At 41.3% G+C, this 71443-nt stretch overlaps 2 protein-coding genes and 2 long non-coding RNA genes across 9 annotated transcripts in view; 1 reads left to right on the forward strand and 3 right to left on the reverse strand.

Annotated features, from left to right (window-relative positions):
* Positions 1 to 3546: 3546 nt before the first annotated feature.
* On the reverse strand, positions 3547 to 12264 carry LOC144293707 (uncharacterized). 3 transcript variants are annotated; one of them, XR_013360944.1, is made up of 3 exons: positions 12121 to 12264; positions 4326 to 4426; positions 3547 to 3760 (listed from the first exon to the last, which is right to left on the reverse strand). It is a non-coding gene; the product is annotated as an uncharacterized LOC144293707 (long non-coding RNA). The 3 variants fall into 3 exon arrangements; XR_013360945.1 differs by lacking the exon at positions 12121 to 12264 and adding an exon at positions 9020 to 9625; XR_013360943.1 differs by lacking the exon at positions 12121 to 12264 and adding an exon at positions 5958 to 6249.
* Positions 11619 to 43705, forward strand: ERICH6 (glutamate rich 6). Of its 3 annotated transcripts, XM_077864707.1 has the most exons (16): positions 11619 to 11832; positions 11917 to 11949; positions 12082 to 12301; positions 12700 to 12757; positions 17841 to 17932; positions 20885 to 20947; positions 21243 to 21298; positions 21388 to 21504; positions 24125 to 24235; positions 24874 to 25031; positions 25380 to 25450; positions 26647 to 26792; positions 33373 to 33458; positions 36258 to 36413; positions 39310 to 39538; positions 43435 to 43705. In XM_077864707.1, exons 1-16 carry the CDS (start codon positions 11680 to 11682, stop codon positions 43696 to 43698), a joined length of 2013 nt encoding a protein of 670 aa, XP_077720833.1. In that variant the 5' UTR covers positions 11619 to 11679; the 3' UTR covers positions 43699 to 43705. The 3 variants fall into 3 exon arrangements, with proteins under 3 accessions (XP_077720833.1, XP_077720831.1, XP_077720830.1); XM_077864705.1 differs by lacking the exons at positions 11619 to 11832; positions 11917 to 11949 and having other exon boundaries at positions 12204 to 12301; positions 12720 to 12757; XM_077864704.1 differs by lacking the exons at positions 11619 to 11832; positions 11917 to 11949; positions 12082 to 12301; positions 12700 to 12757 and adding an exon at positions 14756 to 14916.
* On the reverse strand, positions 13913 to 47444 carry LOC144293706 (uncharacterized). Of its 2 annotated transcripts, none has more exons than XR_013360941.1 (6): positions 42815 to 47444; positions 21642 to 25246; positions 21355 to 21459; positions 16426 to 16567; positions 16025 to 16145; positions 13913 to 15720 (listed from the first exon to the last, which is right to left on the reverse strand). It is a non-coding gene; the product is annotated as an uncharacterized LOC144293706 (long non-coding RNA). The 2 variants fall into 2 exon arrangements; XR_013360942.1 differs by lacking the exon at positions 42815 to 47444 and adding an exon at positions 26283 to 26462 and having other exon boundaries at positions 21642 to 25250.
* A 16369-nt stretch (positions 47445 to 63813) lies between these two features.
* The window catches only part of SELENOT (selenoprotein T), a 23221-nt gene continuing 15591 nt past the window's right edge, over positions 63814 to 71443 (reverse strand). Inside the window, exons 2-6 of the mRNA XM_077864708.1 lie at positions 71153 to 71263; positions 70521 to 70647; positions 68440 to 68527; positions 66678 to 66831; positions 63814 to 66500 (exon numbers count right to left, since the gene is read on the reverse strand). Of these exons, the coding sequence (XP_077720834.1) occupies positions 66707 to 66831; positions 68440 to 68527; positions 70521 to 70647; positions 71153 to 71263 (451 nt within the window). The 3' untranslated portion in view covers positions 63814 to 66500; positions 66678 to 66706. The remainder of the gene's footprint in view (positions 66501 to 66677; positions 66832 to 68439; positions 68528 to 70520; positions 70648 to 71152; positions 71264 to 71443) is intronic.

Below are 71443 nucleotides of genomic sequence, written 5' to 3' on the forward strand. Positions count from 1 at the left end.
AGGCAATTTAAATAGCTAAGCTAAGCTAATGGACAAGAGGGAAATCCAAAGTGGTACATGTGGGCTTGCTTTCTCCCCGGGCATTTGCCAGTTCTAAAAGAGGTGTCTGAGAGGCCGAGCAAGACTTTTGATAGCCTTGAATTGGCTAAGGAAGTTTTTTAAAAAAGAGAATCAGAGCCCACCAACTACGGGAGAGGAGTGCTGGTAACCCCCACACTTGAGACCAGGACGCTGAAGGCTGCGTGGAAGGATGAAGTGGAATAATCCTGGTAGGGATGTGATCTAGCTTTCAATCACTGTAAATCACCCGAAATTGGATTAAGGTAATCCTGGATTAAGAGCATTCCTAGGTTCCTTCTTAAAGCAAACATAATTCCTCTCCAGAGAAAGATAATATTTTATAAACCTCAAATCACTACTACAATTTTTTTCAAATAACAATGCCTGGCACAAAATAAAAAATAAATAAATACCCGGGTATCATGGCGACAGATGGGAGCTACACTTGTAGTGAGCACAGCATAATGTATAGTATATTGAATCACTATGTTGTACACCTGAAACTAATGTAACATGTGTGAACTGTATAAAACAAATTTTAAAAACCCAGGTATTTAAAGAGATAAGACTACATGCACAAAAACAGCAACAAAATCAGCAGGGAAAGAAACAACAGAAACAAATCTGGAGGCTTCTGAATACAGGAGCTTTGGGACACAGGCTTAAAAATAACTGTGCCAAAGACCAAAGGTCAACAGGAGAGCTGAAAATATTAAAAGGGACAGAACAGAGTCTTTTTTTTTTTTCCTAGAATTTCCAAATAGAATTAGGCATTTTCTAGAATTAGGAAACTGTGGGCTGACTCCTGCTCATGGAGAGAGGTTTTTGAGATCATCCTCATCTAAATCCCATGAAAAGGGTTCTCCTCAAGACAGAGTAGAGAGAAGGAATGCTGTGCCACCAAGAACAGTCACTGTCCACCAGAGGGCTTCATGACAGTGACAGTGGATGATAGCTAACACAACCAAACAGGGGACCTGTCAACTTTCAGAAAGTTTCCAAATTAAACGCATCCTTAGTAAAGAACTTTTGTAAAAAAAAAAAAAAAAAAAAAAAAAAAAACTTTTGTGACCTACATTTTCCTCTATGCTCGGCCATGTTTTTTTCTTGCTCGGCCATGTTCCCACCCCCATCCCTCCACCCCCACAAATACCCCTGCACAGCCCCTGCTTTTCTGTGTTTTTGTCTCTGGAAATCCCAGACCCCATCTGCTCTTCATGGTTCTGCACTCAAAACCTAAGCTCCCACCACTTTCCCACTGAGTCATCCGGTGGAAGGAGCTTCTGAGTCAGCAGATGGGTTGATGGAACAAGCCCCTAGGCTCCCCCCAAACCCATCCAAAGACCTGAAGTTGCTTCCTCACCTCTGGAAATAACAGGACACATTTCTACTTCTTCCTTCCCCTCCCCTTTCTCCCTCACCTTCCCTCTACTGCCTCACACCCACCAATGGACACAAGGCATGAAAGGGACCAGAGAGCTTTTGGGGGGGAGGGGTGCGCGCTGTGAGCCTATACCATTTAGGCTTACAGAGACAATCTCCTCCCATCTCCCAAGGGAAGGAAAACCCACAGGGCTATGGTTGAGAAGAAAGGGGACTGGGTCCCCCAGGCCACCAGTTGGGGTCATAAAGCTCCTCAGCATGATGTCGAAGGTTATTTACCCAGTGATTAGGTATGATCCACCAAGTAAAATCAGTTATTTGTGGAGTATATGTGAACCTACACACATTTTATTATTTATTTTTAAAGATTTTATTTATTTATTCATGAGAATACACAGAGAGGAGAGAGAGAGGGGCAGAGACACAGGCAGAAGGAGAAACAGGGTCCATGCAGGGAGCCCGACATGGGACTCGATCCCAGGTCTCCAGGATCATGCCCTGGGTGGAAGGCGGCACTAAACCACTGAGCCACCTGGGCTGCCCCCTACACACATTTTAAATGTAGTCAAATATTTTGCATTCTGGGGCACCTGGGGGGCTCAGTCCATTAAGCATCTGACTCTTGATTTCGGCTCAGGTCACGATCTCAGGGTTGTGAAGTCAAGTTCCGTGTTGGGCTCCATGCTTGGCGTGGAACCTGCTTAACTCTCTCTCTCTCTCTCTCTCTCTCTCCTTCCACCCCTCCTCCTCTTCTCTCTCTCAAAAATAAAAAACCAACTCAGGTGGTGTTATAAATATATATTTATTGCAAAAACACCTATATAGAGGTGTATACAGAGCTAAAATTAAAGGACCTCTTCACTCCCACTCATGACTCATTCCTAGTCCCCACAGGATTTGTTTCTAACAACAACAACAGCCTTCTCTTGTATGTACATATATACACGTGTATTTATCTCCATCTGTACCCAGGACGCTACTGTACCCGAGGCATATCACAGTGTGTTTACTCATTCCTTTAGAGAAGTTCCAGTTACTGCACTATCTAGGCTACAACAGAAAAATCACTTTTAACTCTGTCATCTACTGCCATACAACAAACCACCTCAAAACTTAGTGACTTCAAAGACAAAAAACTCACCATTTAGTTCATGATTCTGTAGTTCAGCTGTGCAGTTCTGATCGGGGCCAGCTGGCTCATCCCAGTAGCCAGTTGGTGGGTGAGCTGGAGCTCTCATTCACATATGGCAGGTTGGCAGCTGGTAGGGGTAAGGGCCCTTGGCTGTACCAGCTTGTCCCAGCTCTACGTGGTCCAGCAGCCTAGCCCAGCCTCGCCACATGATGACCTCAGGGTTCCTAGCAGCAAAAGCTGCCAAGCTTCCCAACCAGTGCTCTGGTCTTCCACCCACATCACATTTGCTAATGTCCCATTGGCCAAAACAAATCACATGACCAAGCCCAGATTCTAGAGTAGTCGAGAAATGGACTCACTTCTTGATGGGAGAGGATAATCGTATTGCAAAGGAGTGTATGGACTGGGTGGGTGGGAATTTGTAGCCTATTTAAGCCACGAGGCTCCTTGAGGGCATGTGCAGGGCACCTGGGAATTCCTAGGGATGTCTCTCCTAGAAGCTCTATCATTTGGTCAGAAGGGCAAGTAGCTCCAATGTCTAGAGGGAAAGCACACCCCTTTACAGGACCTTTGTCCTCTGGAAGTTTAAGGGAAAAGGTCTTCCCTCAAGAGCAAGACCTCAGGAGAGAAGGCTGACAGGAGTTCTGGGTCTGAGAGGTGGTGGATCCCGGGACCTGGTCTGGGGCAGCTAAGATGGGAACAGAAGGGGCAAAGAGTTGCATCTTACGATCCTAAGAGACGGGCACTTAACAACTAGGGAGTGGATTATCCTTGCTCAGCTGCCTCTGCAGGTGAGCTAATTTAAGGGCTAACTTGATTAAGTGGGACAAGAAAAGGTGACTATTTTCACACCAAGACTATAGAGTCTATACTAATTATACATATTTTAGTTGTTATCTAATCATCAAAACGTGTCCTAATGTGTTAACTTTGAGAAATTTGCCAAACTGTTCACTTAACAATCTGCACACTTTTCTATGTTGTCTATTTTAATTAAAAGTCTGTATTTTTAAGAACTGCCCCAGGTTGAATATTAACCGCGTGAAGGACACGTGGACTTTTTGTGGTGTTGTCAAGACAAGACCGACCTGGAGCCAGGTGACTTGAGTTGCAGTCCTCATGCTGCCACTAACTAGTTCCGGCCTGAGATAAACCGCCGAGCTTCTCTGAGCCAGAGTTGTTCACCTGTGAAGTGAGGGATTATAAATTTAGCTAAAACCCACTTAATCTACTGTGATCCACCTCCTTTTTTTTTAAGTACCTACTAGGCCTGCAGGACATGTTGGAGGACAAGATAGATAGGTGTCCTGCCCTGGTGGGACTTACAAAACAGACACAAATAAACAAGCAGAAACTGCCCGGGATCTGTGCCATCTCCTGAGAGGAGCAGCAGAGGGGTAAAAGGGTGTTGGGGGAGCCTGGTGGAAATCATGACAGATGAGCGTTAGCCAGGTGAAACACAGGGAAAGGCAGACGGGAGCAGGAACAGCATGCTCCAAGTCCTCAGAGGAGAGATGGCACGGGGCATTCAAGGAGCACAAAGACCTTGGGTAGAACCTGAACACCGAAGTGGGTAAAGATCTCACAAGACACAGCTGGAGAGGCAGGGGCCGTGGCTTACTAAGTCAGCCTATGCCTAAACCCCAGCTGACCCATCCACCTCCAGAAGTCCCTGACAGGACAGAGCCCTGAAACACACCCTAAGGGCCTCTTCCCTACAAACAGGCCTTCCTCTCCTCATTAAACTCACCCTGGGAAATGCAGCAAGACTTCGCACCCCATGGCCAGCCCCTCCTGCAAGTCCAAGGCCCGATGCATTGTCAACAGTTCCTTGTGGCGAAGGATGAAACACTAATCCAGAAAGCAAAGAGAGACCCTGGCTGTAGCTCGTCTGCTCACAGGTGCACCTCCACACTTCCCCTGCATAGATCATTCCTATTATAGGGTCAGCTGGCACTTACTCAGCTGCTCATTTGCTAAAAGCCACTGGGATGATACGGAGCTAACAAGTGGAGGGGAGTCCCATCCAACAAGCAGTTTACAATCAACCTCCCACTTCCTTCTCAGGCCATAAATACACTTGAGTACTTCTTATCTATACCTTTAAATCTCTTTTTTGGGGACGCCTGGGTGGCTCAGGGGTTGAGTGTCTGCCTTTGGCTCAGGGTGTGATCCCGGGATCCAGGTTCGAGTCCCATATCGGGCTCCTTGTGGGAGGCCTGCTTCTCCCTCTGCCTGTGTCTCTGCCTCTGTGTGTGTGTGTCATAAATAAATAAAAATCCCTTTTTTCTCAATCCCACTGATTTTTTGGATCACTGACAAGCTTTGAAAGAGGCATCCACAGGGCCGCCCCCATCCACGAACTGTTCCTGCAATTCCGACTAATTCCAAGACAGCGGACAATCACAGATGTAAACAGATAATGCAGTCGGGACAATGTGCCAGGAGCTGGTCCAGGTTTTTACTATGTTAACTCATTGAGCCCTCGTGACTGGCCTGTAAGATCGGTGGGGAGGATTCCAGCGCCCACCTCATGGGCATGTCAGGAGGATCCCATACTGCTCCCATTTTACAGATGGGGAGACTGAGGCACGGAGAAGCGAGGTGTCCCGGGTCAGGCGGCTGGTCAGGATCCAGGCCAGGATTTAAACCCAAGGAGCCCCGCTCCTTGAACCATGCCCTTACCCGTTTTACTAACGCCACCAGGGCCAGGGAGGAGGGCGGGAGACGGGGGCCCCGCTGCGGCCGGGCGACCCCACTTCCACATCCACCCCGAAGCCTGCACCCCCAGCCAAAGGCCGGCGACGGGGGTGCCCGGGCGGGCACGTTCCTGCAGGCGCACGCTGGCTCTGGCTCGGGCACTCCCGGCGGCTCTGCCAGACCTCCGGGGGCCCCGACTGCTGGCTAACGCGCTCCCCGGAGCCTGCCGGCCTGCCTTCCCCCTCTCCGGCCCCGCACGCAGACCCGCAACGCAGGCCGGTGGGACGCCCAGCCTCTTCTGCCCTCCTGGGCCTTTTCTTCTCAGGCGTTGCCCCAGCTTGGCCTTTTCCTCTTGGAGGACCCAAAGGAACACAAAGCGCTGAAGGATGAGCACACGTCCACCCTGTGCCTGAAGGGGCCTGTCCAGTCCAGTCACCAAGAACCCCTAGTGTGTCCCCAGGCCTCGGCCACCCCCTGTGGCACAGCGGCGCACCTGAAACCTTGGCGCCTCGGGTGTCTCCTTCAAGGCGCATGCTGTGCCCTGAAAGTTTGTGGCCTCCCCAAATTCCAGAGGTTGACATCCTAATCCTGGGGCTGCTTACAGGTGGAGGTGGGGCCCTGGTCCGATGGGGGAGGAGAGGCCAGAGAGCCCACCCGACTCCACTGTGCTCACACGACTCACGGGAAAGGCCAAGCAGCCGCCTGCAAGCCGGGACGAGGGCTCGCCCCAGAAACCAAATTCACTGGCTCCTTGGTCATGACTTCTGGCCTCTACAACTGCGAGAAGACGCATTTCTGTCGTCTCGGTCGGCCAGTCTGTGGTGTTGGGCGACGGCAGCCCTGGCCACCGATACAGGCGGTCGTCAGCCTTCCTTTGTCCCTTAGAGATTGAAAGGGGTGGAGGCAACAGGGCCGTACAGCCGGGCTTGAGCTCAAAACAACTAGTGAGAAGATGTGAAACCAGGGAGGAGAGAGCAGGGGGCTTTAGGGACTTGGGGGTAGAGGCAAGTGTCGGCTGCGGCACCTTTCCCAAGGCCGGCTCTGCTGCATGCATAGCAACCAGGGATAGCACTGGATGTAAAATTTTTTTTTTAATTTATTTATGATAGTCACAGAGAGAGAGAGAGAGGCAGAGACACAGGCAGAGGGAGAAGCAGGCTCCATGCACCAGGGAGCCCGACGTGGGATTCGATCCCGGGTCTCCAGGATCGCGCCCTGGGCCAAAGGCAGGCGCCAAACAGCTGTGCCACCCAGGGATCCCTGGATGTAAAATATTAAAGGGAAAGATAAAGTGGATGTCGCTGCCAATTAAGAGGCATTAAACATGCTCTCAGAAATCATCTTGCAAAAGGAGCTTGTAGGAAAGGAGGGGGACCTGACATTTACGGAGATTGCCCTCATAGCTGATTGTCACGGTCGGAACGCTTGTGTGCCCCCTAAAGTCTTCTGGGGAAATACTACATCAAGCCCAACACGGTGGAATCAGGAGGTCAGGGCTTTGGGAGGAGGTGCTTGGGCCCTGAGGGGGGGGGTGCTTGTGAAGGGGATTCCTGTTCTTCTAAAAGACCCCACAGAGCCCTCTTCCCCTTCCACCCCCCGAAGAGAGAGCAAAAACAAAAACAAAACCCAGAGGTCTATGAACCTGGAAGCAGGCCCTCACCAGACACCAAATCTGCCACCACCTGGATGGTGGACTTCCAAGTTTCTAGAACCGTGAGAAATAAAGGCCTGCTGTTTCTAAGCCACCCAGTGGGTGGTTATTTGGTTATCGCAGCCTGAATGGACTAAGACACTAACGCAGCCGGGCTCATTCGTCGCCAGCCCTCCTCAAGGCTGTGTGGTTCTTTGTGCTCGTCCCTCCACCATGAATGAGAGCCACGCTTAGTTTAAAAAAAGCATTCTGAGGGGACCCCGATGCTTTCTTTCTGGACTGAGAGCTGCCTACCAAAATATCCTGCAGGCGAGTGTTTGCACTGGGCAAAAAAATCCTCTCTTGCTCTCTCAGAGTGGATGCATTCATGTCAGTTTTCAGAGCGACAATGCTACATAGAAAGAGAAACCATATTCCAGATGATGACAACAACTACCTAGGACGCTACTGTTGGTGGGGAAAAAAGCTAAGTGGACTTAGCACTGGAAGCACATGAAAACATTTTACAGATTGTAAAAGTAACATTATTTTCTAAACGAAACTATGTGATTCTAAAAGGAAAGTACAAGGGGCACCTGGGTGGCTCGGTCGGTTAAGCGACCGACTCCTGATTTTGGCTCAGGTCGTGATCTCAGGGTCCTGGGATTGAGCCCCACATCCAGCTCCACGCTCAGCGGGGAGTCTGCTCCTCTCCCTGGCCCTCAGCTCCCCCCACCGCCCTCGCTCTCCTGTGCACGTGCTCTCTTTCAGGTAAATAACGGAGTCCTTTTTTAAAAATAAAATAAAAAATAAAAAAAAAAAGGAGAGTAAAATATAAGATTAGTCCTCCATAAGAAAAGATGTTAATAACATACGTATAAAAATAATAATTCAGGGGATCCCTGGGTGGCGCAGCGGTTTAGCGCCTGCCTTTGGCCCAGGGCGCGATCCTGGAGACCTGGGATCGAATCCCACGTCGGGCTCCGGGTGCATGGAGCCTGCTTCTCCCTCTGCCTGTGTCTCTGCCTCTCTCTCTCTCTCTCTCTCTGTGTGACTATCATAAATAAATAAATAAATTTAAAATAATAATAATAATAATAATTCAGTTGCATCTCAAGATAGCCCCGTGAATTAGGCAGATCAGAACTCTCAGATCAAGGCGCCGAGGCTGAACAAGCTCAGAGTCCGTTAGTGAGGGGTGACGGTGTCTGGTTGTCCAAGCCCAGGCTCACAATTTCCGAGAGCACCTGGAGAGGGCGGGGGTGGGGGTACAATCATGGCCCGGTGCCGTCTTGTCTCTGATCAGCCCAAACAGAGAATGATGTTCCATTAAGGGGAAATCAACTTTTTTTTTTTGCAGAGTAAATGGATCCAAGGGAAGAGAGTCTTAAGACTTTCAAAAAGGCCTTCGCAAAGGCTCTAAATAGGGCTGACTTAAAAATGAATTCAGTAGGGGCGCCTGGGTGGCTCAGTGGTTGAGCCTCTGCCTTTGGCTCTGGGCCTGATCCCAGGGATCGAGTCCCCAATCGGGCTCCCCGCAGGAGGCCTGCCTCTCCCTCTGCCTGAGCCTCTGCCTCTCTCCTTATCTCTCATAAATAAATAAATAAAATGTTTTTAAAAATATATGAATTCACTACGCCACTGAGAAAACGCTGTGACCGTGGGTGTACCGAGCTGAAGGCAGGCAACTCAGAATAAGCACCAGCACTTTGACCCTTGCCCTCTCCTCCTCCCCCAGCTCCCCCGCCCCCCACGTCCTCATTTCCATTCCGCTTGCCTCCCCTGGAACAAGTCACCTCCCCATGTACCCGTAGCTGGCGAATTTCATGACCTCTAAGGTCCCTTCCAGCATCGAAATGCTTTTATTGCCCAGAAAAGGGTTGGGCTTTTTTTTTTTTTTAAATACCACTTATCCTATTTGTGCCTCGACCTCTCTACCGCACTCCCCTGTGCCAGCCCTCTTTCCTGCCCTGAGCCTGCTGGCAGGCTTTCGCATGTTTTTGACCTCCTCTCCAAACACCCGCATTTTACCCTTCCTTCCAGAACAGCTCAACTATCTTCTCTCATCTGTACCAACTGCTCTGCTAGCCTACGAGGTCCCTCCTTCTTCTCACAATTTTCTGTGGATTTTTTTTCTCTGATTCTCTGGAGTGCTTGGGCGGTCTTGTGCCTTCACCTGCCCCGGTCTGTCCCAGTGCCCCATAGCTGGCCAGACTCCTGCCCAAGGTGCAGGTGCTGTCCTGTCAACACCATGGCCCAGCCCCCAGCAGAGGGCTAGCTCATAGAGCTTGTTAAATATTTGTCATATTGCGCAGTGATTCCAGATACCTAACTTCTCACTTCCTGCTCCCTTGAGAGCCCTGTGAGTACAAGTCTTCTGGGCTGGAAAGCTCATAATGGAAGTCCCTGCAGCAGGAACTGACCCAGTATTCACAGCTAGGTCTCGTTATTACCACAAGCTGGTCTGACACAGCCAGGCCATTTCGTTTTTCCTGTTGGACAGAAACATTCTGGAAGAATAACAGCCTCAGACAAGATGCTGTAGACTGAGGGACACCTGGGGGGCTCAGTCGGTTAAGTGTCTTCCTTCGGCTCGGGCCCTGACCCCAGGGTCCTCGGATGGGGCCCAGCATCAATCCTGGGATCCTCGCACTGAGCTCTGCGCTCAACAGGGAGTCTGCTTCTCCCTCTCCCTCTCCCCCTCTCCCCTGTTCACACTCTCTCTCAAGTTAATAAATACAATCTTCCAAAAAAAAAAAAAAAAAAGCCATGGACTGAATCTGTCCTCTTAAAATTCTTATGCTGAAACCTAATTTCCATTGTGATGGTATTTGGTGGTGAGGCCTTTGGGAGGTGATTAGGTCACAAGGGGAGAGTCCTCATGAATAGGATTAGGGCTCTTCTAAAAGAGGCCCCTAGGGGTTCCCGTGTTCCTTCTGCCGTCTGAGGACGGAGGTGCAGGGACATGTGGGAACCAGGAAGCAGCTTCTCACTAGATCCACATCAAGCCAGCCTGATCTTGTTCTTCTCAGCCTCTAGCACTGTGAGAATAAATTTCCGTTGCTTCTAAACCCTCCTGTTTATGGTATTTTGATACAGCAGCCCAAACTAAGTAAAACACTACTCTGACACCAGGATAAAATTGCAATTAAACAAAGCCACTTGGTAATTTTGTCTAATCACAAAAATAAGGTCACTGAGCCACCACAAACTACTACCCCCACTGTCTGACAGCGTCCGATTCAGAGCAAAACCTGGCTTGTTTAGACCTTCTCCCAAATCATCTAACCGAGTCTAACCATCCTCACCCTATAGGTTCTTTCCACCATGCTCTTCCTAAGACACCTGGCTGTAATTGGTGACAACCTATTTAACTCTGGGTGTGTTCCCAGGGTGGTCTTTGGCCGAATGCACAGATGGTGATAGGCTCCCATTTCACATTCACTGATATCCACAAACATTTTAGGGGTAAAGTAGTATTATTCCCACCAATTTACCCCCAGAGAAACTGACGGTGAACGTGGTCAACTGATTTAACAGAGATCACATCCGGAGACTTCTAGGCCTAACCCTGCTCACTTAATGCAGGGGTCAGGCCCCACCCTTGGAACAACACCCAATGGCCTCAGCCACAGGGAATCTCGGTTTGCGCTCCCCTGTTCCCCTGCCTTACAAGTGAAGTCAAACAGCAAAAGCCCAATTCATCCCACCAGGAACATTTCTCAGACTTGAGAGGCTTTAAAAGGAAGCTGAGGGACACCTGGGTGGCTCAGCGGTTGAGCGTCTGCCTTTGGCTCAGGGCATGATCCGGGGGTCCAGGGATCAAGTCCCACATCAGGTTTCCTGCATGGAGCCTGCTTCTGCCTCTTTCTCTCCTCTCTCTCTCTCTTTCTCTGTCTCTCATGAATAAATAAATAAAATCATAAGAGAAAAAAAAAAAGGAAGCTGAACTCTGCAGTGAAGATGTGTGTTCCAATCTGGGTGGTAAGTGAGTGGACGTCCCTTACATATTATTCTGTACACAAATGTTTTGTGTGTGTACACATATTTTACAAAAGTGCAATGAACTGAAAGCAAAGCCCCCAGGAAGACACAGGTGGTACCAGGCCTCGCAACTAGAGCGAAGCACCCATCTCAGGCACAAGACTGGAAGGGTACAAAAATCTCATTAATTGGAAAAAAAAATCTCATTAATTGGGGGCACCGGGATGGCTCAGAGGTTGAGCATCTGCCTTCGGCTCAGGTGGTGACCCCAGGGTCCTGGGATCGAATCCTGCGTTGGGCTCCCTGCAGGGAGCCTGCTTCTCCCTCTGCCTGTGTCACTGATGAATGAATAAAAAACATCTTTTTTTTTTTTTAAATCTCATTAATCAAGATAAATGCAATTAAAAAATCAAGTTGCCAAACTACGGGGCCGGGACCTCCTTTTGTAATAAAGTTTGATTGTGAGTTCCCAGCAGCAGGTGCCTACTCAAAACCCAAAATAGCAGGTGGCCTGGGGGGGGTATCCCCAGGAGCCCCCGCCTGCACACCCACCCGCTGGGAGGCGCAGCGAGGACCCGGAGCCCGGGAGAGAAGGGGAGAGAAGGGGAGAGAAGGAGAGAGAAGCCGGGGGGCCCACGGCGAGGGGGTCCTGCCCCTTTAAAACCGGGGGCTCAGGCGCAGACGGGCGTTGCCCAGGGAGACAGACACACCCGGCCTGCGCGCTCTGGGCCGCCCAGGTCGGGAGGCTGCGCTGGCCACTGCGCTAGCGGCAGCCCTGCTCCCCGCAGCCATGGCCAACCTGTACTCGAGTCCTGGCTTCAGAAAGCCGGAGGAGGAGGGCCGGGAGGGGGAAGAGGAGGAGGAGGAGGACGTGGAGGAGGACGTGGAGGAGAGGGAGGAGGGGGGGGAGGAGGAGGAAGAGGAGGTGGAGGAGGAGGAGGACGTAGAGGTGGTGGAGGACGTGGAGGAGGAGGAGAAGGAGGAGGTGGAGGTGGTGGAGGATGTAGAGGTGGAGGTGGAGGAGGAGGAGGTGGAGGAGGAGGAGGTGGAGGTGGAGGAGGTGGAGGAGGTGGAGGTGGAGGAGGTGGAAGAGGTGGAAGAGGTGGAAGAGGTGGAGGAGGTGGAGGTGGAGGAGGTGGAGGTGGAGGAGGTGGAGACGCAGCAGAAGGTGGAGTTGGTGGAGGCTGCAGAGAGGACGCTGGAGGCGCACGGGGTGTTCAGCGATGCGTACCTCTGGGGGGCCGCGGCCTTCGGGGACAGCAGCGTCGAGGGCTCCGAGCCCCTCCTGCCCCGCCTGGCCAGCGTCGCCAGCCCCAGCCTGAGCCCGACGCCTCCGCTCAGCGCGTCGCCCAGCGGGTCCTGGAGCGAGACGCCGAGCAGCAGCGCGGGGTCCAGCACCTGGTCCCAGAGAAGTAGGGGCCCCGCGCCCCCCGCGCCCCCGCATCCCCCGCCCCGCCCCAGTCCCGCCCGCTCCCGAGTTAGGGCGTCAGGGAAGCGCCTGGTGCACCTGCAGGCCCGGTGCCCGCCCCGGTCGGGAGGCCGCGCTGGCCACTGCGCTAGCGCAGTTGTTTCGAGGATTCTCCACCTCCCAGGACTGACATTGCTGTCGGGACCGAGGTTGGAAGATGGCCTGCCTCTGGCCCCGAGCCCCCCCCCCCCCCAAATCCGCTTTGTAAGCATCAAAAAATGTCCTCAGATGTTGCCAGAGGTCTCCTGGGGCCCGAGGCCTAGGGAGGGGGGCACAACTTGGCCTTTTGTGAACCGCTGATTCAGAGGCAGGGGCTACATCTTTTGATGTCTCCTTCAACAGATTTTCCTAAAATATTTCAGACATTTCGGAAAGACCTGCCTGGAATGAATTTAGATCGGTAAGAAAATGTTTTGTTTTCTTATTATTTTTTTGAAGCTGGTGTTGGTTACCTCTTGGATGAACACGTCTGCAAGTAGAGTCAAATGATCCGGGGCTCTTATAACGAATTTATTTATCCACAAAGGTTTTTTTGGAAAAACCATGCTGTTAGACACTTCGGAGATTGAGACGAGGTCCCTTGTCCATCTACCTGCGGACGTGGCCCGTCCACTTAATATAACATGAAATGATAACACTGTGCCAGGGGTACAGGAACAAGGGCTGTGAACATTCGAGGTGGAGGGCTCTGCTGGCTGAGACAATGATCAGAGACGCCTTCCGTGAAGGACACTGGAAATTTCGGTCTCCCCCTCCCTTTTTCTTACTATTGTTATTGCTATTAGCCCTCAGGCACAGGAAGACACCAGAGAAATACTTTTTGGAACATCTTTATGAATCTTCCCTGAAATCTCACAGCAAACCTGAGTCCACAATCTTGAATGACCATTCACCTAAGCTTTGCTTTCACAAGCAACTTTTAAATTCTTAAGCATGAGGAGGGCTGTTCTGTCCTTTTAATTCAACTTTTTAAGAAAAAAGTAACATGCACATGGTTAAGTATGAAAGGATACAAAGGCATAAAATTAAAAATCTCCATGCCCTTCTTCATCACCACAGCCCCAATCCCCAGTTAACATATTGCTAACAGTTTGTTTCTATTATAATTTTATTTTTAAGTAATCTCTTCACCCAAGTGGCTCAAACTCACACCTCCGAGGTCAAGGGTGGCATGCCCTACTGATTTTGGCAAGCCAGCCACCCCTCCAATATTATTCTAAACAGCACATTTTCATTCCCTGATTTATCAATTTTTGCCATAATTATAGGCTTCCTACCCATGAAAGATGAGAAATATAACTCATACTAATTCCCCCCCTCTTCATTTTTGGTATTTGTTATTTTTTAGGTTTTCTAGCCTTTAGGACTTTATTTAAACCTCTACTATCTGATTTCTCAACTTTAGCAACTATCTACTAACTCATTATGAAGTTAACACACTAATGCACTTCTACTTTCTTCTATCCTCTCACCCCTTTCTCCCCCAATTAACAACAAATCATACACATTTTATAACAAACTATATTAATGTGTAATATATATTCACACAAAGTCATTATTTTGCCAAGTTTTATTATGTTCATATTATGTTTTTACATAGTTAACTCAGTACAGGTTGATTCTAAAAACTGAAAATCTATCAACAATATAATTTGATGCTGAGAACCCAACAATGTGATTGTATTCGTGCACACTCAAAATATAAAAAAATAATAATAATAAAACAAAAAACACCCAAAATCCTATGTCAGTAAAACTTGCTCCTAAAAGGGAACTTGTCAACTCTCAGTTGTTAAGTGTCTTCAGCTTTCCTGAGCTGGGTTCAGTGGCCACCGTTCCTTGATTCCCATAGTGCTTGCTTGCTTCGATTCCTTCTCTGTTTGCTGGACAAACTCCTCAGGTAATTATCTCATGCAGATCTTGTGGGTAGTCCTGTCTGAAGGTTTCTTCACTTTACCCTCATCCTTAATTAATCACAACCTGGCATAAAAGAATACATTTAAAGCCCCTTTCCTCAGAGCTCAGAGGGCATTGGTTCTTTGACTTCTAGTACTCCGTACTGCTGATCATTCTGAGTCCCAGACACCAGCGATATGGGATTACTTCCTTCCCTTCATTTGTCTCTGTTCTTTCCTTCAGAACCCCTCCTGGATAGCCGTGGCCCCTCTTGGACGGCTTCAAGCTGTTGGGTGTTTATATGATAATATACAGCCCTTGAACAAGAAATCTTACCTTGGTATTCCTATTTGTCATTTCCCAGAAGCCAGGTCTTGTTCTCTGTTTCTGTTCAAATCACTGTTGCTCTTAAATCTCTTTTCAGAGTGCTCAAATAAAAATCAAGTTCTTTTTTGTTCTTCTAAGTTTTTTTTTTTTTTTTCCAGGATTAGTCCTGTTTATCCAGTAGGTAGCCGGGATGGAGTCATTTCTGCAGCTGAGTAGCTCCTCCCAGGGCTGGCCTGGCAGGTTGGGAGCCCTAGTGAGTGGATGGGGGACGTCAGAGCCAGTGGATGGGGGACGTCAGAGCCAGCCTCTGGTGGAGTGTCGGCAGGAAGCAGGCAGGTAGATACCGACTATAACTGGGGTTGGGATGAGGAATGTCGCTGTGTGGTTGGAGTTCTCTGTGAATTTTATTTCTAGGTGGCATGTGCCTTCCTCCTTTCTCATCCGAGCCTATTAGGCAGGTCCTGCGTAACCTCATGCTGTGCTCTGCTTCTCTTTCTGACCTAAAAACTCCTTAGAGACGCTGCCCACTCTGTAGAAAGCAGTTCTTTGGGCTTCATCTGTAAATAAAAACAACTGCCCCTGTATGAGGGGAGAAGAAGGGGTTTGCCTGCCTGGCCCACTGCTTTGAATTAACTTCTCGAACTCCTCCGATGGCAGTCCCAGGTCCCTCCTCTCTGCATTTGGTTGAGCCTGAGCCAGGAACTTCCCAGAAGAACTTTGCTTACCTCTCTTGTCTTGAGCTGTAGTGGTCTGCACTCTGGTTTTCCATCAAACTAAAGCCATTTCTTTTTGTTCCTTAAGGACTTCGGTATTATTTGTCTACGGATGACACCTTTCTTATTTTCCAGGGTTATCTTTTTCATTTGTTTTGTTTGTCTGTGTTATTTCAGGAAGACCTTGGAAAGGAAGGGGAGGAGAGTTGGGTACTCCACTGACATCTTGACCCGAACTTCCTATTGTAGGGGAACATCTCTTTACATGATCAAATTTTTAATTCCTCCTCATAAATCTTGTTAAGAAGATGCTTCTTTTATATTTCAAAGCATTCTCTGGTGAATTTGGTAAGATGGTGTTTTTAAGGAAGTCTGCCCTTAAGAAGCCGTAAAAATGCAATCGATACTGGCTCGCCTAGTTTTTTTCCTGTAAAAATTTGGAAAGGTTTTTTTTTTTTTTTTTTATTGAAGTTCGATTTGCCAGTATACAGTATAACACCCAATGCTCATCTGGTCAAGTGCCCCCCTCAGTGCCCATCACCCACTCACCCCAACCTGTGCCCACCTCTCCTTCCCAACCCTTTGTTCGTTTCCCAGATTTAGGAGCCTTTCATGGTTTGTCTCCCTCTCTAATTTTTCCCACTCCTTTCCTTTATAATCCCTTTCACTATTTATTATATCCCCCGTATGAGTGAGACCATATGATGATTGTCCTTCTCTGATTGACTTACTTCACTCAGCATAATACCCTCCAGTTCATCCACATCAAAGCAAATGGCGGGTATTCATCCTTTCTGATGGCTGAGTAATATTCCACTGTATATAGAGACCACATCTTCTTTATCCAGTCATCTGTCAAAGGACATCAAGGCTACTTCCACAGTTTGGCTACCGTGGACATTGCTGCTGTGAACATTGGGGGGCAGGTGTCCCACTGTTTCACTACATCTGTATCTTTGGGGTAAATACCCAGTAGTGCAATTGGTGGGTCATAGGGCAGTTCTGTTTTTAACTCTTTGAGGAACCTCCACACTATTTTCCAGAGTGGCTGCACCAATTTGCATTCAGTGCAACAGTGCAAGAGGGTTTCACTTTCTGTTTTTTAATTACTTTAATTACTATTGTTTATTACCTTTCTGGTTGAAAATGGGATCAACTGTAGGTGGTGAGATGAATGTGGAGAAACACAGGTTTTGAAGCCGAATAGGTCCAGGCCTCATCTGTATCTGCCACATGCAATTTTTCAGAAGTTCCCTAGAGCCTCAGTTTCCTTGCTGGTAGAAAGAGAATATTAATAGATGCCTTGATTAGTTTTTGTGAATATGAATGAAATAATGTGAGTAAAGCAACTACTCTGAAGGTACTACTGCATAGTAAGTTCTCAGTGTCAATTCTGTTACCCTCAGTCACCTGCCAACTTTACACAGAATTTCAGGAACAAGCTTTGGTGTTGGTTTGAGGAAGGCAAAAAGACCTTGATGAATAAAGTATCGATGTTGCTAACCATTGAATTGGGAAAAAAGCCAAACGTTAAACATTGTCTAGGGATTGCTCTACACCTTAACGCTTGGTCCCTGTAACTTGTCTCTCTGGGAGCTTAGATAAATAGGAATCCCCCAGAGACTTGCACAGGTGGCTTCAGCAGAGCTATTCTTCACTTATTAAAAGACACAGTCATCTCAGAATTAAAACAACCCACTGCCGCAAGATGCCAAGGAACCAAGCATTAAAAAAAGGAAGGTGGAGACCTAAGAAAACTAAAAATAGTAAAAAATAAAAAATAAAAATAAAAAATAAAAAAACGGGGCGGACACAGCCCTAAATCTGACTCATTCATTTGAAAAGGATTTGATAATTTTATAAGATCCAGCAAATTATTTAAAAACCTGAAATTCAAAGAGGCAAAGGAACTTGAAGCAATAATTATTTACTTGTTACCAATTAACAGTCATTTTAACTAGTGAAAGTCCATGTCTGCCTTCCTGTCATGTCAGTGATAATGCAAGTGACTGAACTACTTGTAGAAAGAATACAAATTGTTTGGTTACAATGCATTTAACTTCAACCCTTTAAAAAAAAAGGTTGTATTATTTTTTTTTAACTATTTAATTGAGGCACCTGGCTGGCTTAGTCAGAGGAGCATATGGCTCTTGATCTCAGGGTTGTGCATTTGAGCCCCACACTGGGTATAGAGATTACTTACATAAAATGAGCAAAATGTCTCATTGAAATTCGAGTAAATGTTTAAACACACGCACCGTCACTGCCACCACCAACACACATGCACAGAGAAAGTTGTAGTAATTTATTCCCTACAGGGAAAAATATGGTACTGGGAGCCTCTGGGGCTTAGGAAGGAGTACTTTCCCTATGATGCAAACACACTGTGCCTGACTTTACTGAGAGATAAGAATGGAAGAAAACATTTCAAATAGAAACCACGATCTTCTCATGTAGGTGCGTTGACCGTTAAAATGTGCTATATTTGGAAGAACTGCTAACAACTACATAGGTATACTCAAAACTAACACTTTGTCTAAACTTCAGGACTATGTATCACACTTTGTATCCAGGAATTCCAACATCAGTGCAAACAGAAGAAAGCTGGCTTCAAGAACTTTCTGGCAGAAGGCAGAGGAGTGAGTAGTTTGATTTCTTAGCTTTAACTGGGAGATAGGCTTGCACATTGGAATGAGCATGGTGGTAAGAGGTGGTGGGAGAGCCGGGTTTGAATCCCAGCCCAACGCAAACTGACATGGAGATGCCAGGGCATGAAATCTTAGCTCCAAGGAGTCTCAGAATCTTCATGTGTCGGTAATAAGAATAATACCTCAGTCACAGAATTGTTATGAAGATCAAAATGAGATTAAATATTTAAACTCTTTGGCCCCTAGTCTGTAATAAATGCCAACATTTATGTTCTCCATTATATCTTGATACATAGCTTCATTTTTTATTAAGAAGTGATATGCACTTCTGTTTCTAAATGTCAACCATTAGGAAATAAACAATACAAAAATTAAAATTGTAATTTATCCCAGGGTAAGTAATTATGAATAGCCTTTCCTTTTACCTTTTCTGTTTGTTTTATATTATGTCACTTATTCATCAGATGCTTGTTGAGCACCTTAGCACATGCCAAGCGCCTGTCATTGTCCAAACCCTGTTCTAGGAAAATGGCGATGGAGAAAAACAAAACCCCTGTCTTAGTGATCTGGTATTAAAGTGTGGAAGGTAGAGGTGATGGTGAGATAGATAATACATAAAATAAGCAAATATATAGTAGATTAGGCGATAGAAGTGCTGAGAAGAAAAAGCAAAGGAAAGGGACAGGATTTGTTGGGTGGGAGGGGTTCAAGGTTACATAGGGTGCTCAGGGAAATCTTCACTGAGAAGCTAAAATATTTGAGCAAAGGCTTCAAGGAGGTGGGTGAACAAGCCAGGATGATCTCTGGGGGCAGGCATTGGGACTAGCAAGCATCTCCTCCTAGAACCAGGGGACAGTGGGTGTGGCTGCAGCAAGGTAAGTAGGAGGAGAATCTGAGGAGAGAGAGAGCCAAAGGATCAACTGAGAACCAAGCTCATTCAATGGGAACAAAGTGAAAAGATGCTAGAGGGTTTGCCCAGAAGACTGACAAAATCTAACCTAAAAAATGAACCAAATATTAAAAAGTTGTTAATAATCCCCAGATGAACCCACACAGTCAATGTAAATCTGATGGGATTTTTCAATGGCCTCTGACGAGTTGTTTTGTGGCCCTGGCCTAGCAGTGTTAAAAGACAAACAGGCATTTTCAGATTTCTAAGTTTGAGCAAATGTGGATTGAAACAGAGCAGTGCCAGACAGGAGATAGAAGCACTCCCCAGACAGGAGTGAGGCCAGAGCTTTTGACAGAGAAGACACCAGAGCAAAACAAGGAAATTTTTTGATTGGCTATAGTATAGTCTAAAGAGTTGAGTTATTTGGGAAAGCCTGGTTGGCTGTTTTCAGGTTGGCTATTCTTAACTTTGAGGCATTTACAGGAATTGACTATGGCAGATTTCGGTTTGTTTACCGAGGCTACCAAGGAAGGTGCTTGGGCCACCTCGTCTCATGGCCATTGGTCTGCACCAAGCAGGAACCTCGTGAACCTAGATGTGCCTCTCCATTTCTTCCAGGTCTCCTCTCATAGTTTTTCTTTTTCCCATAGAGGACTCACACAGCTCTTACGAGTTTATTCCTAGGAGTTGTAGTTGTACTGATGTAACAATTGGACACTTTTTTCCCGGTTTTATTTTTTTAATTATTGTCAATGCGAAGGAAAATTATTGATTTCTATATATTAAGCTTGTATCTGCCCCCCCTTGCAAAAATTTCTTATCAATTCTAATAGTTTGTAAGGTGAAAGTCTATGAAACAACATTCCCTGTGAGCAATAGGCAACTTTGTCTCTAATTTTTTTTTTACTTAGCAGTGTATCATGGGCATCTTTCCATGCCATGAAAGGTCCACCTGATTCACTGGAACAACTGCACAGTATTCCCTCATACACAGTTATTGTGGCTTATACCTAATAAAACTGATTGCTAGACATTTCAGAGTCGGTTTGGTTTGATGTTTTGAGCTCTCCCCATTAACAAAGAATGCCTTTTTTTTCTGCTTTTTTTTATTTTTTTAAATTTTTATTTATTTATGATAGTTACAGAGAGAGAGAGAGGGAGGCAGAGACACAGGCAGAGGGAGAAGCAGGCTCCATGCACCGGGAGCCCGATGTGGGATTCGATCCCGGGTCTCCGGGATCACGCCCTGGGCCAAAGGCAGGCGCCAAACCGCTGCGCCACCCAGGGATCCCAAAGAATACCTTAATAAAAATCTTTGTACATTCATTTTTTTTTATATACTGTGCTGGTATTTCTGTTGGACAAGATGCCTAAAACTTATTTAAAATGTTTTCAGATACTCCACATAGGAAGGGCATCATTTTCTGAAGCCCACTTATTTCTTCACCCGCAGTCCTTGCTGGCACTGGCTCCGCGAACAACTAGGCCAGCTCCCTTCCTCTACCTCTGTCCTGTTGTAGGTAGATCTAATTGGTTTTCCTATTCCAATTCTATCAGTCTAAATCTTCTAGATGTTTATTCAAAGTTGCTGATGGGTACCTTCCCCATTTCCACCACTGCCCTGGAATCTGCAGAGGAAATAATCCTCATAGTTGAGTTCAGTGTCTTAAACTAGAACCTTCAGCACCCCTCCCCCTGAAAAATCTACACAGTAACAGACATAAGGTAGACAAAGCAGTACTTCAGAAAAGCAGAAAACAAGAGTTGGCAACACAACATTTATAATCAAGCAAGATGTGCATCTCTGCAGTAGTCTAGGACCAGAAAGAAACAAGGAAACACTCTTAAATGTGCTCATCAAGGGTGACTTTCCTCTGGTCCTCATTGTTGATAAAAAGGTTATTTGGAAAAGGCAAAAAAAAAAAAAAAAGTATAAGGTAAAGCAAACACAAATAAGGGTATTTATTTTTCCAAGAGGCATATCTTGTTTTACGTTACGTCGCTTTCCTTCTCTGTCAGAACTGATGACAAACGTGTACTCATTTTTACAGGGAAGAAAACCTCCTCTGTAACTAAGGATACTGAACATGAAAATCTGGCTTCTAAGTTAAGAGGTAAGTGGATGTTTGTAGTTCCCTCCCTTTGAGGGCAAAGGCCAACTGGCCCTGGGGAACCAGCCTGAACTGGACAGCGCCCGCCTCCTCTAGAAAATCCCTCCCCTGAGAATATACTCGAGGACCGAGGACCGGGTGAAAAGGTTTCAGGGCATTTAAACTGTGTGTGTGTGTGTGTGTGTGTCTCTGTGTCTGTGTGAGTATGTGATGGGGTGGTGGGGGTAGTGGGTGACGAGAAAGTAGAGCACACCGTTATAAAAGTTTTAAACTTTCCTTCCAAATTGATGCTTTTCAGAAAAATGGGTAATTAATCCCAAAGAGCGAAAACTGAGTATTTTATGTGAGCTGGAGGTAAGAAATGTTTATCAGTCCAACAGTACTCAGTTTTCATGGTAAATGTCACTTACTCAGACATCAGTTCTCTCTTTTTAAAAACTTAGTTTAAAGAAGACTTCATAACCCTGTTCGAGCCTTCCCTGAGGACCTTGCCGAGCATCGGGCCACCGTCCGTTCTGCAATTCAAAGGAGAGAGCTCCAATTTAGGCATTAGCTTCAAGGTGATTTTTAAATTCATGCTATTTTGAAGTTTTAAAATTTTTGCCTATTAATAAATGATGTAATAAGCCACAGGATGATTTGCCTGGAAGACAGCGAATCTACTTTAAAAAACAAATCGGGCAAAGAGCTCTTTTACCTGGAATAGCACTTAGGGCAGCTGTGTTCCTTTGCTAGGATTGCTGGAACCATCTACCGCCAATGAGATGGTTAAAACCACAGCAACTTACTGTCTCACGGTTCCGAAGGCTAAGAGTTCAAAACCCAGGTATCAGCCAGCCCGGCCTCTAGGGGAGCATCCTTCCTTGCCTCCTCCCCGGCCCCAGTGTGGCCATCCAACCTTGGCCTTCCTCCAGCCCCGTGTTGGCTGTCCCAGCGTTCTCTGCGAGCCTGTGTCCCAATGTCCCTCTTCTCCAAGGACACCAGTCTTCTTGGATTATGACCTAATGATCTCTTATCTGCACTTGGTTCCATCTGCAAAGACCCATAGCTAAACAAAGCCCCATTCACAGGTACCAGAGGTTAGGACTTCAAAATATCTTTTCAGGGGACATGATGCAACCCATCACAGTGGCCACCAAGCCTGGAAACAAAGATGAACATCTGCCATACTTAGTCATCTCAAGTGACCCATTAGTGCCTCTGTCTGGTGGGCGAGGGAAAGGCCATTGTAATAACTCTCACGGGATGGCACACCGCCCCGCTGCCCTGGAGCAGTGAGGGACTGATTGCTGGTATGATTACTTCCAAACCCGGATGGTCTGGCTGTGTGGAGAGAGCTGCACCCCTCCCAGATCGGGGCCCCGTGAATTACTTCCTTTGGGGTATGCTAAAGGTGCAGGCTCCCTCACTGGAAATAAGAGCCGGCCATGGTGTGAGGCAGCAGGCCGCAGACGTGTGTGCAGGGTCAATGGGAGTGCTGTGTGGACCCACCGACGTGCGGCTCATTGCCGCCTTGGGGTGCATTCCACTCTGCAAGTCTAATGAAGGGGTGACACAGTCAATATGTCATGTAGTAGCAGTCAGTGTTTTCCTGTTTATAGTGGTCCAGGTTTCTAAACTCTGGACTCTTCAGGCTGAAATTCTTTTTTTTTTTTTTAAGATTTTATTTATTTATTCATGAGAGACACAGAGAGAGAGAGAGAGAGCGAGAGAGGCAGAGACACAGGCAGAGGGAGAAGCAGGCTCCACGCAGGGAACCCCAGGTGGGACTCAATCCCGGGTCTCCAGGATCAGGCCCTGGGCTGAAGGTGGTGCTAAACCGCTGAGCCACCTGGGCTGCCCTGAAAATCTTTATTCAAACCTAGCTCCTTTCTCTTCCTGAACCATGAAAGCTTGTACCCCAGGAAGTTGCTGGAGTTTTCTTCAGCTGACACCCGGAGACGGTCCTGAACATGGGGAAAGCCCAGTTGCCTTTCTTCCAGGGAGTTGTCCCCGCGCTGGCACCCAGATCTTGGGCAGATGTTTGAGGTCTGCATAGATGGGGCTCTGACGGGTGGCAGCCCCGCCCTATTCGTGGTCTTTAGAAGCACCTCCACCTTGCTACCCCGTAGGGGAAGGGACTGTGGGCTGAGAAGCTAATCACTATGGAAATGGCCTGGCATCAGCACGCTCTCTTTCTGCCTGCTAGGTCACTTGGGAGCCAAACTAGATGTGTCACCACCATCTCTCCCTGACAGGGCTTTACCCGCCCCGCCCCACCCCAAGGGTTCTGCTCTCACCCATGGGCAGTACTTATCTGTGGATAGTTTCGGTAGCCTCAAGATACGGGCCATCACTCCAGAGTGGTGAATGCCTGGCTGCGCTGGCCACCTCAGCCACCCTTTGGCCCCACGGTGGCCATTTTGCCGGGCCCAGAGACTGGCGAACACAGCTGGCCTGGTGGTGTTCATGACCTGCAAGTGCGTGATGAGGGGTTCCCCTGGAGGCCTGTGCTGAGGCTCGGCTGCTTGCCTGCCCAGGAGCCCCTACAGTCACAGCCGTGACCTCAGATCACCCACGTGACCATAGAGAGCGCCTCAAGCCGTGAGCCCCCCAACTCCAAGTCTCCCATTGCTTCCCCTGGTCTCCCCCACACTCCTGAATTACCCTTGCAGCACAGACAGAAGAACTCAGAGCCCCAGCTGGGGCTAAAGTGTGTTATCCTTCGGCGCCTGCAGCTGGTGACACACTGTAACCCCCTCCCCCACAAGGGACTCTGATGTCAACAATAAAGTCACACGTGCAATTTTCTTCTTGCACTCAGGAGGCGTCCTAAGGACCCAGGAGCTCCTTTTGGGCTCAGCTGTGCTCTGGCGAAAGGCACCAGACAGAGGCCCTCAAAATACCACCTCGGCCTCCTCAGGCCTCACCAACCCTTGAACAGAAATAATGTCTCATTACTGGAATATACGGCTCTTCCTGGCTTGGTGCCTTCTGATATAGGATCTCAGCCTCCTGAAAGTTCCCCTGGCAGCTATTTCTGGGAACCCCCAGGGATTCTGACAGTTTGGCACATCCCCCAGCACCCCTGCTCCCCTACTGGACTTTTGCCGGCCCTGCCCTGAGCCCTGACTCCTACTGCTCCCAGAGGCTCGGGCCTCTGTATGGGCCTAATTCATTTTTATTTTCCCCTCTCTGAAGGAAGAAGAGGAGGAAATAGCACTGCAGTGTGAATTTTGTGGGGGCGATCTAAGAACATTTCTTTCCAACATGGATGTTTTCTCTGATGATGATAGCTCGGAACCCACAGGTGTAAGTTCTAAAGCAGGTTTATAGAGGAAATTATGTTATTTTTAAACAAAGGAAGTATTTCCTCCAGCACCTTTCCCTGCACTGCAATTCTTAAAAGAGTTACATGTTAGCTGTTGGGGAAATGCAAATCATAACCACAATGGATTACCGTTTCGTACCCACAATGATGGCCATAATCCAAAAGATGGATAATAACAAGTGCTGGCGAGAATGTAGAGAAACTGGCACTCTCCTATACTTCGAAGGGGGAAGATAATATGGCATAGGCCCTTTGAGAAACCGTCTGGCAATTTCCTGAGAAGTTAAATACATAGTTACATATAGCCCAACAATGACAATCCTAGGTATATGCCCAAGAGGATTGACAACATATATCTACACAAAAACACGTACACAGATGTTTAAAAGTTGGCTGCGGTGATGGTTTCGCACATGTCTGTGAATTCACTAAAACCCAGTGACTTGTACGCTTCGAATGGATGAACTGTAGAGTCTGTGAGCTCCATCTCAAGATCACTGTTACCAGAAAAAAGTCGATAGATGGGTATCCAAATTTCCTTGGCCATTTTTGTTTTTTTTCCCCTCTAGTTATCTTCATCCAGGACTGGTGAGATGAAAATGACCTCTTTGTTTTCCAGGCCTGCTGTTGCAGTTATTCTCAAAATCTGATTGACTACATCTATGAGGAAAAAAAAAAAACCCAAAGCCCTAAAGCTGAATTAATCTGTATTGACCCTCATGCAGCCCACGGCAGTGAAGCTGATAGACTCAAAGCAAAGGAAAAAGCCCTGCGGAGGTAGCCTTTGATATTGAGATGCAGGCCCACTTGAGAGCTTGGGGGGTGGGGAGGAAATTAGAGAGATCCCGAAGGTCCCAGAAAGTCTGTGAACTCACCAATTTAAAGTAGAAATCTACCAACGGCAAACTCTTGGAGCAATTGAGAATTCCCATGTTGGAGAAATTTGTTGACAAAAGAGAGTAGAGACCCATATGTACTGATTACTACATTAACTACCTGATAGAAAAGAATAAAAAATAAATTTAAAAAAAGGGATGGCATTTAGACAGTTAAATTTTGTACTAAAATTCTGTTTTAAGCTTCAAATACCTTTCAGATTTTTTGTCATATTTTTGAATTTTGTAGAAAACAGGAGCGACAAATTGCCAGACAATTTGCAATAATACCAAATGGACCAGTTAATTTTTCTGAAGAAGGTGAGTCTCTCAACACTGATGTTCTAGATCAGTTGTACCTCAGAAAGCTCAGATGTTTGAACAAGACCAAGACAAAAAAAAATATATATATATATATAAAAAATATTTAAATATTTAAAATTAAAATATTTAAAATACTTAAAATGTTTATTCCAGTCAATGCCTCAGTAAAATGGTTCAGAAAATCTGGTGTTTTAGGGACGTCTGGGTAGCTCAGTGGTTGAGCATCTGCCTTTGGCCCAGGGTGTGATCCTGGGGTCCTGGGATCAAGTCCCACATCGGGCTCCCAGCAGGGAGCCTGCTTCTCCCTCTGCCTATGTCTCTGCCTCTTTCTGTGTGTCTCTCATGAATAAATAAATAAAATCTTAAAAAAAAAAAAATCCAGCATTTCAGTCATGTGCCTTTTGAAGTTTTTAGTGTTCAGTTTACTGTGTTATTGATCGAAATAAATTAGCAACATCTGTAGAGCACCTTGCAGAAAGCTGCAAAGAGCTGATGAGTTGCTATAGCATGGGTATATTGGAGGAGCACTGACTTTTAGAATCAGAAGTTTGTATCCTTGCTTTTCTCCCTATAGGCTCCCTATAGTTTGGGGTACATTAGTTAATCTTTCTGAGCATCAGGCTGCTCCTCAACCACTGAGAGACATGGAAAAAATACTTAGAAAACATACATGTTTGTTTTGGTTTAAACTAAATCCCTAGTATAAAGTTCCTTGATATTCAACTATTTCCTACTAAATATAAGGCCACAGCATTCCACATAATGAAAATCACCTTTCTTCTTTTAACAAAAGAACATTTTCATTCTCTTAACAAAAGAAGGCACTCACTTTAATGAAGAACCTCACTTTTCTTCCATTAAAAAAAAAGTGATGATGGGGATCCCTGGGTGGCTCAGCGGTTTGGCGCCTGCCTTTGGCCCAGGGCGAGGTCCTGGAGTCCTGGGATCGAGTCCCGCGTCGGGCTCCCTGCATGGAGCCTGTTTCTCCCTCTGCCTGTCTCTGCCTCTCTCTCTCCTCTCTCTCGCTCTCTATGTCTATCATGAATAAATAAATAAAATATTTAAAAAAAATAAAAAATAAAAAAAGTGATGAATCAATGCATTTGTAATAGGGTTTGAAATTTCATTTTAGAAGAGAGGTTTTGGAACATCTTAAACAAATATGTACTTTCATGTGATTCTTTTCCCATTAGATTCAAAGCACTTAAAAACAATTTCTTATCAACTTTCCGTGGATATCCCAGAAAAAGAGCTAACTACTGACAGTCTACTTGATTTCCTAGTAGAAGATAGAAACATTTCCATTGATTGCTGTGATGCTAGAATAGCATGTGGAAAGGTAATTCTCTTGTAATTTTTTATTTGTGACTCTTTAAAGTCAGTTTTACCTAAAATTGTAAAAGCTGTCATAATGAATATAACAGGCTGGCTACATAACACATTTAACTCTTTGTCAGGAAGAAATGGTACAGACTTGGCTTTTTAACTAGACTTTACTAGTCTCTACTAGACTTTATAACAATGCTTTTACATACATTTTCTAATAGGGGGTTATTCTGGTTAAAGCCTTTTTATTTTAAAATGTGATCATTATACATTAAGGAACATTTGGAACCCTTAAAACACTAGAAAGAGGGGGAGAAAAATCACCAAAAGGCTCAAGCACTTCCCAAAAGTCATTGTTAATATGTCAATATTTTCTAGATCCACACCACCCGATAAGGTAGCAACTACTACATATGGCTATCTAAATTTAAAATGACTACAATTAAATACAATTTAAAATGTAATTCTTGGGACACCTGGGTGGCTCAGTGATTGAGCATATGCCTTTGGCTCAGAGATCCCCAGATCATGGATGGAGTCCTGCATCGGATTTCATATGGGGAGCCTGCTTCTCCCTCTACCTGTGTCTCTGCCCCTCTCCCTCTCTCTCTCTCTCTCTCTCTCTCTCTCTCTGTGTCTCTCATGAATAAATAAATCTTTAAAAAAATAAAAAATAAAATGTAATTCTTCAGTCACACTAGTCACACATTTCGAGTGCTAAGTAGCTATGTGTGATGAATGGCTACCATGTTGTGGTGCAGATACAGAACATTTTCACGGTCACCAAAAGTTCTATCAGACGGCACTGTTCCAGACTTTTCACACGTTTTTTTTTGGTTAACATACTTGTAATTATATTACATATGTAATTTTTATCTTTTTAAAATTTATTATAAAAATATCTCTAATATACAGCTTACATTGACAGCATTTTAATCTATGTGCTTTTTTACATAGTTTATCTAACCATTCCCCTGTTATTGGACATATAGGTTAACAGGTTTTTTGTTATGCTAAATAACATTGCTTTGAACATATTTATGTATAAATGTATTTTTATATATTTCTTCAGGATAGATTTCTAGAAATTAAATTATGGAGACCAGATTTGTTTCTCTTGGGTGATATAGAATTTAAGGGGTGACAGTGAACTGAGGTACCCCACAGAATCAAATCCAAGTCATATCTGAAGGAAAGTTATCTGTCTGGCCCTCAAATTTCTCCTACAGATTACCCTTCAGGTTCAGTTACTAGCACACAGTGAAAACTAATTAAGAACACAAGGAAGCGTGACACCACAATTCAAACCCCAGAGGAGTAATATCTCATTTTAAAAAGACCTGCAGGGATCCCTGGGTGGCGCAGCGGTTTGGCGCCTGCCTTTGGCCCAGGGCGCGATCCTGGAGACCCGGGATCGAATCCCACGTCGGGCTCCCGGTGCATGGAGCCTGCTTCTCCCTCTGCCTGTGTCTCTGCCTCTCTCTCTCTCTCTCTGTGACTATCATAAATAAATAAAAAAAAATTTAAAAAAAAATAAAAAAAATAAAAAAAAATAAAAAATAAAAAGACCTGCAAAGACTTTGGAAATTGAAGTAAACTATGCTTATGAAAATAAAATATCATCCTGAAGACATATAGAAGGAACAGAAAACTATAGTGTCATAATCGTTTTAAAAGAAAAAATGGAACTTATAGAAATGAAAAATATAACAGTTGAAGTTAAAAACTTAAAAGAGGACAGTTAGACACAGGTTAGGCCCAACTAAAGAGAGAACTAATGACATGGAAGAAAAAGGTAAAAAAAAAAAATTATAAAATTCTCCATGGGAACAAAAATAAAAATATAGAATATGATATGAAAATGATGTGTTTAAAACATATTTATTCAAAATACCAAAAGGAGAGGAGAAAGATAATGAGGCGAAGGCAGTATTTGAAGAGGTAATGGATAATTTTATAGAACTGATAAATGTCAATAGCCCACAGATTTAAGAAGCCCAATGAATCCCAATCAAGATGAAATAAAGAAAAAAGAATCTTAGATTTGTCAGAAAAAAACTTTAGGACACAAAGGGAAAACAAAAATCTTAAAAGCAGCAGAGAACAAAAATTCTGTTTGTATTTAAAGAAGAGTTACAGGGACACCCGGGTGACTCAGTGGTTGAGCAGCTCCCTTCCTCTCAAGGCATGATCATGGAGTCCTGGGATCGAGTCCCACATCAGTCTCCCTGCATGGAGCCTGCTTCTCTGCCTGTGTCTCTGCCTCTCTCTCTCTTTCTCTCTCTCTCTCTCTCTCTCATGAATAAATAAATAAAACCTTTTAAAAAAATAAAATAAAGAAGAGTTATGTCAGATGACCTCCCAATAGCAACAATGGAAGCCAGAAGACAGTGGAATGTCTTTAGTGGGCTTAAAGAAAATAGTAGTCACTCAAGAAGTCTATAACCAGTTAAAATATTTTTTTCAAGAAAATGTGCCCAAAAAGGACATTGTCTAGTAGTATCAAAGATAACTTGTCACTAGTAGCCCTTCACTAAAGGAAATTCTAAAGAATACTTTGTGTTATTGGATGGTCTGAGATTCAAGAAAGATGAAGAGAAAAAGTGGTACATAGACTTTCTTTTTTCACATTGATTTAGAAAAATTCTTTAAACATTTAGGATATAAGCCCTTTGTATGCCATATTGCCACAAATGCTTCTCCCTTCTTGGCTTGTCTTTCACAATTTTAATTGTGATTTATCAAATCCTTCGTGGGTACTGCTTTTTTTTCATTGGTTGGGAAATCCTTCCCTGACCTGAGGTAATAAAGCTATTATCCTATGTTAAAGAAATCTCTGTAGTTCTGCATTTCACATTTGAGTCCTTAATCCACTTGGAATTGATGTTTACATTTAATGTGAGATAGTGGTTCTAATTTCATTTAAAAATATGGAGGGCACCTGGCTGGCTCAGGTGGTTAAATGTCTGCCTTCAGCTCAGGTCATGATCCCAGGGTCCTGGGATTGAGCCCTGCCTTGGGCTCCCTGCTCAGTGGGGAGCCTCTTCTCCCTCTCCCCCTCCCCCCCATTCATGCTTGCTCTATCTCAAATAAATAAAATCTCTCTCTCTCTCTCTCTCTCTCTCTCTCTCTCTATATATATATATATATATATATATATATATATATATATATTGTATTCAGCATCACGTATTGAAAAGATTTTCCTTCCTCCATTACCATGCAATGGCACTGCTGTCCTACATCAGATGTTTATGACTGCATGAGTCTAATTCTGGTCTCTTTATTCTGTACCACAGAATTCTTTATCCTACCCCAACACTACATTGTCTTAATAATACATTTGGTAATAGATCTTAATATCTGGTAGAGCATATTCCTCTCTCTCAGGCTTCTTTAAGAATGTCTTGCCTTTCCTAAGTTCTTGATATTTCCTGTAAATTTTAGAGTCAACTTGTCGGGACCTCCCTTACTTCAACACACATAAATAATACAATCTTGTTAATATTTGAATTGCAGTTGCATTGGATCTACAAATCAATTTGGGAAGAATGTCATTTTTAAAATACTTAATCTTCCAAAACATGAAGATTAGGCTGAATTTATTAAATGGGTTGTTCAAATATTCTATTATTACTTTTTTTCTGGCCTAATAATCCTTGTAATTTTTGAGAGAGGTAGGCTAAAATATCCCATTATGATTATGGAATTTAAAATTTTCCCTTTCAGGGACGCCTGGGTGGCTCAGTGGATGAGCATCTGCCTTTGGCTCAGGGTGTGATCCTGGAGTCCTGGATCGAGTCCCACATCGGGCTCCCTGCATGGAGTCTGCTTCTCCCTCTGTCCATGCCCCTGCCTCTCTCTCTCTCTGTCTCTCATGAATAAATAAATAAAATCTTTTAAAAACAAATAAATAAAATAAAATTTTCCCTTTCATTTTGTGAAATTTTGCTTTATATATATTGAACCTATCTTAATATGGGAAGAATATTTTATAATGTTATATCTTCCTGGGAGATTAAAACTTTTATCATTATGAAGTAATCTTTATCTCTAGTAATACTCTTTGGTATTTTCTTAGATCATTTTTATTTATAATCCTTTTGTGTCTTTATATTTTAGATGTGTCTCTTGTAAACAATATATGGTTGGTAGGCGGGAGCAGCTGAGTGGCTTAGTCGGTTAATCGGTTAATCATCTGTCTTCAGCTCAAGTCATGATCCCAGGATCCTGGGATCAAGCCCCCACATTGGTTTCCCTGCTCAGCAGGGAGCCTGCTTCTCCCTCTCCCATTCCTCCTGCTTGTCTGCTTGTGCACTCTTGCTCTGTCAACTAAATAAATAAAATCATATATATATATATGATATATAGAGAATCATATATATATATGATTGGAATTTTTCCTTTAAAAAAAGAGCTAATCTGACATTCTTTGTCTATTAACTGGAGTACTTAGTCTATTTATATATAATTACTGACATGCCTTGGTATTTTCTATTTGTTCTCTGTTATGCATTTTTCTTTTCCTTTATCCTTTCTTGTCTTTTGGGGGAGTGGGATACTTAAAATATATCATTCTATTTTTTGTACTACCTCTACAAGTTTGGAAGTTATACTCTCTGCTTCTGTTATTTTTCTGCTTACTCTAGAAATTTCAGCAAGTAATCTTAATTTATCCGAGTCTGAAGTTAAGCTATAATATTTGCCCTTCTCTCAGATATTATACCCAGAGGTGGAATTGCTGAATTCTAAGATATGCTTGTCTTTCACATTACTAGACAAAGCCAAAATGATTTCCAAATTGTTGGACCAAATTGCATAGATCCACTAGAGGCAAACAATAGTGACTGTTGTTCTGCATCCTTTCCAATAGTCAGTACTATCACTTTGCCAGTATGATAGGTGTGTACTGTTCTCTAGTTGTGGTTTTAATTCTCCTTTCCCAGGTTACTAATGATGTTGAGCACCTTTTCGTGTTTATTGACCATTTGAGATTTCTCCTTTGAGAAGTGCTCATGGGTTTTTTGGGCCCGTTTTTCTCAAATGGTCATAATATCCAAGAGGAACTAGGTATCAGCATACATGCATAAGAATGTTCACAATATCACTATTTACAATAGTCAAAAACTGGGAATGACCCAAATCTCCATTAAATAAGTAATGATAAATTCATACCATAAAGTACTATACACAAATGAAAGTCAGAGGACCACAGCTACACACTGGAACATGCATGAAACTTACAAACATAAAGTTGACAGAAAGAAACAAAATATTAAAAATATATGATGTATGTTTACTTATATAAAATTCAAAAGGAGAAAAATTAAAGGTATATTCAGAAATTATAAAAGTGCGAAGAAACTACTATGAAATCACACTAGTGGCTGTGTCTAGGAAAGAAAGGTATCAACTTTGAGATAGACACACAGAGGGTCTCCTAGAGTATCAGCATTGTTCTAGTTTTTGACCTGGATGGCTACACCAATGAGTATTCACTTTATAATTGCTCATTAACAAAATAGTCTTTTGGGGGAGTGGGATACTCCCCCAACATACATAAAATAGTATGTTTTAGCACTTTTCTGAATATATTTCATATTTCACAATTTTTTAAATGAAAAAAAAATGTGTTATCTTCAAAATAAATGGCAACATTTACATGACTATTCAGGTGGTTTCATGGTTTAGCCCTAGAAACTTTTTTTTTTTTCTTTAAGGTTTTATTTATTTGTTCATGAGAGACACAGAGAGGGAGGCAGAGACACAGGCAGGAGGAGAAGCAGGCTCCCTGCAGGGAGCCTGATGTGGGACTCAATCCCAGGACCCCAGGATCATGCCCTGAGTCAAAGGCAGACACTCAACCACTGAACTACTCAGGTGTCCCTGCCCTAGAAATTCTTGAATCTATCTTACTATAATTCAAGATTAGGAATATATAGAATCTTTAGTTCATTAGAAAATATTATTTGGCACAAATTTATTTCCTTATTGAGTATTACATATAAAATAGTTAAACTTGGAGACATAAAAAGGATTAGCTCCCTGTAGATCTTTCTTCATCTTCTCATATGCCTGTAGTGTTTTGCTCAAATAACTTTAAGAACAACCTCGAAGAGACCCAGATGCTACAACTTATATTTGAGTTTAAAGTCAGTCTATTGAACTATAATTTATATACGGTAGAATTCACCTTTTTTAGATGTATAGCTCTATGAAATTCGGCAGTTATGTAACCACTACTATCATCAGCATATAGAACATTTCCATTGTGCTAGGGCTGGTATTTAGTCTTCTGTTTTGTTTCTATACTAATATGTGACTAAGGTAAAAAATTTTTTAAACCCTTTCAAATAGAAACGTAATGTTAGATTCCTGCCTGAAATTTTTATCAAGTAATCTGCAGGGTTAGGAACAATCTTTAGTGATTCCTAAGAATTGTTCCCTGTCACTGTTGCAGGGACAAAAATTTAAATTAATAAATGGTTTATATCACTGTTAGCAAGCAAAGATTTACTGTTATTATCATAATGCTTTGTATCTGGAACAATTAATGGTTAAGTGTCCTTTCATTTTCTCTGGTGTCTATATAGATGATGAAGAATGAGCTCTTAGAGAAGCACTACAAACATGGGAGCAAGTTTCTGACTTCATTTCCGGATGGAACAACGCAAATATTGTATCCTTTCAACAAGTTTTCATTAGCTTTATTTCTTCAGAACAGATGAAGAAAAAAATATATGGAAAACTATAAAAGAAAAAATAGATATTACCCCAAATCCTACCACCCAGAGAAAAGCTGTTAACATCTTTTTTATAGATCTTTTCTTACTTTTTTCTATAAGCATATGTATATGATTCTTTATTTTTTCATTATTTTTTTAATAAACATTCTTTTTTAATAATTTTTTATTTTTAAAGATTTTATTTATTTACTCATGAGAGACACAGAGAGAAGGGGTGGGGGTCACAGACACAGGCAGAGGGAGAGGCAAGCTCCATGCAGGGAGCCTGACGTGGGACTCGATCCTGGGTTTCCAGGATCACACCCTGGGCTGAAGGCGGCGTTAAACCGCTGAGCCACCCCGGCTGCCCATATATATGATTCTTTAAAAATCAATTTTTCAACTCTTTATTGCCCTTTTTGTATAATACTATATAATAATGTTATGATGTATATGTAATAATATATGCATATTATATATGCAACAAAGAAATACACCAACATTGGAGCATCTGGGTGGCTCAGTTGGTTAAGCCTCTGCATTCAGCTCAGGTCATGATCTCAGGGTCCTGTAATCAAGCCCCAGCATCTGGCTCCCTGCTCAGCAGGGAGTCTGCTTCTCCCTCTTCTTCTGCTGCTTCCTCTGCTTGTGGTACTAGCTCTCTCTTTCTCTCTCTCTCTGTCAAATAAATAAATAAAATCTTTAAAAGAAGGATAGGATAGGATAGGATAGGAAAGGAAAGGAAAGGAAAGGAAAGGAAAGGAAAGGAAAGGAAAGGAAAGGAAAGGAAAGGAAAGGAAAAAGAAGGAAGAAAGAAAGAAAACCATTTTTATAACCATATGTACTATATAATTTACATACTATATAATTCATTTGACCTATCCACAAAGGTGGTTTCACAACGTTTTGCTATTATGTAGCACAGCTAAATGAACAGCTTTGTGCAGATTTCACTGCATACTTAGTTCCTTGAATCCATGGAACATGCATGTCACAGGGTAGAAATTGTGGGTAAGAAATTACAGACATTTTAAACTTTTGATAAATTTTATCCCCCTGAAAATGTGTACCAATTTACACATCCACGAGCAGCACATTATTTTTTAATACAAAAATCCGATACCCACTTTATGGAGCACTAAGTTATTCATCACTTGAACTTCCGCCTGATGGCCAGGCCATTTGCTATTTTGACATAAAGGACATTTACTACCTCAAGGAAAGTAAAAAACAAACAGAACTATGAAATGAGGAGAGCTTTTTGGTGAATGAAGGCCCCACGTTTATAGGAGAAAGTCATGTTTAGTTACAGTTTCCTAAAAGTTTAGTCAAACCAATAATCAGCCAGGAAAATGACTTTCATGGCCTAGGAAGTATAATGAAGATTTCATTCCCTAGGCCCTGTGAGAAAAAATGTAGGTTTTGTTTTAATTATATCAATAAATTTTATATAACTCCTCCCATTTTTTTATTACTAGTTATCATTTATGCCCTGGCTTTAATTCTTAATTCTCTTGAAGGCCATGGCTGCTTTTCAAAATGATTCAGTCAGTCTTGTGTTTACTTCACCTCTAGGCTTCCAATCAGCTTAGACAGGACTGCAGTAAATTATCCTCAGTAGACTTTATTCTTTTTGATGCTATTGTAAATGGAATTATTTTTTTAATATATTTTTTTAAATTTTTATTTATTTATGATAGTCAGAGAGAGAGAGAGAGAGAGAGAGAGAGAGAGGCAGAGACACAACACAGGCAGAGGGAGAAGCAGGCTCCATGCACCGGGAGCCCGACGTGGGATTTGATCCAGGGTCTCCAGGATCACGCCCTGGGCCAAAGGCAGGCGCTAAACCGCTGCGCCACCCAGGGATCCCATGGAATTATTTTCTTAACTACATTTTCAGAATGTTCACTGCCAGTATACAGAAATATAATTTATTTTTATATATTGGTCTTTTTAAATATATTTACATATATGTTTATATATAGTTTCTATATTTCTTATATATTTTTAAACATTTTTATATATTGGTAGCCTGCATCCCTCCTGAACTTGTTAGTTTTAATATGTTGTTTTGTGGATTCCTTAGGATTTTCTTTATATAAGAGCATGTCACCTGCAAATAGAGATAGTTTCACATCTTTCCTTTCCAATCTGAATGCTTTTCATTTCCTTTTCTTTCAGAAAATTTCCCTGGTTAGATCTTTAAATGCAATGAATAGAAGCGGGGAAAGTGGACATTTTTGTTTGGTTCCTGATCTTAGAGGGAAATCACTCAGTCTTTCATCAATAAATATGATGTCAGCTGTGGGTTTTTGTTAGACACTATCAGGTTGAAGAGTTTCCCTTTTATTCCTAGTTCATTGAGTTATCATGAAAAGGTACTGGATTTTGCCAAATGCTTTTTCTGTGTATATTGAGATGATCTTTTTTTTTCTCTCTTTATTCTATCAGTGTAATATGCTTCACTGATTGATTTTTAGGTGTTAAGCCAACCCTGCATTCCTGGGTAAACTCCACTTTGGGTCATAGTATATAATCCTTTTAAATGTTGCTAGATTCCATTTGCTAGTATTTTGTTGAGGATTTTTGTGTCTTATAAACATATTTTGATCTCATGAAAAGCATGAAATCCTTTTTGTAGTAATAGTAGCTCCCATACCTGAATGGTTTCAAAGGCTCTCTCATAAACTGAATTTATTCCCAGCATAGTCAAGGACCATTAGAACAGCTCAAATGACCTTATCTGATCTCAGCTACCCATCTGGAAACCTAGCCATCATCCGAGTGCCCAACAAAATCAGTGGTTTCACTTGTATAGTCCAAGAAGACATGCCCACTGACCCTGCAATCTTGGCATTGCTAGATTCTTCTGGCAGAAGTTCCTGCTATCATCCCAATGGAAATGTCTGGTAGGTTTCTAAGTTTCTTTTACTGCCATTTGGGACGGGGGTGGTGGTGGTGGTGGTGGTGGTGGTGTGTGTGTGTGAAATTTTATTTTTCTTTTGTTTTTTCCAACTTTATTGAGATATAATTGACATATATCATTGTGCAAGTTAAAGGCATAAAATGTGTTGATTTGATACACTTGCATATTGTAAAATGATTATCACATTGCATTAGCTAACACCTCCCCACCATGTCACATAATTACCACTTCCTTTTTGTCTTGAGAACATTTAAGATATACTCTCAGCAACTTTCAAATATATATATAGTATTAGCAAGAATCTTTATGCATCACATTAAATCCCTAGAATTTATTCATCTTATAACTGCAAGTGTTCTTCTTCCTTTCAAATGATCAAATGGCTTTAAGAATTATTTAAGTTGGGCATCCCGGGTGCCTCAGCAGTTTAGCACCGCCTTCAGCCCAGGGCCTGATCCTGGAGACCCGGGATCTAGTCCCACGTCAGGCTCCCTGCATGGAACCTGCTTCTCCCTCTGCCTCTCTCTCTCTCTCTCTCTCTCTCTCTCTGTCTCTCATGAATAAACAAAATCTTAAAAAAAAAAAGAATTATTTAAGTTAGTGCTCTTTAGATAGTAATATTCAACTCAGTGAAAGTTTTATTTATGTCACTCCATACCTTCTCCATGGAAAAATCCCAGGCAACTATGTAAAACAAAGCTCATCATATTCTTCCCATAAATAATAAGAAAATATGAACATATAATTTCAATATTAGAAAAAAGAGGCTTTAAATAAATTACATGGTCACCCCAGGGCTTTGGGATAGAAACCCAAATGGTCTCTCTAGAGCCTGCCTGATAATGTTATACTGCCTCAGCTATGGAAATAATCTATAATGGATAGCTGCTACACCGTGTTGTTATAGTTGTGTGTGTGTTATTATCATTTGAGCTATATCCGTAACTATTCCTCTATTCCTATAGCCATAACCAACAATAACATACAAACAGAATCTCTAGAGATCCTGATCTCATTTTGATCTGTGAGCTTATCTACTCTGACTTCATATTATTTGATTTAACCCGAGAAAGTGAAATTTGGGCTCTAACTTCAAATGCAGTTCCAACTTTTCAAGCTCTTCAGAAAGAGATACTCTCCCATTAAATTCTCTACAGGAATAACAATCTCATCTTGAGAAACTCTGTCCATGATTGACAAAGTCTGGACATTCTGCCCATACTTGAGAGAGTTAGGACGTTTGTGTTTTTTTGGTCTAAAGCAGTAGTAGTCAGTCCGTTACCCCCATGTGAACCGGAGAATTTCAACTTATCCTCCAGAATTCAATAGCAGTTCTGTATCACATTCGTTGGAGCAGTGTATTAATTGTCCCCAGATATTCATTAGTTTCTAGGACTTCACCCTTGTCTGGGAAGTCCTCTGCCCCACTAGCTGAATTCCTGGCCCTCTGATGTGACTTCTGCATACTCTTATTGCCCTTTCTAGCTGCCTCTTGGATAGCAAGCCCATCTCCCCTGCTGGACCAACGTTCTTTGCAGGCACTCTCCGAATCTTTGCCACTACAAGCATGTATCTGTGCATGGTATAGACTCAAAGATTATGCTTATTTTTTTTTAATTTTTTATTTATTTATGATAGTCACACACAGAGAGAGAGAGAGAGAGGCAGAGACACAGGCAGAGGGAGGAGCAGGCTCCATGCACCGGGAGCCCGATGTGGGATTCGATCCCGGGTCTCCAGGATCACGCCCTGGGCCAAAGACAGGCGCCAAACCGCTGCGCCACCCAGGGATCCCAAGATTATGCTTATTAAATAAGGAGTGACCTAGATCATTTTAGCCAGGTATTATTTTCATCCACATTTCAAGATGAAAGAAACCCTCCTCCTCTCACGTATGACAAAATAATCACCTAAATTTCCCATGTGTACTTTTGTTATTAGATCACTGCCAGTAATCAATGGTGGGGAAATAAGATATTAGTTCTCTCCCTCTGGGGCACCTCGTGGCCAATTTGTCTAGTTTTAAAAAAAATAATTTGTTATCAAATGCAGTCAACTTTCTAAATACCCACATTTGCACCTCTTCCCACTCCTCAAGAAAGGGAGGGCAATCCAAGTTGGAAGAAGGTGAGAGAGCACAAGGAGGAGATAACTAGAATGGTCATCACTTGTGTCACTGAAGCTCAGATTGTGCTGGGCTTCGTATGTATGTGATGTAGTAAAATGTGGCATCACCTAAGCGAAGAGACAGGGAAGGCTCAATTTGTCTAAGCTCCACCTTGCCCTCCATCACAAGGCACTGAGCCATTTCAGAGATGTTCCCTGAGCCTCTCTTGCCCATACCCCACCCTGACTAGAGCCCTTCTAGGACTCCTGGCTCCCAGTTGTGCTGGGTGCTGTTGGAACATGGTTGTCCTGTACTGAGGCTGATTAGAGCTTCTCCAGGACTTACACCCACTGGTCTTCATTTCCTCCTGGGGAAAAATCTAAGCACTGGTCCCCCCTCTTCGGGCACAGTCTGCTCTCCTCTCCTGCTCTCCAAAAACTTCCCTGCTCCCCCTTCATTCTTCCCAGCACACAGTTTTCCAGGCTCCTTTACCATCCTGGGTTCCATCTTTTGGACCCAGTTTGGTTCAGCGGTGGGTCTTGAATTGGATCCATTATGTTTTTTTTTTTTTTTGGATCCATTATGTTAAACTAGTATAAAATTCACAGTATTGCCACTCCCAAGGTCACCTATGGAATAGTTTGCGCTATTCATACGCAACTGGCTAGCATGAACCGTTGCTTCCCTTGGCTAGCAAGTGACAGGGCTAATTTCAAGGTTGAATTATGATGTTACTTTTATGATGGTAATTTTTAATTTCCTTTCTGCCCAGGGTATACATCAATATCTTGGGAGGTCAGTATTCAGATCAAGCTGGCAACAGATTAAGGGCTTGGAATTGGTCCAGTTCTGTTGCTTCCTCACCCTTTGTTTCATTTAAACCTGTCTTTCTGGCCTTGAACCATTACATTGGAGTTCGCATCTTAGAACAAGACAAGATTTCAGTCACTTTTCTAGCAATGGGCCAACAGGCAAGAATCAGTGTTGGGACCAAAGTGAAGGTAGGTGCATTTTTGAAAATAGTTAAAGTCATTTGGAATAATAAGAGTAAATGACTCTGGTCAGTGTTGTTACTGACAGATTAGCCTTGTGTGTAATGTACCATCCACGAAAAGTTTCAGAATTCAAACAAACAAACAAAAAAACACACACAGTGAAGATGTCATGTGGAATTGAGGCAAACCGTCGTTGTTTATTCTTCAGAAATTCCTTTTAGTTCAGATTTGGATCTAACTAAAATTTACTATTTACTTGGTGACCAAGTAGGCTACTTTGGGGGTTTGATTTTAGGATTTTGTATTGTGTTTTTCCTCTGCCCTATAGCAGAAAGGCCTGGACTGAGTCAGGAGACCTGGGTTCTAACTATGTTCAAGACCAAGCATAAGTCCCACCTCCTCACAGATGCTTCCCAAACCTCCTAGCCCTTTGCCCAATCAGGGTCCATCATGGTCTTCCCTGGGGTGTCCATGAACTCACCTCTGTCCCCACGCCTGCTGCTGGACCATGCTGCCCTACTTGCCTTTATGCCTGCCTTTCCTCCTGGACAGTGAGCTCCAGAAGGACAAAATCTCTGCCTTTCTGATTCCTCTGGCCCACCCAGGGTATGTCCTAGAGTACACTCTCAGTGACTGGCAATGGTTAAGAACATGGCCTTCAGGTTACAGGGACGTAGTTTCTTTGCCACTTAGCTAAGTGGGTGAACTTGAACTTCAGTTCCCTCATCTATAAGATGGGGATAATGATTCCTAGCAAACAGGTTGTTGTGAAGATTCACTGAGAATGCAAAGTGCTTAGCATGGTGCTTGCTACTAAGTACTCAGTAAATGATAGCTCCACATATAGTTTGCCAGTTACATCTCAACAATGTTGAAATATATATATTGATATAGAAATAGATATAAATAAAGGCCCATGTAGCATATCTAGTGTGTGGCTCCAAACAAGTCCCTTAAACACTGAGGCCAATTGTTTTCATCAATCATTGAAGGAAGAGATTGCTCCAGATTTCAAAGGTGTTGTCCATCTCAAAAAACTCTACACTTTTAAGGTAATTGGAAATATGACCTCAATATTTAGCACAAGCAGGAATAATATCTCATAAAGACCAAATAAGGGACACCTGGGTGGCTCAGTGATTTGGCGCCTGCCTTGGGCCCAGGGCATGGTCCTGGAGTCCCAGGATCGAGTCCTGCATCAGGCTCCCTGCAGGGAGCCTGCTTCTCTCTCTGCCTGTGTCTCTGCCTCTCTCTCTCTCTGTGTGTGTCTCTCATGAATAAATAAATAAAATCTTAAAATAAATAAGTAAATAAAAGGGACACTTCAGAGTCCGCCAACAGAGAGTGAGGGTCTGCAATGTGCTCAGTGCTATTCCAGCCAATCTCATTCTCGGTCAGCCTGGCTACTGCAGTCAGCTGCTCAGGCTCTAGACAAGCTTCTTTATTTGTTAGGAATTTATAAGCTAGGCTTCCTTTGGTACATTACATTCATGGTAAATACATTCTTACCAAAAATATAAAAAATGTTCTCCCTCTCCCCATCTCCCTCCTTAGAAACAAATTTTAATCAGAAAGATAGCCATTTTGATGCAAAAAAAAGAAGGAATTTGATGTTAAGTTTTTCTAGGGCAGCCTGCTTGGCTCAGCAGTTTAGCGGCACCTTCAGCCCAGGGTGTGATCCTAGAGTCCCGGGATCGAGTTCCGCGTCAGGCTCCCTGCACGGACCCTACTTCTCCCTCTGCCTGTGTCTCTGCCTGTGTCTCTGCCTCTCTCTCTATGTCTTTCATGAATAAATAAATAAAATCTTTAAAAAAAAAAGTTTTTTTTTATTTCTCACTGTCCTCATGATCACCCTTTCTTTAGGTTTTTAAAAAATTACAAAAAGTGACATACATGTTCAATACCTTCTCATATTTGAAGATTCAAATAATAGAGAGAGTAAAAAATAGAGATTCCTCTTTCATCCTTTCATCTATTCTAACCTCTTTCTCAAAGGCAATCACAACCCAAAATTTGGTGTGTATTTCTCTTTTCAGTGTATTTATAAATTATTGACACACATCTTTTTTAAAATAAACATTGGATGGTATTGCTTGTATTGTTGGGAGGATTCTATTTGTTTTTGTTTTCCACTTAAGGATTATTAAAGGTTTTTCCTCATCCACATTTCCAAGAATATTCGCCTATTAGATTTTTAATTGCTCCATAACATTTCATATGCACTATAGTTAATTTATGCTACACAGAGTGGCCTCCGAGTGGCACTGGCCAGTTATCCACTTCCCCCTCCTGGAAGCATTTCTTGCCTTGCTTCCAGGACACTGTTCTCCCTTGATTTTCCTTCCACCTCAGCGACTGTTTCTTCTCATTTTTCTTTGCTGACTCTTTCTACCTCCCCATTTTTTTTTATTTTTTAATTTTTATTTATTTATGATAGTCACAGAGAGAGAGAGAGAGAGAGAGAGGCAGAGACACAGGCAGAGGGAGAAGCAGGCTCCATGCACCGGGAGCCCGACGTGGGATTTGATCCCGGGTCTCCAGGATCGCGCCCTGGGCCAAAGGCAGGCGCCAAACCACTGCGCCACTCAGGGATCCCACCTCCCCATTTTCTAAATATTGAGGGGCTCCAGGCCTCCTGTGGGGGCTCATGCTCATCTCCCTCGGTGAATCACTCCCTAGGGGGGGTCTCATGGAGTCTCCTGTCTTTAAATACCTCCTACAATGTTGATAACCCTTTCATTTTATCTCCCATGAATTTTCACCTGTACATCTCAGATTCCAATCCTGCACATCCGTTTGGGAGATAAAAGTTTAGCAAAATTACCTCTGAGAGCCTGCTCCACCCTCAGTCTTCACTTCAGACAAAGACAACTGCATTCTTTCAGTAGCTCGGGCCACTTTGGAGCAGTCCTCCCCCTCTCGGTGTCACAGCCTCACATCTGTTCCCTGCCAGTCCTCCAAGCCTCACCTCATATATGCCTGATCTCAACCCTTCTCACATCCTCTGATACCACCCCTCCTGTCTGCCTTGTGGGCCTGGCCCATCTCTTGTTTATATCATTACAGTCGCTTCTAATGAGACTCCCTGCTTCTGGTCTTTTGAGCCTGCTGATCAAAATCTTTCCTATTTCCTAGAACCATTATTGATTCATTCCCTTAAAATATTTTCTGTCATTTTATGGAATTTGGGATTGAAGGGAAGGTAAAAATGCCAGTCCATTCTTTGTGATTCATCCATCTGATACCCGCCCCCCCCCCATGCCCGCTCTGCTACACACACACCTACCTTCTGATGCAGGGAGAGTTGAAACTGCTGTGTGTTCTTATGTCTCTTGCAGGTAAGTGGTTACTCTCTTTGCATTTAGCTCAGCCCACTGAGGCCAAACACACCCCTCCTAGGCTGGTCCTTCATCTGCATATGGGAAACACAGGCAAGAGTGTCCTGAGAGATCCATTCCCCTTCTTGCAGTTGCAAGGAAACATCAGCCTAAATCACCAAAGGCTGTGAGGAAGGGGAAGAGCAGAGGCCGAGGGAGGGTCATGGAGAGGTCAGTGCGGAAGGCGTCCTGGAGGTAGGGGCACATTTTAGAAGGGAAGGAGTTTTAGCCATCCCGGTCTCTCCTGAACACTCAACTCTGGTGCTACCTTCTGTGAGGAAGGCTGTCCACTCGGTGCCTTCATAGCCTCTAGGCCAGCCCTGACCAAGCTCTCCCCACTGGGCAGCTCCCAGGGGAGGGACTGTGTTTGCTGCATCTTGGTGCCCCCCAGTATATGCTGGTAAATGACTTGAATATATTGTAAGCATTTGAAAGTATCCAAATTCTATGTGACCAGCCTGCTCCCACCTCCCACCTTCCACAGGTGGTCTCTGAGCTTCCCTTCTCTTTCTCTTTGCTGAAAAGCTACCTAACCCTGAGGAGATTCCAGTTCTCCGATACCTGAATGAGGATGACCTGCTGCTACTGGCCAATTTAATCAAGATTCGACGCCTGTTTCATAAACTTGAAGGATGTGCAAATTTCCCCTCCAGCCAGGTTTGGGAAAAATTAAAGCAACCTTCCTACCTTTCCTCACTTTCTCTAAAACTAATTGCCCTTTGTCACAATTCCGGTGTAAGGAAAGACACCGTGAAAACAATATCAGCTATAATAAATGAAAACACTTAACAAATGATGGGGCCTTCATGTGTTTTGTTATTTTGGGAGGGGGTGTGAGGGATTTAGAGAAAAGTGTAATGACCAAGGAAATACCAAGAAATATGCTTTCTTAATACACTCGCAGTCAGAAAACTAAACAACTCACTTCTGGGACTCTTTGCATTTAGCTCACCCCACTGAGGCCAATGAGCAAATCAGCACAAGTGTCCATTATCAGAGTTCTAGCAGGAAAACAGCAGAGGGGATTAGATAATCAGATAAAGCTTTCACCTTTTAAAACCATCTTTACTTTAAAAATTATGATTACATGTAATATAGAAATTGATGTTGCCTCTTTAAAAATGTATTAAAAGTAAAAATGTTTCCAAGTGAAAAAATATATCTATATCTATTAATCTATTAGGGTCATATTTCAAGGCAGTTTTATTTACTTAACAGTTTGGCTTGTTAAAAGTGACAATAAGGGTATGTCTTATCATTTTGAAAATCTATATAGATGAAAAGCGGATTCGGGTGTGCCATAGATTTTATATATTAATGTCTGCTTTTCCATATGTCTGTTTTAGGTAATCTCAGTTCTGAATAATCCACTCTGTTAATTCATGCATTGTTGTTTTTTCCCCCCACAATAACAAGTTCTTCAAAAAAAAATTAAGTGCATACATATATGCACTTTAATATAACTGGTAAGTAAAGAGAGTATAACTCTTTGCTCTAGATAGTGTTGGCAGCAAAGCCCTGCTGGTATCAAGATGTCAAAAACACATCCAGTGTATTAGCCTATGCAAACATTTTAAGGTGTATGAGCCAAATATTTTAAACTACATTTCATTGGTGGCCTTTGCTGCTAACAAAAGTAATACTAACTCATTGCGGAAAATGTAGGAGATTACAGAAAAGTATAAAATATAAAGATTTTAAAAGTACTCATAACCCCCACCACCAGGGAGCTAGCCATCTTTAATTGTGCTCTGTTTCTTTCTAGTCTCTTATCTGTATTTGTGTATGGATATGTTTTTGAAAAAGAATTTTTTTCCAAGCAGGGAAATAAGTCATTGCCAACACGAATTTTGAAAACTAGGAAGAAAACTAAATTTCTACTTCCTAAAGAGACTCATAGAAAATTAAGCTCTATTAAGTAGAAAGTTACCAAATAAGCCAAATAAATGCCCATTATTTCTCAGTAAAGAAATAAATACCTTCTGGAACTGTTAGTGTTCCATTTTTGCTGGTAAATTTACTACCAGTTTATAAAAAAAGAATGAATAAGTAAAGCAAAATCGTTTAGAGTCTAAGGTTTAACGGAGGTACTAAATAAAATTGATAACATTTGGGATGCCAATCACATATTCGGAGGCAAATGCTATACTTTAATAATAATTTTTTTAAAAACACAGAAATGCACTGTGCTTTTCCCCAGCTATGTTAGATAATACACAAAGGATGACTTAAAAATGTTTTTTACCTCAGGGGTGCCTGGGTGGCTCAGTTGGTTAAGGGTCTGCCTTCAGCTCAGGTCATGATCTCTGGGTCCTGGGATGGAACCCCACATCAAGCTCCCTGCTCAGTGGGGAGTTTGCTTCTCCCTCTCCCTCTGCTGCTCAAGCTCTCTCTCTCTTTCTCTCTCTCTCTCTCAAATAATAAAATCTTAAGGAAAAAAACATTTTTTTTACTTCAAACTAAGTAATTTATTATGATCATTCTATTGTTTCATTTTCCTATGAGACAACAAATATTACATATGTATATATTTTGGGCTCTACCTTATTCCAGAAACAATGCAAGGAATCTTTTAGGAATATACTCAATAGAGAAGAATAAAATAATTTTAAAGCATGTAAATATGATTGAGGCAATATGAAATGAGTTATATTGTTTCAAAAACACCCCCCCCCCCCCCCGCTTTCTTGCTAAACTTGGAACAAGAACATCTATAATGAAAAGATAACTCTCCTCAAGTTACACATTTCCTTGGAGGGAATGTCTTTCAGGTATTACACTTGATCTTAGCTAAAAGGCTGAGAAGCGATGGGGAGTGTCTTATCAGTTTTTCCCCTATGACACAGAGTGAGATCCAGGAATTAGGAATACCCTGATTGGAGCCAAACTGGTGAATCAAAAGCAGGTGATAAAAAGACTATGTGTGTGTCCACAGCCAGCAAGAGAACCACTGAAGTTTCTCTGTTATGCCTTGTGGTGGCCCAGCGGTAGACAATGCACAGAGGAGCCCAGGTGTGCAACAACGCTGCTCTTCGCACCCACTGTCTACTACTGCTCTACAGGGCTAGCACTGGGAAATGAAAATGATAGTGTAACATCCACCCAGATTCTTTCAGAGATGATACTCTCCATTGAGTCATTTTCTGAATATCCCAGACACTCCCTCTGTGTGAAATTATTAAGCAAGGTGACAACACAATGGGACAATAATCAGCCTCTTGCTCCCTTGTTCATGTGAAAACATATAAACACCTGACATATGTTGAATGAATGAACAAACTGAAATCTCTACCAGGGACAGACACGGGCATGAAGTGGAATTCCGGGTGCGTTACCTCCAGCCATGCTTCATGTTGTGGTTGGAGGTCAGATTAACAGTGCCCCATGCAAAGTCTAGTTCTTACCTCAACTGTTTGTGGAGAACCTGGTTTTTTTTTTTTTTTTTTTGAGAACCTGGTTTTCTCTGGAGCTGAGTTGCTACCGCTTACAAATTTCTGTCAGACACAGCTGATACTCTCTGCATAAATCAAATGTATTAATAAGCCAGATTTTTATTCCAGGTCTAGAATTCACCCCATCTGCTTAATACACATTTATTAAAGGACTACTTTGTGCCAAGCACTGGTGATACAAAGCTTACAATCATAGTTCCCTCTCCTCAGGGAGAAAGAGACCATGACAAAACAATAGGTGAGTGCAGTGATTAGAAGTAGGACAGGAAGTACCCAAAAGAGACCACCTGTCCCAGCCCAGGAGCTAGGTGTCATGAGGGGTGGAGGGCACAAAGGTGAGCAAATCAACTGATCCATCTCAGAATAATCATGGTATTGTCTCCCAGAAGCAACAAGTAATCCTTCAGTAAAATCAGCTGGATGCAGGAATCACAGGTGACTCAATGGTGCCCACAAAGTCACCGCTGCCCGCTGCCCAGACAATGAGTAAATGAATATACACTCAGCACCTTGAGGAGTCTTCCACACCACCAGTTAGTAAGAAAGGGGCAGAGATGAGTCAGGGAAACCTCGTCCTTTACCAAACATTTATGGAAGCCACAATAACCTCCAGAAAGATGGAGAGAGAAGAGTGGGAGTCATCTGTTCTGGGCATTGTGTGTAGAGGGGAATGGCCTGACTTCAGTCCAAAGAGAATGGTTCAACTGTGGGTAGAGTCAATGGGTGAGATCTTGGGACATTTCAGAGGGAAATAGGTAGCACTGGACAGGGTGTCTGTATAGGATTCTATCAAGCTCTTTTACATTCATCCTCATCTCTACATTACTGGTCAGCAGAATGCTGGGACAGTAAATGTGGGAGAAGCGATAGGAAGGGGTAACAAGTTACCAAGTGGAGAAGGCATCGAGGTGTACATTCGCTCACTCAATAAAAAATTGGCACATGTCAGGCGTTGTATGTGACCCTCATAGGATTTACATTCCAGTGAGCGAAACAAAGTAAATCATTTCAAATTGCAATTAACACAATGAAAAAAAAAAACAAACACCCAGTAATGTAAATGAGAGCTATGGGGTAAGCAGGAAGATAGGGATCCCTGGGTGGCGCAGCGGTTTGGCGCCTGCCTTTGGCCCAGGGCGCGATCCTGGAGACCCGGGATCGAATCCCACGTCGGGCTCCCGGTGCATGGAGCCTGCTTCCCCCTCTGCCTATGTCTCTGCCTCTCTCTCTCTCTCTCTCTCTCTCTGTGACTATCATAAATAAATAAAAAATAAAAAATAAAAAAAAAAAAAAAAAGGAAGATAAATAGCAAGACTAGTTGATATTTTGTAGTCAGAGAAGGTCTCTCCGATGGGGCTGCTATACAATGGTCAAGAAGAAACCAGTAATGCAATGAGCTGGGAGGAGAGTGTTCTAGGCAGAGACAACATCCAGTTCTGGGGTGGGAATGAGTTTGCATGTTCTAGTAATAGAAGGAAGGCCACCCTAAGTGAGGTGAGGCTGGAGAAGCTGGCCAGGTAAGAGGAAGCCAGGTAAGGCAGTGCTGTGTGTGTCATGGTAAGGAATTTGGATTTTATTCCACAGACATTTGTCCTTTTCCTTAAAGGGCTTCAATTTCCAGTCTGCGGAGTTGATCCAACCACTCGCACCTCTTCTGTGCGAGTCACCGCGCACTTCTTCTCTGTTCCATCCAGTAATGACAGCTGAGAGAGCAAGGATGAAAAGCTATGGGAATGCTCAAATACCTTTGGAGAAAATGTAAATTGTCAGCATCACTTTGGACAGCGATCTACACTCTCTAGGAAAGATGAGGATGTGTACACCCAATACATGGAAGTTTCAACCCTACACAGATACATCCCAGAGAAAAACACATTTACAAAAGAGACAAAAACAAGCTTGGGCACTGCAGCATTGTTTGTAATAGCAAAACAAATTTTCCATCGACAGAAGAACAGGTAAATCGTGGGATATTATGGACTGTTTGTGTTCCTCCAAAACGCACAGGTTGAAATCTAATCCCCAAAGTGGTGGTATCTGGAGGTGGGGTCTTTAGGAGATTATTAGGTCATAAAGACAGAGCCCTTTAGAATGGGAATAGTACCCTGATAAGAAGAACCCAGAGTCAACTCATGCTCTTTTCTCCATGTAAGGATAAAAGGAGAAATCAATCTGTAGCCAAGAGGAAGGTTTTCACCAGAACCCAAACATACCCTACACCCTGATCACAGACTTTGGGCTTCCAGAACTTTGAGAAATACATTCATGTTGTTTATAAGCTCCCAAGTCTGTGGTGTTTTGTTTCAGCAATCCAAACTAAGACGTGGAATTCCACACAGTGGAATTTCATACAACAGTGAAAATGAATGAACTAGAACTATCTGAATCAATATAAACAACCCTCCAAAACAGTCTCACTTTGAAGGAAAAAAAAAGAGGGAAGAGGAATACCTTTAATATTATTCTATTTATATGAAGTCTTAAAACATGCAAAACCATCCCACCTATTATTTAGCTAGACACATCTATGTAGAAAAAGCATAAATAAAGGCGTGGGTGGCTCAGGTCAGGGCGTGGTCCCAGGGTTCTGGGATCAAGTCCCATAGTGGACTCCCTGCGGGGAGCCTGCTTCTCCCTCTGCCTGTGTCTCTCCCTCTCTCTCTGTGTCTCTCATGAATAAATAAATAAAATCAAGAAAGAAGAAAGAGAAAGAAAGAAAGAAAGAAAGAAAGAAAGAAAGAAAGAAAGAAAGAAAGAAAGAAAGAAGAACAACAAGAAGAAGAAGGAAGGAAGGAAGGAAGGAGAAAGAAAGAAAGAGAAGAAAGAAAGAGAAAGAAAGAAAAAGAAAGAAAGAGAAAGAAGAAAGAAAGAGAAGAAAGAAAGAAAGAAAGAAAGAAGAAAGAAAGAGAAGAAAGAAAGAAAGAGAAGAAAGAAAGAAAGAAAGAAAGAAAGAAAGAAAGAAAGAAAGAAAGAAAGAAAGAAAAAGAAAGACAGGCATACGAATGATACATGTCAGGTTTCAGGCTGGTGCTCACCACTGGAGGCATATGTGATGGGGAGAGCTATGCAGGAGCGTTGATTATCTCTCTAGCAAAGTGTTAAGTTCATGGGCTTTCATTAATTACTCTTTATATATAGTTAATATCCAAAATTGGGATCCCTGGGTGGCACAGCGGTTTAGCGCCTGCCTTTGGCCCAGGGCGCGATCCTGGAGACCCAGGATCGAATCCTACGTCGGGCTCCTGGTGCATGGAGCCTGCTTCTCCCTCTGCCTATGTCTCTGCCTCTCTCTCTCTCTCTCTGTGTGACTATCATAAATAAAAAAAGAAAAAAATATATCCAAAATTAGTCTTTTTTCTTTTTTAAAAGGCTAGCCAGAAATAAGTGAACAAACATAGAAGACATTTGAAGCAATTTTTTAGGAGAAGCAACAGTTCTTTGAATCAGCAAAAGTTTTAACTGGATTCTTGAAATTAGAGCAGGGAATCAGACCATGTAAGCCAGAACTTAGAAATTTCTTCTCTCCTCATTCAAGGAATAAGTGAAATTCCTTTAATACAAATGATATTCTTGTTTTTTAACTCTATATAATTCACCAGAGATAGAGACCAGATTCAGAGCTTAACATGAACAATTTAGACATTTTCTATTCGGGGTCATTCAATTCATCGATTATCTGGAATGTACAAAGGGAATATCTTTCTATCTAAAAAGATGTGCACATTTTCCCGTGTCCACACTGACTCCTTTCCCCATTGCCAAAATAGGCAGGGATACTACACACTTCCATACTTCCAAACTTTGAAATCTATTCACCGTAGCATTCAAAAGAGATGGGGCAGGGGGAATCTCATTCCTAATTCCATAAAATCAAGTGATGTTTCATGAACTCCTCTGTGGTCAATAGGTAATTTGATGGTTTTTGAATAATTCTACAAAATAAGAGCTAGAAAACCGGATAAACGAATCCTGTCATACTCATAAATTGATTCCAGTTTAAATCTCACACAAGCCTGCAAATTCCCAACAACCAGACAGACTGGAAGATGGTTAAGTGACTTACTTAGGTCTCACAGCTAACCAGGTCCTGGAAATAGAAGGTGAGCCCTGGTCTTCAGCCCTGATCCAATGTTCTTCCTTCTGGTTCCTCGCCTGGAAGCTCTTTGCCCAGAGCCAGAGCCCCGAGAACCACGTGCTAAAGTGGAAATCATCAGTTAGACAATCCAGGGGCGAGTCCCACCACCCCACCAACTAGCTCTGTGCCGTTGGTCTAGTTACTTAACCTCCGAGAGCCTCAGTTTTCTCAGCTGAAACTGAAAAAGATAAAATTGACTTCACACAGAGGTAGTGATTTACAGGTAGGGTGTCCCGCCTGCAGCAAGCTGTGCTCAGTGAAGGCAGAGACAGAGACGCAGCAAAGTCTGTGCGTGGATCCCAGCAGCCCATTCACACAGTCCTTCCCATGCCAGGAAATGACCTCACCTCTCTCCCGAGGACCAAAAGAATTAGAAATAGATCACAGACTTAGGTTAGGTAATTTAAAAGTACTAATAGGAATGAAAGCTAATTTCAGAAGAGAATGATTATTACTATTTTAAAAAGTTATATTAAGGGCAGCCCTGGTGGCCCAACGGTTTGGTGCCGCCTTTGGCCCGGGGCCCGATCCTGGAGTCCCGGGATCGAGTCCCACATCGGGCTTCCTGCACGGGGCCTGCTTCTCCCTCTGCCTGTGCCTCTGCCTCTCATTTTCTCTCTCTGTCTGTCATGAATAAATAAAATCTTTAAAAAAACAAAAAACAAACAAAAAAAAAACGTGTACCAGTAAGTATTAACAATAGTGAAAGTAACTTTGTACCATACAAACACATTGGCTTCTCTGTTACCCACAGATCGCAGATAGAAAGTGCTAGATCACACATACCCCACAATTCTGTAAAAGTGCTCATTTAAGTTGCTGCCTTGCTTATTGTTTATCAATCCTAAAACAGATAAAGTTGTAGAGTATGGATCTGTTTCTGCTTCACTGAACTACAAAGACAAGGCCCAGACCAGTAACGTTCAAACTTTCCCCTTCTCATGCCCTTAAAAAATGTTTTTAATGTATGCTCTCTCTTGCATATTTTTCATTTGAATCTATAAGGATTCATAATAAGTTTAAGTGGTTGTGAAGAATGTTATTTCTAAGGCACTGTGAATCTTGATATTTTGAAATAAAACATCGCTTTCTAAAATGAATTCAGTGGAATCTAAATGCCACCCACCTTAATGTAATAGGACACCCACCTCTATCCATTAAAAAAATATATGAACTAGCTCTTCTTTAACATACCACCAGTTTGAAGATCATTGTTCTTCCCACTTTGGTATATATTTTAAAAGTTTCACATAATAAGTAAAAACAACAACAACAAAAAAACCAAAAACCACCTCATACAACATATATGTACATATATTTTATATTAATATATGTGCATTTTTTTAGAGACACACACATACGCACAAAATCAGATGGCCTGGTTCCACCACTAGACTCTAAATTTAAATTGGTCTGGCATGTAGATGGGCCTCGGTACTTTTTTAAAGCTTCCCAGCTGATTCTACAGAGCAGCCAAGGTTGATAAAGACTAGATTAGGGCTAAAATCAGGGAGAAAACACATTTCCCTAAAAGCATCAGGATCAGCACAAACTCCTGCCTACACTGGGACTAGCCCAGTGGCAGTGGGCCTATTACTTGCGTTCTTTTCCTTTTTGCTGGAAAGAAAAATCACCACCTCTGCTCTGAAGAACTCTGGAACACAGTGGTCGTCTGGGCACTCAGGGGCAGTGAAGGGTTCTTTTTGGTAAAACATACTGCCTCATGCAGAGATCAAGCTGACAACTTCAGACTCAAAGGAAATGTGTGTGTGTTTTTGTTTGTTTGTTTCATCAACTGTTTTTAAAGAATCAATGCATCCATTTCAAGTGTAGTGCTATTCCATCATCTGCTGTATTGCAGGGCTTCGTCTGCCTCTATAAGCAATGTATCTTGTGTTTCACTGGCTGCTTTAAAGATTTTTCCCCTTTTTCCTGGTTTCCAGAAGGTAGAAAAGCAATAGAAAAAAAAAAAATCAATGAAGCCAAAATTTGGTTCTTTGAAAAGATGAACAAAATTGACAAAATTTTAGCTAGAACAGCCAAAGAGAGAAGACTCAAATCACTTCAAACAGGAATAAAAGAGGATGTTTACCAAACTTATGTAAATAAAAAGGATTATAAGGGAAAATGAGGAATAGATGTATGTTGACACATCAGATAATTTAAATGAAATGGAGAAATTGCCAGGAATACACAAAATACTGAAACAGACATAAAATGAAATGGAAAATGTGACTTGGTCTGTAATAAGTAAAGAGATAAAACTGGTAATTTTTAAATTTCCACAAAGAAAAGCTCCACCCCAAGGAAAAGATAGTGTCACTGGTGACTTGTGCCAAACATTCAGAGAAGAATTATTATGAATTCTTCACAAGTTGTTCCAGAAAATAGATGAGGAATAGACACATCCTAAACCATTTTATGAGGCCAGTATTAACCCGATAACAAATCAGACAAAACTAGCATAAGAACAGCAACTAAAGATCTATATTGCTTGTGAACAGATATGTAAACATTCTCAATAAATGCTACAGCATATAGAAAAGATTATACACCATGACCAAGTGAAATTTGTTCCAGAAATGTAGGGCTGGCTTAATATCTGAAAATTAGTATAACAGACAATAATACAGAGTAAAGGGGAGAAAATATGATCATTTCAATAAATGCAGAAAAAAGCAGAGAACTTCCTCACCCTTACAGAGGACATCTTCTGGAAACTTCAAATCTAGCATCAGGCTTAAAGGTGAAAAACTGGGTGCTTTCCACCAAGATCAGAACAGGTAAGGATATCTGCTCTGATCTGATTATCATTGTATGAGAGGTTCTGGTCAGGGCAAGAAAAAGAAAAAGCATCCAGATCAAAAAAGAAAAAAGTAAAACTATCTCTGTTTGCAGATGGGGTGATCTTACATATAGAAAACCCAAAGTAGTCCACACATACACACAAATATTAGGATGAATAAACAAGTTCAGCAAAGTTACAGAACATAGGATTAATGTATAAAAATAAGTTGTATTTCTCTACACGCTAGCAATGAACATTCTGAAATGAAATTAAGGAAACAGTTCCATTTATGATATCACCAAAAAATAAAATATCTAGTTACAATTTTAAGAAAAGAAGCCAAGACTCATACACCAAAATTTACAAAACATTGTTTAAAGAAATTAAAGACCTAAGTAAAAGGAATGTCACCCATGTTCAGGGATCAGAAGACTTAATATTGTTAGGACAGCAATACTCACCAAACTGATACACAGATTAATATAATTTCCTTTTTTAAAAAAAAATTCTATTTATTTATTCATGAGAGACACAGAGAGAGAGGCAGAGACATAGGCAGAGGGAGAAGCAGGCTCCACACAAGGAGTCCGACTTGGGACTCAATCCCAGGACCCTAGGATTACAACCTGAGCCCAAGGCAGATGCTCAACCACTGAGCCACCCAGGCACCCTGGATTGAGATAATTTCTACCCAAATCCTGGGTTTTTTGCAGAAATTGGCACACTGATCCTAAAATTCATGTGGAAATGCCAGGGACCCAGAATATCCCAAACAATTTTAAAAAGGCAGAATAAAGTTGGAAGATTCATACATCCCTATTTTAAAACTTACTACAGGGGCACTTGGGTGGCTCAGTCAGTTAAGTGTCCAACTCTTGATTTCTGCTCCGGTCATGATCTCAGAGTGGAGAGATCAAGCCCCCCCTAAGAGCCCTGCAACAGGCTCCATGCTCAGCAGGGAGTCTGCTGGAGATTCTTTCTCCCTCTACCCCTCCCCTCGCTCTTGCATAAATAAGTAAATAAGTAAATCTTAAAAAAAAAAAAACTTACTACAAAACTACAGTGATCAAGATAGTGTCATCCTGGCATAAGGCTAGACATATGGATCAATGGAATAGAATTGAGAATCCATATATAAATCCTCACATCTATACTCAATTGATTTTTGAGAAGGTGACAGCACAATTCAACAAGGAAACAATAGTCTTTTCAACAAATGGTCTTGGATGACTGGATACTCAGATGCAAAAGACAAAATTGAGCCCCCCTCCTCCTACCATATATAAAAATTAATGCAAAATGAATCAGAGACCTAACTGTAAGAACTAAAACTATAAAACCATTAAAAGAAAACATAAGCATAAATCTCAATGACCTTGAATTAGGCAATGGTTTTTCAGATATGATACCAAAAGAAAAAGTGACACCAACTCATCAATATTAAAATTTGTATGCTTCAAAAGACACAGGAAAGTAAAAAGACAACCTGCAGAATGGGAGAAAATATCTGCAAATCATATATGTAACAAAAATCTAGTGTGTAGAATATATAAAGAACTCTTACAACTCATAAATAAGACAAATAACCCAATTAAAAATGGGCAAAAGGCCTGAATAGACATTTCTCCAAGGAAGATATACAAAAGGCCAAGAACTACCTGAAAAGACCCATATCATTTACTATCAAGAAAAAAAAAAAAAAAAAAACCGCAAATAAAGCCCACAATGAAATACATCATAACCACAAGGATGGCTATAATAAGAAAATGAGATGAGAGAACAAGGGTTGGCAAGGAGGTAGAGAAATTGGAATACTCACACAATGATGCTGGGAATGTAAAATAGTACAGCGTCTTTGGAAAACAGTGTGGCAGTTCCTCGAAATACTAAACCTAAAGCTTCCAAATGGCCTGGTAACTCCACTCCTAAAGAAGCACCCAAATGTCCGTCAACTGATGCAACAGAATGTGGTATATCCATACAAGGGGATATTATTCAGCAATACAAAGAAATGAAGTACTGACCACATGCTAAAACATGGATGAACCTTGAAAATATTAGGCTAAATGAAACTAGTCCCACAAGACCACATATTATAGGACTTCATTTATATGAATTGTCCAAGATTAGCATATCTATAGAGACAGAACACGGATTAGTGGTTGCCTCGGGCTAGAAGATGCTAGAAAAGGCAGAAGATGGCCAACTTGCATAGGCTTTTTGGTTGAGGAATGAAAATACTCTAAAACTGACTGTGATTGCAGGGGTTTGTTTTAGGGAGGGCAAAAAATGATCCAAAATTAGGTTGAAGTTGATAGTTGCACAAGCCTGTAAATACACCACAAATCATATATTTATTTTAAAGATTTATTTATTTATTCATGAGAGACACAGACTGAGATAGAGAGGCAGAGACACAGGCAGAGGGAGAAGCAGGCTCCCTGCAGGGAACCTGATGCAGAACTTGATCCTGGACCCCAGGATCATGACCTGAGCCCGCAACCTGAGCTGAAGGCAGGCGCCCAACCGCTGAGCTACCCAGGTGTCCCAAATCGTATAGTTTAAATGAGTGAATTGTATGGCAGGTTGAATTATATTTCGATAAAACTTAAAATTTTGGGAGGAACATTTTTCACCACTATTCAATTTTTTTCTTCCCCCTACCTGAGATCCTAGTTACTCAAAAATTAGGTCTCATAATATTGTCCCACAGGTCACTGATGCTCTGTTAATTTTTTCAGTCTTTGGTCTCTTCCTTCAGTTTAGTTCCTTTTGCCATGTTTTCAAGTTCACCAATCTTTCCATCAGTGTTTAATCTTCTTTTAAGCTCCTCCAGTGAATTACTCATGCAAGATATTGCATTGTCTCACTACTAGAAATTCCATTTGTTTTTTTTTTAGACCTTCAACTTCTCTCATTATTGTATTCGTTTTTAAATATTTGAACATATGTATAAAGACTATTAAAATCTTTGCTAATTCCATCATTTTAGTCCTTTCTGAGTGGTTACTATTTATTGGTTTTTCAACTGGCTATGACCCACATTTTTCCTGCTTCTTTTCTCGTGCAGTAATTTCTTACTAAATCAACATTGCAAGCTCTATATTGGGGAGTGTTAAATTTTGTTGTTTCTTTACTGGGGGTTAAGAGTGTTTTGTGAGGCAGTTAGGTTAATGTTAAGCCTTTTAAGGTTTATTAAGCTCATAGGTGCGAGCTGAGGGCAGTCTTTACTCTGGGCTAGTTTGGCCCTCTTGCCAAGGTGTGACCCTTCTGGGGTCTTGACTGAATGCCCTATAAGTCCATTCTGGCAGCTCAAAACATGAATGTTTCCCAGTCCTTTTGAGCTCTAGTAATTGTTCAGCCTACAACTCCCTGTTCTTTTTGCAACCTTCTGGGGTTTCAGCAACACTCAAGGGAGCTCCTACAGAGACTTCTGGGGGTCTTTCTTCACATAGCTCTGATCTCTGTGGTTTCTAACCTAAAATTCTAGCCACCTCCTTGAACTCCAATCTGCATGCCCTGCTTGGTAAAATGACACGCTCTGCCTGAGATCTCTGCACCTTGGTCTGGAAAGCGTCCCTGTTATGGACTGAACTGTGTTCCCTCCAATATGTTGAAGCCCTAACCCTCAATGTGACTGTATTTAGAGATGGGCCCTTTAGTAAGGTAACTAAATGAGCTCAGAAGAATGGGGCCCTAATCCCATAGGTAGGACTGGGGTCCTTATAAGAAGAGACACCAGGGTTCTTTCTCTCTCCGCGTGGGCACAGAAAAAAAGTCACGTTGAGGACACAGTAAGAAGACAGTCATCCACAGGCCAGAAAGGCCTCCCTAGTAACCAACCCTGATCTCACCCTGGTTTTGGACTTCTGGTTTTCAGAACTATGAAAACATAAACTTCAGTTGTTTAATCCACCCAGTCTATGGTATTTTGTTAAAGCAGCCCGAGCCAATACAGCCTCCAAGAGAAAGCCTGGACCACTGTATGCAGTTCCTTGTTATATTCCTCTTAGGGATCAAAGTCCTGCACTATCTGCTGTCCAATTTCTGAAAACAGTCACTTCACATATTTCATCTACTTCTAGTTTATTCAGGAAGGCTAGTTCAGTCCCAGTTAACCCATCATGGCCAGAAACATGAGTCCCTTTGCAACACGTTTTATTATCTTTTAACTAAATGATTTTCAAAAATCACCGAGAAGAGGAAAAGATGGAGAGTTACAACCCCACCATGAGGGACACTTAAGATGTCTTGTTACCACTTGCTATTCTCCATGGAAAAAAAAAAAAAAAAAGTACATTATGCCCTCTTGATTGGGGTGGGAGTGAGGATCCTATATATATGAGGCAGCCCAGCACAGTTCTAGCAAGATTTCAGATTTCAGCAAAGTAACACTTCCAGTCCTATTCACACTTGTACTGACATGGGAGTTCTCATTCAGTCCGAGAGGGTATCAGTTTACTTTCCATCAATTTTCCTTGGAATTAATAAAAAAAATAATTTACTCCAAGTGAATGTTTAGGCTCAGTGTCCTTCTTGAAATCAGTACTCACAGGACATGTACTGTCCCTGGAGATTAAAGCCAAGATTATATCCTGGGCTGAGCCACAAAGGGCAAGGAGGACTTCTCAGAAAAACAAGAAAGAACAATCACACTAAACCACTGGCACTTTAATTACAGTGGATTTCATACAAGAGCAAGAAGGGAAGCTCCTTAGCCAAAGAGCAGAAAATAGACACCAAGAGGAATGTAAATGATATCCAAGGGTTAAAGGTTAGATTGTAAACACGAAACTTTAGATTTAAGGAGGATTCTGAGGGAGTCTAGCCTCAGCAGGACACTGAACCCTAAAGTAAAAGAAAACTCTGGAATACAAAGGGACTGTGACCACAAAAGCTGAGTGATTTTTTAATTGAATAAATTACTGTATATATTTCCAAGGTCAAAGATGTCTAATGAGATACTAGGAGAATGCCAGAATGTTTTTGCTAGAGCCTCTGGATAGTTCTTTTCCTCCTGCTGCCTCCCCTCCATTCCCACCGCCGTACCCGCACTACAGACAGAATCACTTCTTAAAACCCAGAGCTCATCTTACTGCACATCTGCACAAAAACCTTCCGTGGCTATCATCCATAGCAGTCCAGTTCCCAGCTCTCAATGTCCTCAATCCTCTTCCCCTATCTTTTCCCATCTTTCCAGCCTACTTCCCACCATCTCGCCATCCGCCTACCCGTGCTCCAGCCCTTTCCCCTACAGGAATTACCACAGGACCCTGCGCCGCCTTATCTCTAAAATGCTTTCCCTTCTGTGCCTTTCCCCTCACACCCATTTACTGAAAGTTCTATCTGCAAGGGATTAAATCCAATGCCCCATCCCTTTCTGTTCCCATAGTCATCTTATGAAGCTTCTTTTTCCAGGATTTCACGTTTTGCCGTGTTTGATGTTTTTGTGTGGTTGTCCGTTCTGCTGTTAAGCTCCTTGAATGCAGAAATTGTGTTATACATCTTCACAACTGTTACCTTCCACGTTACCAAACACCTAGGAACCCCTCCAAAAAGAGCTCTTAAAAAACTATAAACGGAAATATAATTCTGAAGGAGGGAATTTCCAAGAATAGGGTTGACTTACAAGTGTGGATTTGCTTGGCTTTCAGTGTAGATTCCAAAGCTAGTTTCCCCTACCGCCCCCTCAGTGAGCCTAAGGAAAGGTAGAAGCCCAGAAGATTAAAATACGGACTATTTTGTTAGGAAACATTTCTGAACTCCAGGAGTCCGGAATGTTATCTTACCATCCAATTCATTAATAAAAAGCTGCGGGGGCGGGGGGGGGGGCAGTGGGACTCTACACCAAAGTTCGTCTCCCCCCCCCCCGCCTTTAGTTATAGATTTCAAAGCTGCTTCTAACTAATTACAGCTTCACTTGCCCACACGTTCGAAGGAATCAGGAACTTCTCTAGAAAGCAGTTCTTTCTGTTCCCCTTCCGTCCTCTGAGGTGGCCCATTACCACCTCATTTTCCCGTATTCAAAGGAAAATGATTGAACAAGAGCCATTTCTCTTTGTTGTTGCTCATTACATTTGACAGTCGTTTTCCCACGAAAATATTGGTCACCTTCAATTTAGCCTTTATTTCATTATTGGAATGAAAGGCTTCCTCTGTTAAGGTAATTTTAAACATAAACAGAGAAAAACCTTTCAAAGAGACGAAAGAGATGCTCTGAAAGCACACTAGGGCCCTCCTCTGATAGCAAATTCCTTTCGGGCTGGGCTCCAAGAGAAGGGCTGCCCTTTCCCAACCCAGGGGGCAGATCTGGCTAAAGCATCTTCCCTCCCAGGTCCCAGCTGGAGGCTGTTGTGAGGCTCCAATCCAAGGCCTCCAAGAGGCCAAGGCATGTGTCCCCTGACTGCTCTTCTGCTTTCCCAGCACCCTCCAACTCTCCTAACCTTAACCCAGAGTTCTCACCACCAGCCGTATAGACATTTTAGACCAGATTATTCGTTGTGCTGAGTTGTCTTGGACATTGTAGACTATTTTGCAGCATCTCAGGCTCTACTCATAGCTGCCAGGAGCAACGCACCCCTGCCTTGGTCATGACAACCAAAAGTACCTCATCACCAATATCCTCTAGAGGGTAAAACTCCCATGAGAACCTCCACCTTAACAAAACCCATTCACTCATCCATAGGCAGCACTTATTTTTGCCTTCCTCAAGACTTTCAGGGCCAATGTTTTCAGCATGTTTGTCATTACTTTACTCTGTACAGTATTTAAATAAGCTTTTTGGCATTATAACTCTCTTTATGCAACATTTTAGAACTCCTAGTTGTGCTTCTCATATGATCTTTCCACACACATCTTCTGGGTTTCCTGGAACACATTCCTTTGGTTACTATAGTAATTCTTAAGCATAGTGTTCTACTGCAGATTACACAGAAAGTTCCTATAAGCTTACAGGAAAAGAATCTATAATGTAGATCACTTTGTCTCCTAGGATATGTACACACAAGCACACTCCCCCCATACTCAAAGAGAGTAAGATGCAACGGAACAGAAGTTATAGTCTCAGGAGAAACACAATTTTTTGAGAATGGATTTGCTTGAAGCTTTAGGAAGTTATTAATAAAAATTTTTATGTAATTTATGCAATGTGATAAAAATTACGTAAAATTGTTATGTAATTTTTATGTAATAAAAATTATGTAAAATTTTTATGTAATTTTTATGTAAAACCAATACTTCATGACCAATTTGAAGTGAAATGAGTTTTTTGGTATGGATTTTAAATACGTCAACAAAATTGTTTTGCAATGCATCACATGGAGCCACAGCCCTAGGCAGGCCTGTGCTTCAGAAGAAACATTGAGAAACACTAGTGATGAAGAATCTTCATTGAATTAAAAATTCAAGAACTTAGCAAGAACATACGACCAAAATTCCAGCTCAGAAGCAGGTGTGTTTTTAAACTCATGGATGAGGCAACTTCCTTGCCTAGGACATGTACACAGAAATCTCTCCCATATGCTTTGCAATTTTCACATAAGCAATGAAGAGGATAAGTGGTTAAGAAAACTGCAATTCACAAATCCAATTTTAGGGAAGGGTCCTTCCAGATGAGGAAACACGCTGAGTCAATCTGGAGCTTGCATTTACTTGTGTAAGGGTAAGAATTTGTCATGTAAACTTGCCTTCTCTCCTATTGTCTCCTGCACTCCCTCGCTTTTAGTTTGATTTGGAAAATTCCAATCCATCTTAGCTAAAGTAAAAGTAAATAAACAGGGGATCCCTGGGTGGCTCAGCGGTTTAGTGCCTTAGGCCCAAGGCATGATCCTGGAGACCCGGGATCAAGTCCCGCATCAGGCTCCCAGCATGGAGCCTGCTTCTCCCTCCTCCTGTGTCTCTGTCTCTCTCTTTCTCTAGGTCTATCATAAATAAATAAATCTTTAAAAAAGAAAAAAAGTAAATGAACAGTTGTCAAGTGAAACTGAGATTAAATCTTTAAGTCTGCTTTGTTTTTTAAGTCTTCCCACTTGGGGTCTTTTCTAATGAGGCCTCTTTGCTGTTAACTGCTCTTTCCCCAACCCTCACCAAGGATGTAGTTTTAACAAAACGACATGTTTTTGACAAAACTATAGAACCACAGCAAGATACTTAACCTCTCTTGCCCCTTCTTTCAAGTATTGAAGTAGATCTCAAAATTTTTCACAACACCAAATTCCTATATATCTATATATTATAGAATTTTACTAGGACAATCACATTAATAGGTAACCTATTTTGTTTAAACATGTATTTTAATACCTTAAGAGTGTCTCATCTCTAGATTCCATGGGCTCTTAAGAGATGAAACCCAGATCTTCTAATACTTAACAAAAAAAGTTTTGGGGAAAATGTCATCAGCACGCTTACCTGCAAACAGATGTGTTCTTAGCAACTCAACAGTAACAATAAACGAAGAGCAGTAATTGTTTTTTTTTTTTTTTCTCTCTCTAGGGAGAGTTGCTAGTACACAAAGTAAATGAGCATAGGCAGTGGCCCAAGGGAATTTGGGAATCTGCTAGCCAGGTTCTGATACCTGTATTAACCAGGCCAAGCGATCCAAAGCTGACTCTATCCATTCCAGATTGATTCCCAAATAGTTAAGCACTTAATCTGAGATTATAACCAACCACAAAGCCATAAGGTTGTCTTAAATAATTATAATCCTAAATAGGAAGGAGACTGGGTGGAGGGAGTAAAGTCACTAATTAGAGGAAAGGAAGGGTTAACAGAACACAGTATTTTTAGAGTGGCTATCGAGTGAGAAATAAGATTCAAAGATAGGAATGTGACCCAATTTGCACCAGTGTAGTTTTCTGAGACTTTATCCATGCTCTCATTACTCCCCCATCCTCCCCAGCCCCAAGCACTCTTTTCCCATTTTGAGGAAGGCTCATGGAGAAGTGAGACCAACTTAGATGGAGAATTCCGATAATCATATTTGAATCCCCGAGGACAACTCTACACTGGATTTTTCAGTTACATGAACTACTAAGTCCTTTGCTTTGGTGGGGGACGGGGCTGAATTAAGTCAGATTGGGTTACCCTAGCAATTTTATGGGTTCTATTATGGTTACCACAACAAAAACTAAAAGTATGCATTTTCTCTACTCAGAATTATAAGCATTTAAATAGATTTACGTAAAAATCAAGTCAGATGTCACTATTTAATATAAGAATACAGGCATGTTGCCTGTTTTGCTCTGGGAAAATCTGGTACTTAAAATCGATTTTATATCTAAAGATTTGACATTACCTTTAAAACATCCAACTAGAAAGTCTCAAAACATGAACTCAACAAACGATAAAAAACAAATTGGCCACATTGGTAAAACAGATTACTTGGGACAATGAAGTCCTCCGAAGTTTTTCTAGAAACAACCTCCCTCTCCTCTCATTCTGTTTCTCTCCTCTTTGAGTTCCCAATTTACTGAATTCTTAACTAAATCATTCTATAAATGTGATGCAAATGGACAAAATTTTCTTCCTTTCCATGAGTTACATTTTCTCTTGGGATGAGTTATTAAGCCTTTTGCATTCTGCTCTAGGTACAGTGATTCTCAGTATGGACCACAGACTTGACAGCCCTAGTATTACTCGGGAAGCTTGTTTGAAATGCAAATTATTTGATCCCCTCTCACACCACTGAATCACAATTTCTATGGAATCTGACCCAATGATTCTTAGGCACATGAAAGTTTTAAAACTGATGCTGCAGATGTTTATGTAGTTATCATGTTTCTTTTTATTTTGCTTAAGCTTACATAGGCAACAGAAGACATTCCATAAGCTTTGATAGAGAGTAGGTGACTTATCACTCTTCCCACTCTGAGACCAGTTTATAATTTTCTTCAAGATACAGTTTGGATAGGAGTCTCTATTGGCTTTTCCGAAGCCTAAGAAAAAAGAGCCAAGGTCTGTGAAGGAAAAGGCTCACCTGAATTATTAAAAAATATCTGAGCTTTGGGACACCTGGATCACTCTGAGTGTCTGCCTTTGGTTCAGGTCATGATCCCGGGATGAGTACTGTATCAGGCTCCTAAGGGAGCGTGATTCTCCCTCTGCTTATGTTTCTGCTCCTTTTTCTGTCTCATATGAATAAATAAAATCTTTAAAAAAAAATCCGAGCTTTGTTTTCTCTTCTGAAATTGCTGTCTCTATGTAGTCGAGAGGGAAGTTCCTCCTATTTTTTCTCTAGATTTGGGAATGTCAGTATTACTTTCTCAGGAATTCTGGAGGTTGGGGACAGACAATGATGTAAACTGCTGCTCCCTGCTCCAAACAAGCACAGAATTACACCAGAGCTGTTGTTAGTTCGGCAACACCAAGAGGACCATAAGGCTTGAGAAGTAGTGTAAGGTCCAAGAGCAATAAGGCTTGAGTGCCAGATTGAGAAGGCGAGGGGATGTGTTAGCACTGGTTAAGAAGTAATTAGAAAGCGAACATACTATTTGATACCAACGACTTTTACAAATAAAATTTCCTAAATACAGTTATCACGTGAAGTGCTCTAGCACAGATTTAATTTCACAAAAGAGGGCTTCCTTTTACATCAGCTTAATATAAGTTTATTTTCACAATGCTATGTTAGTAAGCCCCTAAACTTTACAATCCCTCACATTTCTCTCAAGAATTTGTTTTTAAAGCCTTACTTAGTATTGAATATCATCAAATCATGCTTAAAAATTCTGCAGGCTGGTTTTAAAATCTGAATTATTTAAAATTATGACAATGATAAAATGCCAACCAATCAAGGTCCCAAAGTAACAACACTCAAAATAAGAAAGAATAATCATTGGAATCCTGTTGTATTTTGATAATGGTAAAAGGCTAACCAACTGCTGTCATTAATGTTAATACCTTAAAAAAAATGTATTCATAATCTGAAAGCATATTTTGTCTTGCACATCTGGATTCTGAGGTATAAAACCATGTTTTGCCAACATTCTTTTATTAATCTAACAAGTAATTTCTTCCACAACAGCAACTCTGGTTTAAAAAAAAAACAAAAACAAAAACAGTAACATTAGCCAATCTGTTGTAATGTTCTACGGTCTCCTAATTAAATATAATACATAAACATTTATAAACTACACAGCCACATCAATTTGTAAGCAACTAATAAATTCTGAAATGTTAGAAATATAATAAAATTAGTTATAAATAGTTTCATTTTCTTCTAAATAGTTTTTTTAACTTTCCCCTTTTCCTTATTGGTTTTTATATTTACGCTTTCCACTAATTCTTCCAGTAGACTCTATTAAATCCTAGATTTAAATATGGTTAAAGATAAAATATTGACATGAGTGTACAAAAAATAACACACTGAGTTTTATCAGTGTCTAAGCCACTTAAAGCTATTCTCCAAAAGACATGTTATTCACCCAAGACAAACATGAAAAAAGTTAGAATATAATCTTATGCTTTTGAGGGCTAACCTGTCAGATACATAGGAATATCCAAGGCTCGAGTTTGGAAGTTCTAAATGCCCAAAGGTTAATTTATCACTATTGGAATGGCCATCAACTAAAGAAAGGCCCTACAGTAACACTGAGCTCTGTGTTCTACTTGCAGAAGACAGACATTTGGGCTGCTACAAATGAAAAGTAATGAGGCTTTAAGCCTGACTAGCCTTTAAGCAAGGCTAATCAAACATAAAATATTACACATGAATAATAACCTTCAAGAAGTTCCAACATAACCTCTATGGACACTTGCCACTGTATCAACTTAGGTTAACAGTTGTGCAGTCTTGATTAAAAGAAGTCATTTAATCAATTTTCTGCAGTGAATCATCAGACTAATTTCCTGTTAGCTAGAGACTACTACAGCATGTTCCACCTTGGGGCTATAAAATCATGATTACCAAACATCAATTCAACAAATATTCAGTGATAAGTGAAGTATAAGGGGTTGTGCTAAGTGTCTGGAAGACCAAATGTTGAATGGTCTCATAATTTTTCCTCAAATCCCTTTATTTCTAGTAACAAATCTAGACCTACACGTCTATTCCCATATGGAATCTAAAATATGTTAAGTTGATACTTGACTATTTTTCTACATTATGATCCTATTTCTGCTAAATTACCCTTATAGTCCAGCAGTTTAAGGTTTTGTTTAAAAAAAACTATCATTATAGAACTCTGGAAAGATATTAAATTCACTGAATAAAAAACTTTTTGATTTTGTTCCTTAAATATAATAAAATTCTGATATATGATGTTAAGTTAAATTATTAGACAAATAGTCTCCATTCACCTAAAATGAAGTGTAAAGAGGTTTAACTGAACTTTCAACTGAATTTCAATTATCCTAAAATGGTAAATGATTATTTGCATGTCAAACTAAAGTATATTCCTTATGAAATTATCTGGAATTCAAAAAAATTGAGGAAGACAACTTTTAAATATGTTAATAGGTACGCTGGGCAATAAATTCAAACTTTTTAACTTACATCTGCTTAGTTTTTTATTGAGTTAAGTATAAAGGCCCAGTTAATCAACTCATTAGATTGGTCAAGGCAAGACACTTGAACTACATAACAGTATTTAAAAAGCAGTTGGTCTTTTAGTAATTCTCTGGTAATCACACACGCACACACGCACATACACACAAATTGGTAGAGTACTCTGGATATAGGATTTCCCCCCATAATCTCATATAATGCACTGTTCACAATCTGCAGTATTTTGAAAACTATAGAAATTGGACATGACCAAATTAAAGATGCCTGATAAACTCTTAGAGTATGTGGGAACTTCAGCTGTGTTCCCAAAAAGATTGATTTTAAACTATAAAAAAAGGAAAATTCATATAAAATCACAACAGATTTAACAGGCATCTTTGAAAAGAAAGTCAAATTATAACTCAATTTTCTACTTTTCCAAATATGACTAAGGAAAAAAAAAAAGGTACAAGTAGTAATGTCTACATTTTTCTTAAAAACTGTTAACTGAATGGATGTGGGGAAGAAAAAAAAAGCTATACAGTATTATTGCACTCCACGAATGTGCAGAATTCCAAAATGTGCCAGCACTGAAAAACTGTCTTGCATTGAGGTTTTCCAAGAGGTACAACGAGCCTGCCAAGAAAGCATCTGGTCTGTACTAACAGCTTGCTGTCTTCAGTACAGGCCTTCATAATGTCAGTCACGCTGCTCTTGCAAAAAATCCCTTAATGTCTGAAAGAGAAAAAAGAATATTTTATTTCAAAATTCACTCATTTTAATAAAGAAAACATCCATCTATTAAATATTAAGTTGGGAACTCAAGTAATAGTATATGGGATACCTAGTATCTTGTTGATCTGTGATGAGAATGATACCTGTAAATAGTTATTGTATTTTTAAACTACTTACAAAAGAGTTTTCAGTGCTGATAGGTGGGGCTATGATCGATGATGTGGGATTGAATCCATATGCACATTGAGCTTCATTTCATTGTCAAGAATTTGAACGAGCTGTTGCATGGATGGGAGGTGACCAGATTCCAGCTTAGACCACACAGGCACATCTATAATAAAAATAAATAGCACCACTCCTTAAAATTAAAGATAAGTCTATAATACATGTTCATTCCACAAATATTTATTGTCTATTGATACAGCTGGGAATACAGAGACTTACCTTTCTTGCTGTTATGGAGTTTATACTCCAGTAGGGGAAAGACAAAACGTACCAAAGAAATAGCTACAGATCACAATTGTGTACTAAGAATTAAAACTAGAAGATGCTGAGGGACATGGAAGAGGTTAGAAAGGAGCCTTTGCACTTATTATTATTAAAATTGAGAGGTACCATTAAAATTGAAAAATATTATCATTAGAAGAGCTGAAATACAGGAGAAGAGGGGTAACAAGGAAGTCTGGAGAGGCGAGTGAAGATTAGATTAGGGTCAATGAACTATAAAGTGCCAGACAGTAAGCATTTTCAGCCTTAGGAAGACATACAGTCTATCACAGCTACTCAACTCTAATTGTAGTCTGAAAGAAACCACAAGCAATATGTAATAAATAAAATTTTATTTAAAAAAAAGGCAGCTGGACACAGGGTCCACATGGCCATGGCTCAACAATCCAAAGGCTACATCAAGCAGGGACTTTTGAGTGTGTTAAATGTTCTGGTCTTTACCTTGAGGATGAAGTAAAACCACTTAATAAACTTGAGGCAGTGAAGCAATGAGATGAAATTTATGTATTTATTTAAAAAAAAAAAGAAATTCACTCTACTGTTTGAGCTGGTAAGAAGCCAGATAATAAATATTTTAGGCTTTGAGACTCAAGAAGCAAAAATCAAAGATATCACGCAGGTACTTGCATGACCAGAGAAATAAATTTCCACAGATTTTTCATTGATGAAACTCAAAACTTTAGGTTTAAATGCTAAAATCTGAACTTCATATAATTTCCATGTGCCATAAAATAGTCTTTTGATTTTTTGGTAACCATTAAAAAATTTAAAACTACTGTTGCTCATAGGCCATTATCTGACCACCTCTAGTTTAGAGACTGTATTGGAGGGTAACAAAATCATTTTGACTTGGACTAGGGTAGTCATGTTAACAAAAAATAGAAGTAGAATTTTGAGAAATGTAGAAGGTAGAATTAAGAATCATACTTGGTAATCCATTAGATATGGAGAGTAAGGGAGAAACTGAGGTTATCCTAGCTTTCTGACATGGGCAACTGGACAGAATGATAATGTGCCATTATAAATAAACGAGCAATGCCAGGGAAGGAGCAAATTGGAGTACATAAGAATTGTAGGAAGCGGAGATAATCAATTGCTTGGAAGTAGTTTAAGATTCCTGGGTATATTCCCTCTCCCTCTGCTCATACTCTCTCTCTCAAATAAATGAATAAAATCTTAAAATATTAAACCCTCTCACTCTAAAAAAGATTCCTGGGGGTAGCACCTCGAAGAGAGATCTAGAGGTCTCTATGATGATTCAAGGGTCATCATATGGATATAATTCTCAAGCTAGGTGAGGTGAGGACCATATAAAGTGCTAATTTTGCATATTATGAAAAATAGAAAAGCCCAATGGTTGTTATAAATCATTTAAAATGTGTTAAAGAATGCAAACTATTCGGAACCCACCATTCAAAAAAAAAGAACCCACCATTCAAAGTTATCTCAAATGCACCTGTTGACATACACTGGTTCTCAATCATGTTGCTCAAGAAGAAAACCATCATACATGCATAGACCTAAAAGAAAATGTAATTAAATACAGCAGGCAAAGTTATTTTAAAGGCAAACATTACAACTGAAGACAGACACAAAAGTAATATGTTAAATATAGAGTCTCATTTTTAGTTGGTAATGGCTGTTTTTCAATCTACTTTAAGTTTCTATACAGGGGCAGGAGTGCCTGGGTGACTCAAGTTAAGTGTCTGACTTTCGGTTTTGGCTCAGGTCATGATCTTGGGGTTGTGGTATCAAGCCCCATGTCAGGCTCTGTGCTCAGTGCAGAATCTGTTTGAGATTCTTTCCCCTCCCTCTTCCTCCCCCTCTGCTCCTCTCTCTGCCTGCTCACTCTATCACCCTAAAATAAAATCTTAAAAAAGTTTCTACATAGACTATTATTGCTATTCTAGATGTTCCAATAACATACATGGAACAAGGAAACTACAACATTAATTCACAGCTTTATACACAATGAAGAATAGATATTTGTAACGTAGAGACAGAATCTCTAGATTTCGTAACAGCCTTAATAAGTTAAACAAAAAATTACCAGCATAAGAAGGGTTTATTTCACCATTTATATAAGGTATGAATTCACAAGAGACTAGTGATGCAATAATCAGCAACTTCATGTATTCAATACAACCCATTCATGTTCCAAACAAATCATTTTAAGTCAAATAAAAAAGTCAATTAGATAGCACTAGTATATTAAATTACATTCGCTCCCCCTCTTTGGAGGGCAAATCCATATCCTTTCAAGAGAGACCAGAAGTTCCTTGGTGGACAGAAAGGAACAAAATTTAACAAAATCACCTGACTAAAAAACAGGATGAAGTGAGGGTGTCAATGTATAGCAAATTATTTCAAAAAAGTAAATAAAAATGCTCACAGCAAATGAGAAAGGGCTCTCCTCCCAGCTAGGTGGGCTTTGATTTCATAGAGGTTACTCTTGCATTTGGGAACAGTAAGTTTATTTTCATGAAAACGATACACAAGGGTACACATAAAAGCTATAGCTCCTCTTCCACAGCAGATTAACAACATTATATGTCTTCAGAAGTAAAATGCACTGAAGTTGGAATCAACAGAATAAATGTAACTCAAAACATTAGAGTACTTAACTTTCAATTCTTAATCTTATGCAAATCAATCTTATTAATAATGGAGACACAGTTCAATAAGGGGTAGCACCTGAGGATGTTTATGTTAAGGAGCCTTGCCTATTACTGGAAATAAGTCGTTCCCTAAGGAAAAGAAGCATAGATATGTAGGAGTCCACTAAAGGTAGTTTCAGCCTAGACCTAAAAAACAAGCCCAGAGAACTCCAAAACAGAACACTTTTTAGAAGGAAACTTAAGCAATCTCCTCTAAGAGAGAAATAAAATTAGTCCCATTCCTCACAGCAGAAAGACCTTCCAGAAAAGACGACTTCAAGTAAAACAAATGAAAGAAATCTAATATAGAATATTAGATATATATTCATATATATATTTACATATATTTAAAACAGAAGAGTCAGAAGCCATTAAAACCAAATTTTAAGAACAAATCCATGAAAAAAAAAAGAACAAATCCATGGAAATGCCGTTTTTAATGTGAACAAAACCATTAATACCCCTTATTAGTATAAAAGGCCTACATTATGTGTATATGATGTTCTGTTGGATATGATTTGACCTAATCTACATAATCAATATCAAGTATTAGAATTATTTTGTGCCCAGTTTCTTCTAAAGTCACACCTCCCTATCTTTCAAATAGTAAAAAGACCTAATCTTTCTTAATACATAATTATAAAAACTAAGGTCAAGGAAAAAAAAAATACAAAAAAAAACTAAGGCCAAGAAAGGCTAAGTGCCTTATCCAAAGATTAAAAAGTGGTTAAAGCCAAAATAATACAAGTGAACAGATGAATCAGCAACAGATACTTAAAAAAACCAAACAATCCATTAAAATATTTTCACTGACAACCTAAAAACCTACAACTATGAAAACTATTATGTTACGTACCTTATTTTCTTGGCCCCACTGCCAGATGCTAGGAGCTTGCATGCCAAAGAAAGCAAAAGGATCCTTGCCAACAATTATTAAGCCTATTAATACTAGTTTGAAGACTGACAGGAAAGATGCTATGTGTCTATTGAAAGAAAAAAAAAATTCATCAATTTCTCAAATTCAAAACTTCATAATTCAAGTATAAGTGTACAGACATTTTCTAGACACCAAATCTAAAAGTTACTAATTACAAGTAGTAAAAAAGATAGTAACTAAAGTTTATTGTGGAGTTTTAAAACAAAAATGTTTAATATCTTTTAAATTAATAAAAATAACTTGTAAAACTATATAGCATTAACCTTTAAAAATACTATTATTTTAACAGTACAGGATTTTATACCATTGACTTTGTATAAAAATTAAGGTTGCCATCTCTGAAATAATCCTCCTCTTTTCCTTCTTACAGAAAAATTCTTCCTTATTTGGATCAAATCAACTTGCTACTTATAAGACAGTGTTCTCTTTTTTACAACTAAGAAATTACAATAACCAAGAAGAGTTAATTGAAACAATTCACAAAAGTTTACTCACAAAAGTGAAAAAAATTCACTTTAAAAATTCATTTTAAGTTACTGAAATTCACTTACCTATATATGGGTTGAGGGAGGTAATTTTCTCCTTCAATGCGGATGTCTGGGTACCGCTGGCTTATAACCCGCATGTACTCCTCAAACACCCGCCTATAACCTCAGGAAACACTGCAGAAAAATCAAAGTGCTTCTGTTAAGCAACTTAGAATATGCTTCTACTTATTTTGCATTTAGATAAAATATAAAAATTGCCAAGATTAAAAAAGTGTTTCTCACAAACAGTGACAAAGTAATAATGACTGATGCTGGATAACAGCAACATGGAGGTTTCTTCACAAATTTTACATA

The sequence above is a fragment of the Canis aureus genome, chromosome 22 (genome assembly GCF_053574225.1).
Source record: "Canis aureus isolate CA01 chromosome 22, VMU_Caureus_v.1.0, whole genome shotgun sequence".
Classification (NCBI taxonomy): domain Eukaryota; kingdom Metazoa; phylum Chordata; class Mammalia; order Carnivora; family Canidae; genus Canis; species Canis aureus.

Coding starts and splice junctions, on each gene's coding strand:
- ERICH6 (XM_077864707.1), top strand. CDS start 11,680: ATGGCCAACCTGTACTCGAGTCCTGGCTTCAGAAAGCCGGAGGAGGAG. Junction 12,302..12,699: donor CAGCACCTGGTCCCAGAGAA/GTAGGGGCCCCG, acceptor CTCCTTCAACAG/ATTTTCCTAAAATATTTCAG. Junction 39,539..43,434: donor GTGTTGGGACCAAAGTGAAG/GTAGGTGCATTT, acceptor TTTGCTGAAAAG/CTACCTAACCCTGAGGAGAT.